Raw genomic sequence first — 70,532 nt, forward strand, 5'->3', positions numbered from 1 at the left:
CAGCACACAGAAATGCCGTTTAACTTCCCGCTGGAGCGGTACCTAAGATTCGAACTGCTGACACACCATGCAAACTGTGATTAATATTAGTACTTGTGAGCGGATTGAATAGGCAACCTTACCTTGGCCTGATGGGGCTAACCTGCTTGTAAGAGCTTAAATGTAAAGGGACCCCTGACCATTAGGTCCAGTCGTGACCGGCTCTGGGGTTGAGGCGCTCATCTCGCTTTATTCGCCCAGGGAGGCGGCATACAGCTTCCGGGTCATGTGGCCAGCATGACTAAGCCGCTTCTGGCGAACCAGAGCAGAGCACGGAAATGCCGTTTACCTTCCCGCCAGAACGGTACCTATTTATCTACTTGCACTTTGACGTGCTTTCGAACTGCTAGGTTGGCAGGGATACAAGAGCTTAGGGCAGACATATTAACATTAGTGGGGCTGCAAATGAGGCTTACAGTTATGGTCAGATTAGGTTTTACACAGAAGGTTCTAGTGTGAGCCCTGGACACGGTGGAGCAGTATTATTATTATTATTATTATTATTATTATTATTATTATTATTATCAACATCATCATCATCATCATCATCATCATCATATTATTATTATTATTTATACCCCACCCATCTGGCTGGGTTTCCCCTGCCACTCTAGGCGGCTCCCAAAAGAATATTAGAAACACGATAAAAGATCAAACATTAAAAACTTCCCTAAACAGGGCTGTTTTCAGATGTCTTCTAAACATCAGATAGTTGTTTATTTCCTTGACATCTGATGGGAGGGTGTTCCACAAGGTGGGTGCGACTACCAAAAAGGCCCTCTGCCTGGTTCCCTGTAACCTCACTTCCCACAGTGAGGGAATCTCCAGACGTCCCTCGGAGCTGGACCTCTGTGTCTGGTCTGAATGATGGGGGTGGAGATGCTCCTTCAGTTTGGTAGCCAAGATGACAGGAGCAAGTTGCTCACATTTTCTTCCAATCCCTCTCCCTTGGAAACATCTTGAGGACAATTAAGCATTGCTTTACAGTCACAACCAAATGCAGGGCAAACAGCAACAGTTGTATTAAGTGCTGGAGAAGGGTGTAGAAGAGAGGGGATCACCCAGTTGGCAGGAGCAGAAGAGTAGATGAGCTAACTCTCCAGCCAAGTTCCTTTTGGTCTCTCCAGGCAATGGAGAAACATACAGAAAAACCATGTTCCCAACTCTCTGGGGGAGTCTCCCCCACTAAGCTAGTGGTGGTGAAACTGGCCTTCCATATATTGTTATACTCCCAATGGCCATCAGCCCCCAACTGTCAAGGATGATGGGAGTTGCAGGCCAGCAACATCTGTAGGGTCACAAATTTCCTACACTTTCGCTAAACTTTAATCCAAGTTCACTGTCCTTTCAGTTGTCCCAGGGGTAAGTGTGGCATAAACATTTGCAAACATGTATTCTCCTGTGCATATGCAACAAAGAGGTGTTCTTATGTCCCCTGCAATTATTAATATCATGGTGATCGATTTGTGTTCCTGGGACCAATGTCCCATAGGGTTTTATTTTTTAGAGGTCCCTTTTGAAATCAGTAATAATAGTAATAATAATATTGGAACTCAAAATCACTGATCATTTTTTGCACCAAACGTGGAAAGAGAGGAACATCAATACAAATATACTGAGCTAATAAGCATGAGGGTTGGGGTTCTGACCATTGGAGCTGGTCTGCCAGCTGGATGTTTGATTGCCTCTTCTTTAGCACTGAGGCCAAGCTCCTCCTCTATGAAGTCAGACGCAGAATGGGGCTTGCAAGGCTGTTGTATTTCCCCCCAGCAGATCTCTCTGCCAGTGCACTTTCTGGATATACAATAAAACCAAGTGAAGGAAGGCGCCCCTTGCTTGTTTGTGCCTAAAATGATCCTGCTGCTAATATCGCTTCACTGGTTTTTTGGGGTAGTAAAGTCTGAATATGTAGACCTCTCATCCCTACGAACACCTCCAAATAATTATCACAGTCCAGGAGATTACTTCATTGCTGGAGTTATACCTGTGAGGACAGCTCTGTATCCAACCCATGACTTCAAGTCTGACCCTGTCCATGACTTCATCCCGTAAGTGTTACTTGCTGTTAGCTTTAAATTGTTTCCAGTCAATTCCAATCTCCCCTGCTACAGTTTGTATTCAGAATCAGCAGCAGATTCTTAAGCAAATTGGTTTTGAAAAGTGATGTGAAAGGTGAATGGAGAAGTGGAGGATTCATATGGAGAGATGAAGGAAATACGCTCCAGTGCTCACAATGTTGTTGTTGTTTAGTCATTTAGTCACGTCTGACTTTTCATGACCCCATGGACCAGAGCACGCCAGGCACTCCTGTCTTCCACTGCCTTCCGCAGTTGGGTCAAACTCACTTTAGTAGCTTCGAGAACACTGTCCAACCATCTCGTCCTCTGTTGTCCCCTTCTCCTTGTGCCCTCCATCTTTCCCAACATCATGGTCTTTTCCAGGGAGTCTTCTCTTCTCATGCGGTGGCCAAAGTACTGGAGCCTCAGCTTCAGGATCTGTCTTTCTAGTGAGCACTCAGGGCTGATTTCCTTAAGAATGGATCGTTTAGATCTTCTTGCAGTCCATGGGACTCTCAAGAGTCTCCTCACAATATCCGGACACAAACCTGGGTTTTCCAAACTTATTCTTGGCAAAATACTGTCCCCGCTTTGGTGAGATATGAGAGATGCTGTTTCACACAATTGTTGGTGTGAGTAACTCAATATGTTCTTTTCCATAAGTTATATAAAAGTTCCAATTCTGAGTTGGGAGCAGATCCACCTTATTTGTACTGTAATATGCAATTTTACATCATAAGAAACTCATTCTCTGAGTGTTAATTCTTCTGTAGTTGAAATGTCACCATTTCCACAAAAAGCGAGGTAGCATCAGACTTGGGGGAACTCCAAAGTTTGCAAAAAATAAAATTTAGGAAACAAAACGTCAGCCAGATGCAACAGGTAGATGGTAGATGCTCGATGCTCAATTTCCTTTTCATTCCAGGATACTGGAAAGGAATTATGAACACATCCTGGCCATCTTGTTTGCCATTAATGAGATTAATGAGAATCCCAAGCTCTTACCTAACATCACCCTTGGCTACAGGATCTATGAAAATTGTTTCAGTGCCAGGACAGCCTCTGAAGCCACCATAGACCTGTTGTCTACTAGACATTGGATGGTCCCTAATTTCAGGTGCGGAAGGCAAGGGAAGCTCCTGGCTGTTATTCAAGGAGGGGACTTTGAAACCTTTTTCCAGATGGCAACCATGCTAAACATTTACGAGGTCCCTCAGGTAGGGAGAACAATGTAGGCTGGGCAGAAGAAATCCCAGACCAAATGCCTTAACTCTTGTGATTGAAAGTGGGGTTTATTTATCTACTTGCACTGTGTACTTTCGAACTGCTAGGTTGGCAGGAGCAGGGACCGAGCAACGGGAGCTCACCCGAACCGCCGACCTTCTGATCGGCAAACCCAAGGCTCTGTGGTTTATTTCTTTGCAAAATGGGTTGCATTTCTAACTAATATCTGAAGCTTGTATTTCAGATGGCTGCAAAGATATTGTGTTAACCTACAATGTTTTGGACTTGTTTTGAACCGTTTTTAATCTTGAATTTTAAATCATTTAAACATTCCCTGGAATATTATCTTGAAGAACAAGAAATAAATAAAATAAGAACATCAATATAGCCAGTCAGAAGTAAGCAAGCACCATTGAGTTCTTGGTTTGGGACATATGTGCAGAAAAATTGTGTAGGGATGATAAAATGTCCAAATCCGATAAACGTTTAGAAAATTGGTGATTTCTATCACCATTGTAAAATGAAGGCCAATTGTGGAAAATGAAAACAATATTCAAGTGGAAAATGCAGCAAACCTTGGTTGGTTTGGAAAAGTTAATACAGTTGTACTCTAAACTGTCTCTAGAGGCAGTTCTGTAAGGGAACCAAATGTATATTGATGGGAAAGAAATATCAACAATCCTATACCCACTTTCCTGGGAATCAGTCCGATTGAACTCAGTGGGACTTTACATCTGAGTAGACAGACATATGTGAGGTTGTGCTGTTAAGTAGAAGGCATTGTTGACTAGCAATGTTATTTCCAACACTAAACATTCTTTCCTTTCCTTACTAGCTGATTTACGGTTTTGTCAATAATATTCTGAGTGATGAAATTCATTTCCCCTCTTCCTTCTGGATGAACCCCAAGGAAGCTCCACAGTTCAAGGGGATAGTGAAATTGCTGCTGCATTTCAGGTGGACGTGGATCGGTCTCATTGCTCCAGACAATGATGGCGGAGATCAGTTTGTGAAAACCATGAAGGCTGAGGTTTCTGGGAGTGCTATTTGTGTAGCCTTCACATATGCAATCCCACGGATATTTTCTGTTGAAATGAATGTTCCAAAAGACATGCTTTTAAGTTGCGTAGCACATCTGACTCAGAGGAAAGCCAACGTGATCATTTATTACGGCGATTCTGAATCAATGTTTCTGATGCCACACGGACTGAAGGAAGTTGAAAGACAAAGCAATGCCACTGTAGGGAAAGTCTGGATTTCCACAGCACTGTGGGGCTTCACCTTAACCACATCTTTCTCATACTGGGACATGACTTTCTTCCATGCCGCTTTGTCATTTGTCTTTCAAACGGACAAGAGGATAAAATCCCAGAAACTTTTCTTGACTGAAGATTGGGTTTTCCTCGATAGTGTTTGGCCAGGCATATTTGAGTGCTCTCATACCCACCACAGATGGTCAAGGAAAACTTGGGAAAGGTGCATGCAGAGGGGAAACCTCCCCAAGGATGTGATGGTGATGTCTGCTGAAAGCTACAATATTTATAATGCTGTCTATGTCGTGGCACATGCCTTACATGCTCTGATCACACCTGTATCTCACCACATGATGACTGCAAAAGAAGGTATACCGGGCCTTCTGAGTGTAGAGCCATGGCAGGTAAGAGTGGAAGAGATTCATTGAAATCACAACTGAAATAGGAATAACATGTCTGTTGTTGTCACACACCATTTTCTTTCACTTGGGCCATTTGTGTGTGTGGTACACACTCCTGTACCACTTTAACAGTCATGGCTTCCCTCAATGAATCATGGAAACTGTAGGTTTTTTTGGGGGTGCTGAGGTTTGTTAGAAGACCCCTATTCGCCTCACAAGGCTACAATTTGCAGAATTCCCTTGGCAGAGGGATAGATTGTTAAAACAGTCTGGGAATTGTAGCTCTGTGAGAGGAATAGAGGTCTCCTAACAACTCTCCTTCACAAACCACAGTTCATGGGATTCTTTGGGAGAAGACACGGCTGTTTAAAGTGTTTGAAAGGCAGGCAAAAACTCCTGCTTATGTACATATAATAACTTAGTTCCATCTACCTCACAAGGTTGTTGTGGAGAAAGAAAGAAAAAGCAGGGAAGGCAATGGGCACATCCCTGAGCTCCTGGACAGAAAAGCAATATACATCTCTAGAATGTAGTATTCACAGGTTGTGTAGAGAAAAATAAACATGAGTGTTTTTTTTGGGGGGGGGGAGGCTAGTTTAATTTCATTGTACATAGGTTGTACAATGACAATAAAGGTATTATTATTATTATTATTATTATTATTATTATTATTATTATTATTGTGTAGAGATAAATAAACATGTACAAACACATGAAAGCAGCTTTCCCCTTGCTTTAAGCATCCCAGCCCATCGTCTCCTCATATTTTACAGTAAAATAACAAAAAAAACAAACATTTTCTACCATATATATATATATATATATATATATATATATATATATATTTGCTTTCGTAGATTTTCACGGGTACAGGAATGCAGGTTTTGGTGTCCTCGGGTGTCTTCCCGTGTAAAAGTTGGGGTGTCTAGGCGACGTTTCGACGAGGTCTCACTCGTCATCTTCAGGCTGGTGCTTTCGGCTTCTTGTTACTGGAACAGAGCAGGATCTCAGTGTTTGAGTTCCTATAAATACTGTTGAGGAGGTGTGTTGTATAGCCTCCAATGTTCTGGGCAGAGAGGAAGTTCCCAGGCTAGTGTGCCTTTTCTTCTTTTGTTCCTTAATTGCTTGAGGGATATCTTGAGTGATTTCTTGAGTGATATCCTGAGTACCACTTAGGTGGGTCATTAGGTGTGGATTAGTTGCTAAAGCCTTTGTGTCTTGACCTCTTGAACTTTGTGAAGAGTTTTTCTGAGAAGATGGCTGTACTGCATTTAGTTGTGCTCTGGCTTGGCTTCGTGTATAGGGGCGAGCTGTGGTTTTGTGGCCTGTGCCAGCCAGATCTGTGTAGGGATTGCAGGGGGGTGCAGCATCCGGAGGTGCCACCATGGTTTGGCTACTGGATGGTGTCTGTAATTTATCTGTGGAGAGGGTCTGGGTTTGGGTCTGGTGTGGTTGATTGGTGATGGCGTTCTGTGTGCCTCTGGATCTGGTGTCAGTTTTTGTGGGGAGGGCTAATTTCCAGATGTCTGGCAAGCGGGATGTGTCGTCACGTTTGTTCATGTTGTGAGGGTGTTTCTCTATCTCGATGGCTTCCATGATTATTCTCTTGTGGTGATGTTCCATGTTAGAGAGCAATTTGGAATCTGCAAAATTAATTTCGTGTCCTGTTTCTTTCATGTGTTGGAAAAGAGAGGAAGTTTTTTCTTCTTTTTTGACGGCATTCTTGTGTTCTGCGATACGTGCATTTATTCGTCTGTTTGTTTGTCCAATGTACGTGGCTGGGCAGACTTTGCAGGGTATTTCATAGACCCCTTGGTTTTCCAACTGGATTTTATCCTTGGGGTTTCTGAGGATATTGGCTATTTTTTGGTTGGCGCAAAAGGCTGTTTTGATATTGTGTTTATGGAGGATTTTGCTAATTTTATCTGTAGTGCCCTTGATATAAGGAAGGAGGGCCATGCCATTGTTTTCTTCTGTGTCTTGGTTTTTGGGGGGTGTTTCTTTTTGGATTAGCTTCGTAACCCTGTTTTGCTGGTATCCATTGGCAATTAACACATTTGAGAGATTCTGTAACTCAGTTGTCAAGTGGTCTTTGTCAGCCAGGCGTTTGGTTCTGGAGATGAGAGTCTTGGCTACGGAGTTTATTTGTGCAGGGTGGTGGTGTGATTGTGCATGTAAGTAGCGGTTGGTGTGTGTTTTTTTCCGGTAGATAGTGTGTCCTAGGGAGCCATCAGGTTTTTTGTAGATTAGGACGTCAAGGAAGGGAAGTTGGTTGTTGGCTTCTATTTCCATAGTGAATTGTATTTTGGGGTGTAGGCTGTTGAGATGTGTGAGGAAGCTGTCCAGTTTTTCCTTCCCGTGTGGCCAAATTACAAAGCTGAAGATGACGAGTGAGACCTCGTCGAAACGTCGCCTAGACACCCCAACTTTTACACGGGAAGACACCCGAGGACACCAAAACCTGCATATATATATATATATATATACAAGCTGAAAATACCCTAATTCAGTGCTTTTTTCCTTGGGGGTACTCAAGGGTATGCAGTACCGGCACCTTTTTGGCTAGAAGAAAAGCACTGCCCTAACTGCGTGCAGTTAACTGCAGTTAGTCGCTGAGCCACCAATGCTCAGCCTAACCTACTCCATAGGGCTGCTGTGAAGGTAAAAGCAGGAAGGGGAAAACAGTGTGCCAAATCTGACTCCCTGCGACCCCATGGTGCTGTTGTGCGCTCATCACCTGTGTCCAACAGCATGGTGTTGTTGTTGCTGAATGCCAAGTTGCTCATAATAATAATAATAATTTATTTATACCCCCACCCATCTGGCTGGGTTTCCCCAGCCACTCTGGGCAGCTTCCAACAAAATATTAAAATACAATAGTCTGTTAAACATTAAAAGCTTCCCTAAACAGGGCTGCCTTCAGATGTCTTCTAAAAGTCTGGTAGTTGTTTATCTCTTTGACATCTGATGGGTGGGCGTTCCACAGGGCAGGCGCCACTACTGAGAAGGTCCTCTGTCTGGTTCCCTGTAATCTTGCTTCTCGCCAGAAGGCCCTCGGCACTGGACATCAGTGTCCGGGCTGAACGATGAGGGTGGAGACACTCCTTCAGGTATACTGGGCCGAGGCCGTTTAGGTCTTTAAAGGTCAGCACTTTGAATTGTGCTCAGAAACGTACTCATTTGTGCTCATTCATTATTCAATTATGGGTGAGGGCACCAAGCTGGGGTGCATTACTGAGACTTGGGTTGGTGCAACTACATGACTACCTGGGTGGAGAAGAAAGCTTGCCATGGTTCACAGGAGTTTGTTCTCCCTCACCAGGAAACCTCTCTTTACCTTGGAGCAGAAGTAGAGGGCCTGCATCTACTGCTGGGTCTGAGAGACAGGTCAGGGCCGCTGTTGGTGTACCACCCACTCATCTGCCCAAAAGCTTCTCTGACATGGTTTCCTTTTTCTTTGCTTTTCCTTTTTCCTCCATGTTTTTATTTATACTCTTCAAGTTTATGCATTTCATTAGTTTTACAATCACTTTAACATTTCAAAGTTTGACTTCCTTCGCCCTCTTCCTGTAGTTCCTTAAATTTATTTTTTAACAACTTCTGCATATTCAAATTCATTTAATTTGCTCATTTAATTATCTACTTCAAATATATACTCTTAAGAAACTGCAGGTTATTATAATAATCCTGCTAATGTTTTTATCTGTTTGCAATTTATCTGTAAATATTCAATAAACCATTTCCATTCTTTTATAAAAAGTTATCTTTATTTCTTATTCTTCCAGTAAGTTTCACTATTTCTGCATATTCCATAAGTTTTTGTATCCATTCTTCCTTTGCTGGGACTTCTGCTTCTTTCCAGCCTGGGGCAAGTAACATTCTTGCTGCTGTAGTAGCATACATAAATAAATTTCTATACAATTTAGGTAGCACTGTCCCTATAATTCCCAAAAGAAAAGCTTCTGGGTTGTTGTTTTTTACCAAAGTTATTTTGAATATCCTTTTCAATTCACTGTATATCATTTCCCAGTAAGCTTTAACCTTACTACAAGACCACCACATATGATAAAAAGAACCTTCTTTCTCTCTACATTTCCAACACTTGTTTGATTTAGATTTATACATTTTTACCAGTTTACTCGGTGTTAGATACCAATGACATATCATTTTCATATAATTTTCTCTTCAACCATAACATGCTGTAAATTTTATATCCATATTCCACAATCATTCCCATGCTTCCATATCTATATTATGACCGATATCTATTGCCCAGTGCATCATTGAGGATTTTGCGTGCTCATCCTTTGTCTCCCATTCCAATAATATTTTATACATTTTAGACAGCACTTTTACATTACATTCCAACAGGTCTCTCTCCACTTGTGATATTTGATCTCTGACACAGTTTTCAGCATGGTTCTGGCTGATAATTCTGGGTGACTTCAACATTCAAGTGGAGGCTACAGCCATATAACATCAATTCTAGGGCAGGGGATGGGGGAATAGAACAGTTGGAGATTGGAAATGAAAAGAGGAATGGGATCTTGATTGTTTTATCCATTTCACAAATGTTGGCCTTCTCTCCCTTCCTCTCATTTCAGCTTCACCATTTCCTGAGAACTGTCCGCTTTAACAGCACTACCATGGATGAAATATATTTTGATGAAGATGAGCTGGTGGCCAGCTATGATATTGTGAATGTGGTTGTGTTTCCTAACAATACTGTTTCACGGGTGAAAGTTGGCAAGCTGGAGACCCAAGCTTCCTCAGGTGTACAGTTGATTATTCACGAGGAGGCAATAGTGTGGCCCAACTGGTTTAATCAGGTGGGGAATATATCCTTTGTAAACCAAAACAAAACAAAAAACACCCCCAAGCTAATATAATTGCAGTTAAGAAAGTGAGCAGTGATCCTGGAGATCTCCAGTTCAAATGAACAAGGGACAAATTAGCTCATCTCAGCTGTCAGGAATGAGCCAGTTCCTAGTGGAACTTTACAGCCGGCTGCAGAACAGAGAGGTTTAGATTTGACCCAGGAGGAACAGTGGCCTGTGCCGAATCCCCTGGACATTGGAATGCCGGTTGCCAAGGGAACAACTGAGAGTGGGCTGGAACACAGCCAAGGCTCTCAGGAAACTCAAACAGGCGTGAACAGACACAGAGACAGTATTGCGGAACCGGAAGCAGTTGGAGGTGATCCAATGTCTGAAGAGTCGGTGAATGGGAGGGCTGCTAGACAGGAAGCAAAACAAGTAAGGTGCAAAAGTTCAATATCTTCTGTAGGAACTGGAAGGAGTCTTCAGAAGGGTCATCTTGAGTGATAATGTTGGCAGCTTTGTTAGAACCATCTGGAGCTATCTGTTTGCTTTTGCAATAAATCCTCCTTTTTAATTACCTACGCTTACTGTGTTATCAAGCCCGGAACCTGGACTCCTGACATCAGCCTTAACCTCTCATTTGTTATTTGGACATGATAGTCTTGGAATAAGATGCTATGCTGATCATTTTTAACAAGTACTTTGCAGCACCTTAAAAACTCAGAATGAATTGTGTCACATGCTCTTATGTTATAATATATTTTGTTTGGGTTTCCATCACGATAGAAGGGTTTAGTAGCCACAGATAAAGCAGAAACTCCTCAAACCTTATTTGTTTTCTTGGTGCCCTTCAGACAAGGCCTCATTCTGCCTGTACAGAAAGCTGCCAACCCGGATCCAGCAAGGTGGTGCCCGAAGGACAACGAATTTGCTGCTATAATTGTGACCCTTGCGTGGAAGGAACCATTTCTACCAAGGCAGGTAAATGATTTTGTAGGAACAGCAGACCCTGGGAGACTGAGGAGGAGGTTCAAAATGACTGTAGTCAAGCTAGGCCAGAAAATAATTCTGGCACAATCGGGACGATTTGCAAAACGGAGATCCAGAACACCAAGGTGCTGATTTTTCACAACACCTTTACATTTTTAATCTTCAGTTCTTGAGAATCAGTTTCAGGGCAATAATTTACCTAATGCAATGTAGCCCCAAAGAGACTGAAGTTATAGCTTGTTCCCCTGCTAGGTACTCTCAGAAAGCCTCTGCTGCACCACATTCACCCATTCAAGCCACTAAACAGCATGTGGTCTGTGAAGGCTATTGACCATAATAGGGTTGTACATCCCTACTCACCCACCCACTCAGGCCCTGGGTTGCTCTGGATGGGCCATATCAGTGGCTGTCTCAACCCAATTTATCTCAAGCCCCCCATTGCCATGTCTTCAGGACTTCAGTTGAATCCAGCACATAGTTTTAGAACAGTTTTCAGATTTTATGGCTGCAGTCTTTCAATAGCACAAAAATACATCTCGGCCATTTTGCCACAGCCACAGTTCTTTTTCTGTCCAATCATGCTTCGTTCCAAGTTGTTACAATGGTATTAAAATGCTGACTTCTAGTACTATTCCATTTTTCATTATTTCAGTAAAACACATCAGTGTGCTGGACGTTCCAGACCATTGTCTGAAGAATTCTTTTTAGTCCCCCCCAGTTGTTCCTGCTCCGATTTAGACATCGCTGCACCACATTTCTTGACCAGTGCTTTGGAAGTTCATTTTAAAAAGGAACTGGTTTCAGTTCAAGTTAATCCCCCCCCCAAAAAAAACCGAGCTGGTTCACTTCACGTTCAGTCAAGAGAACTTGTTTAGCTCACAAAAAGCAGGTCTTCCATGACACACAGCCAAGATTGCCTCTGGCCTCTTCAGCAGCCTCAACTTTTGTAGCTGGAGTCAGTTAGGGCCCTATCCTCTCAGACCTCTCAGGGAAAAGGTCTGCAAGGTGGGGAGCAGGTCCTCCAGGACTTACAACCAAGATGGCTTACCCTGTTTAATTTGTACCAGCCAGGAAACTGTTAAAGGGATTTCCAATTCACTTCTTTCTTTTAATGAAAGCTAAGTGTAATGAAAGCTAAGAGTATGAAGGCATTGGGGGTTGGACATGAAGATGAACTATAAATTGTTCAAAGTTCTAGCCTGGAATGAATTTAATGTGTCATTAATTCACCCACAACTATGGCAACTGTATTATTCAGATATTTTTGAACTAGTTCAGCTGAACCAATTCATTCAAAGCACTAATTGTGGCCTTATGCAGCTCAACATCAACTCATTACCTGATGAGTAACTATTTCTCCTGGTGTTCAGCTATGCTCCTCATTCTATAGATCTGACAGGTTCTGGTAGCCTACCACCATTCTAGATTTGTTTGAGATGTTGCGCAGGATGTGAAGTAAAAGGCAGAATGTTGAGTAAAACTACACAAAAGCAAATCAAGCTGCCTCATTTATGTAGGGAGATTCTTGATAATAAGGAAAATTATTGACATTTGATGTACAGTGGTGCCTCGCAAGACGAAATTAATTCGTTCCGCAAGTCTCTTCGTCTTGCGGTTTTTTCGTCTTGCGATGCACGGTTTCCCATAGGAATGCATTGAAAATCAATTAATGCGTTCCTAGGGAAACCGCCTTCAGACCAGGTCCGGGGACAGACTGTCCCCGGACCTCTTCTGAAGGCTGGGGGGGGGGGACAAGGGCTTTTCTTCCCACCCCCAGCATTTTAAAAAACCCTGGGACAGCGGAGGACTTCTCCGCTGTCCGGGCGATCTTAAAATGCTGGCGGGCGGCATTTTAAAATCGCCCCGGGACAGCGGAGGACTTCTCCGCTGTCCGGGGCGATTTAAAAGCCCCTGGGAAGGCAGGCAGGGGGGGCAAAGACTTTCGCCCCCTGCCCGCCTTCAGAAGGTGTTCCCGCCCCCCGCCCCGCTTCGGAACAGCGTTCCGAAGTGGGGCGGCTGGGGCAGGTCTTCCCGCCCCCCCCTCCCCGCTGCGGAACAGCGTTCCGAAGTGGGGCGGCTGGGGCAGGTGTCCCCGCCCCCCCTCCCCGCTTCGGAACAGCGTTCCGAAGTGGGGCGGCTGGGGCAGGTGATCCCGCCCCCCCTCCCCGCTTCGGAACAGCGTTCCGAAGTGGGGCGGCTGGGGCAGGTCTTCCCGCCCCCCCTCCCCGCTTCGGAACAGCGTTCCGAAGTGGGGCGGCTGGGGCAGGTGTCCCCGCCCCCCCTCCCCGCTTCGGAACAGCGTTCCGAAGTGGGGCGGCTGGGGCAGGTGATCCCGCCCCCCCTCCCCGCTTCGGAACAGCGTTCCGAAGTGGGACGGCTGGGGCAGGTCTTCCCGCCCCCCCTCCCCGCTGCGGAACAGCGTTCCGAAGTGGGGCGGCTGGGGCAGGTGATCCCGCCCCCCCTCCCCGCTTCGGAACAGCGTTCCGAAGTGGGGAGGCTGGGGCAGGTCTTCCCGCCCCCCCTCCCCGCTTCGGAACAGCGTTCCGAAGTGGGGCGGCTGGGGCAGGTCTTCCCGCCCCCCCTCCCCGCTTCGGAACAGCGTTCCGAAGTGGGGCGGCTGGGGCAGGTGTCCCCGCCCCCCCTCCCCGCTTCGGAACAGCGTTCCGAAGTGGGGCGGCTGGGGCAGGTGATCCCGCCCCCCCTCCCCGCTTCGGAACAGCGTTCCGAAGTGGGACGGCTGGGGCAGGTCTTCCCGCCCCCCCTCCCCGCTGCGGAACAGCGTTCCGAAGTGGGGCGGCTGGGGCAGGTGATCCCGCCCCCCCTCCCCGCTTCGGAACAGCGTTCCGAAGTGGGGAGGCTGGGGCAGGTCTTCCCGCCCCCCCTCCCCGCTTCGGAACAGCGTTCCGAAGCGGGGCGGCTGGGGCAGGTGTCCCCGCCCCCCCTCCCCGCTTCGGAACAGCGTTCCGAAGTGGGGCGGCTGGGGCAGGTGATCCCGCCCCCCCCTCCCCGCTTCGGAACAGCGTTCCGAAGTGGGGCGGCTGGGGCAGGTCTTCCCGCCCCCCCTCCCCGCTTCGGAACAGCGTTCCGAAGTGGGGCGGCTGGGGCAGGTCTTCCCGCCCCCCCCTCCCCGCTTCGGAACAGCGTTCCGAAGTGGGGCGGCTGGGGCAGGTGATCCCGCCCCCCCCTTCGGAACAGCGTTTTAAAATGCTGGGGGTCGGGAGCGAAGCGCTGCCGACCCCAGCATTTTAAAATCTCCCCGAGTCCCGGGAAGGTTTTAAAATGCTGGGGGTCGGGAGGGAAGCGCTGCCGACCCCAGCATTTTAAAATCTCCCCGTGTCCCGGGAAGGTTTTAAAATGCTGGGGGTCGGGAGCGAAGCGTTCGCTGCCGACCCCAGCATTTTAAAATCTCCAAGGGACAGCAGAGAAGTCTCTGTCCCGAGGAGATTTTAAAATGCTGGGGGTCGGGAGGGAAGCGCTGCCGACCCCCAGCATTTTAAAATCTCCCCGTGTCCAGGGGAGGTTTTAAAATGCTGGGGGTCGGGAGCGAAGCGTTCGCTGCCGACCCCAGCATTTTAAAATCTCCCCGTGTCCCGGGGAGATTTTAAAATGCTGGGGGTCGGCAGCGCTTCCCTCCCGACCCCCAGCATTTTAAAATCTCCTCGGGACAGAGACTTCTCTGCTGTCCCTTGGAGATTTTAAAATGCTGGGGGTCGGCAGCGAACGCTTCGCTCCCGCCCGCCAGCATTTTAAGATCGCCCGGGGCAGGCGGGGGGAAGGCAGGCGGGGGGGAGCAAAGACTTTTGCCCCCCGCCGGCCTTCAGAAGAGGTCCTCTTCTGAAGGCCGGCTGTGGGCGAAAGTCTTTGCTCCCGACCGCCAGCATTTCCCTATGGGCTTTCGTCTTGCGATGCAAGCCCATAGGGAAATTCGTCTTGCGAAGCGCCTCCAAAACAGAAAACCCTTTCGTCTTGCGGGTTTTCCGTCTTGCGAGGCATTCGTCTTGCGGGGTACCACTGTACTTAACTCTTTCAGATGAAGATCATTGCCACCAGTGTCCAGAAGATCAATACTCAAACGATGACAAACATCAATGTATCCTCAAGACAACAGTCTTCCTCTCCTATGAAGAACCTCTGGGGTTTACCTTGGTTTTCTTTGCCCTATTTTTGTGCCTAACCACAGGTTCTGTTTTGGGAATCTTCATTAAAAACCAAGACACTCCACTAGTTAAAGCCAACAACCAAACTCTCACTTACATCCTCCTTGTTTCTCTCCTGCTTTCCTTTTTGTCCTCCTTTCTTTTCATCGGCCAGCCTCAAAAGGTCACCTGCCTTCTCCGTCAAACTGCCTTCAGCATCATCTTCTCAGTTGCCGTCTCGTCTGTGCTGGCAAAAACTATAACTGTGGTTTTGGCATTCATGGCCACGAAGCCAGGGAACAGCATCCGGAAGTGGGTGGGAAAAAATTTGGCAAACTCCATTGTCCTCTTCTGTTGCAGCATTCAGTTTGGCATCTGCATTACCTGGATCGGAATCTCTCCTCCATTCCCAGAACTGGACATGGATTCGCAGGTCAGACAGATAATACTGCAATGCAATGAAGGGTCCATCGCTATGTTTTATTGTGCCCTTGGCTACATGGGCCTTCTGGCTGCCATCTCTTTTACTGTAGCGTTCTTAGCCAGGAAGCTTCCTGGGGGTTTCAACGAAGCCAAGTTTATCACTTTCAGTATGCTAGTATTTTGCAGTGTTTGGGTCTCCTTCGTGCCAACTTACTTGAGCACCAAGGGGAAATATATGGTGGCTGTGCAGATCTTCTCCATCTTGGTTTCCAGTGCTGGGTTACTGGTTTGTATCTTCCTTCCCAAATGCCACATCATTGTTCTTCGGCCTAATCTGAATACAAAGGAGCACCTAATGATGAAAAGGAAAAATTAGGGTTGTCTAAAATGTAGGCCCCAGTCCCATTTCAGAGGTGCACATGAGGAGCCAATGAATTCAGATATTTGGGGTGTAAGGGTGTTTTAAACACATAAAAAACCTTAGTATGACACAGCCATTTTTCCTGAGAGCAATTTCCCCTGAGAATGGTCTACTGTTCTTTCTAGGGGTATTCTGTGTATAATGTCAAACATGCAGCAGGGATACTTTCATTTACTTTCATTATTTCAATGGAAAACATATGTTTCTCATTAAAATGTGACTTTATTACAATACAATGTTAATAAAACAGAAACACTGAGCAAGACCAAGGCCATATTAGTCTCTAGTTGACCTCTGAAACCTCTTCCAGGCACATCATGGGAAACATCTCCTGAAGACTCAGGCTGTGGCTTAGCTGTTAAGCACCAATAACTACCCAAATAGATTTGTCAAAAGGAACATATATTTGTATGAATGACTTGCATCTTGGTAGATAGATTTGGGTACTGGAATTGCTCGACATGTCAAAATAGTGTTTGGGCAACTCAGAAAAGACAATTCAGCTGACATTATCAACCTTTGCAACTGACAGCCTTGTAAATATTCCTGAATCATATTTTTCTGCGCATGTCATGATTTACCTGTACAACCCATTTCAGTGACATTTCTGTGACAATTATATGGGTGGCCCTTTGGACACCGACCAAGCGTTCAAAATCTTTGACACCCTTGTTATTGGGGTTCTTCTTTTTTGAGGTGAGAAATCTCTTTTGCAGCAGATCAACAAATGATCAAGGCTTTCAGATATACTTGGTTGCGGACCTCCAATTTTCTTTTCCTTCATCTCTGACTGACTAGAGAGCCTCTTAAGGGACTGTGAGCCCATTTGAAATCAAGGGAGATTGTATTTTATTTTTGCTCACAATATTGTATGTTGCTTTGAGTTGCCGTGGCAAAAAAAGTGACCAATAAATTTAATAAATTGTTGTTGTTGCTGCTGTTAGTAGCTTTTCTCACAGAGTGACCCATTAAAAGCAAAATAAAAAGCTAAAAACACAACTGTAGAGACAATGGCAGGACTTACGGAGCTTGCCTTACTCAAAGAGGCCACAATGCAACCCTTCAAATTAAGGGCCAAAAGTCTGAATAAAGAGAAACATAGAATCATAGAATCATAGAATCATAGAGTTGGAAGAGACCACAAGGGCCATCGAGTCCAACCCCCTGCCAAGCAGGAAACACCATCAGAGCACTCCTGACATATGGTTGTCAAGCCTCTGCTTAAAGACCTCCAAAGAAGGAGACTCCACCACACTCCTTGGCAGCAAATTCCACTGTCGAACAGCTCTTACTGTCAGGAAGTTCTTCCTAATGTTTAGGTGGAATCTTCTTTCTTGTAGTTTGGATCCATTGCTCCGTGTCCGCTTCTCTGGAGCAGCAGAAAACAACCTTTCTCCCTCCTCTATGTGACATCCTTTTATATATTTGAACATGGCTATCATATCACCCCTTAACCTCCTCTTCTCCAGGCTAAACATGCCCAGCTCCCTTAGCCGTTCCTCATAAGGCATCATTTCCAGGCCTTTGACCATTTTGGTTGCCCTCCTCTGGACACGTTCCAGTTTGTCAGTGTCCTTCTTGAACTGTGGTGCCCAGAACTGGACACAGTACTCCAGGTGAGGTCTGACCAGAGCAGAATACAGTGGCACTATTACTTCCCTTGATCTAGATGCTATACTCCTATTGATGAGGCCCAGAATTGCATTGGCTTTTTTAGCTGTCGCGTCACACTGTTGGCTCATGTCAAGTTTGTGGTCAACCAAGACTCCTAGATCCTTTTCACATGTACTGCTCTCAAGCCAGGTGTCACCCATCTTGTATTTGTGCCTCTCATTTTTTTTGCCCAAGTGCAATACTTTACATTTCTCCCTGTTAAAATTCATCTTGTTTGTTTTGGCCCAGTTCTCTAATCTGTCAAGGTCGTTTTGAAGTGTGATCCTGTCCTCTGGGGTGTTAGCCACCCCTCCCAGTTTGGTGTCATCTGCAAATTTGATCAGGATGCCCTTGAGTCCATCATCCAAGTCGTTGATAAAGATGTTGAATAAGACCGGGCCCAAGACAGAACCCTGTGGCACCCCACTAGTCACTCTTCTCCAGGATGAAGAGGAACCATTGATGAGCACCCTTTGGGTTCGGTCAGTCAGCCAGTTACAAATCCACTGAGTGGTAGCATAGTCAAGACCGCATTTTACCAGCTTCTTTACAAGAATATCATGGGGCACCTTGTCAAATGCCTTGCTGAAATCAAGGTAGACTACATCCACTGCGTTCCCTTCATCTACCAGGCTTGTAATTCTGTCAAAAAACGAGATCAGGTTAGTCTGACATGACTTATTTTTCAGAAATCCATGCTGACTATTGGTGATCACAGCATTCCTTTCTAGGTGCTCACAGACTGTTTGCTTAATGATCTGCTCCAGAATCTTCCCTGGTATTGATGTCAGACTGACTGGGCGGTAATTATTTGGGTCCTCTCTTTTCCCCTTTTTGAAAATAGGGACAACATTTGCCCTCCTCCAGTCTGCCGGGACTTCGCCTGTTCTCCAGGAATTCTCAAAGATGACTGCCAGTGGTTCTGAAATCACATCTGCCAGTTCTTTTAATACTCTTGGATGCAGTTCATCTGGCCCTGGAGACTTGAATACATCTAGACTAGCCAAGTATTCTTGTACTATCTCCTTAGTTATTCTGGGCTGTGTTTCCTCTGCTGAATCATTTGCTCCAAATTCTTCAGGTCGGGCATTGTTTTCTTTATCGGAGAAGACTGAGGCAAAGAAGGCATTGAGGAGTTCAGCCCTTTCTGTGTCCCCTGTTTGCATTTCACCATCTTCTCCTCTGAGTGACCCCACGGTTTCTTTGTTCTTCCTTTTGCTACGAACATACCCATAAAAGCCTTTTTTTGTATGACTGTATGATGTCTAGGATGGTGCCAGACACGCCTCCACAAGGAGAGCATTTCACAAGCAGGGGGCCACCACGGAAAGGCCTGATTTTGGGGTTGCCACCCTCCAAACATCCTATGGAGGGGCACATGCTGGGCCCCAATTGTGTTTGCAGGGTCTGGATTGGTTCATGCAAGCAAAGGTGGTACTTGAGGTTGTGGGGTCCTGAGCTACATAAGGCTTTAATAGGTCAAAACTGGCATTTGAATTGAACCTGGAAACTAATTGATAGCTAGTGCAGTCATGCTGGCAGTGGTGTCCTATGTTCAGACTGCCCTGCCCAAGTCAACAACTTGGTGTCAGGAATGAGCTAGCTCCAAGTGGAACTTTACAGCCAGCTGCAGAATACGGGCAGGAACAGAGAGGTTTAGATTTGACACAAGCTGAGCATAGGCCAGAGCTGCCAGCATTGATTCCCTCTGACCTTGGATGGCTGGTTGCCAAGGGAACAATTGAGAGTGGGCTGGAACACAGCCAAAGCTTTCAGGATGCTCAAACAGGTATATACAGACACAGAGACAGTCTTGCAGAACAGGAAGAGATTGGAGCTGATCCAATAAGTCCGAAGAGTTGGTGAATGGGAGGGCTGTTGGACAGGAAGCAAAACAAGAGACTTAAGGTTCAATATATTCTGTAGGAACCGGAAGGAGTCTTCAGAAGAGTCATGTTGAGTGATAATGTTGGCGGCTTTGTCAGAGCCGTCCAGAGCTATCTGTTTGTTTTTGCAATAAATTGTCCTTTTTAATTACCTACGCTTACTTTGTTATCAAGCCGGGACCTGGACTCCTGACATCTGGCAATTGAATTTTGCACCAGCATCCATTTCTGAACCATCTTCAAAGGCAGCCTCACATATAGCAAATTGCAGTAGTGATGTAGACAAGTGAGAGCTGGACCATAAAGAAGGCTGATCGCCGAATAATTGATGCTTTTGAATTATGGTGCTGGAGGAGACTCTTGAGAGTTCCATGGACTGCAAGAAGATCAAACCTATCCATTCTGAAGGAAATCAGTCCTGAGTGCTCACTGGAAGGACAGATCATGAAGCTGAGGCTCCAATACTTTGGCCACCTCATGAGAAGAGCAGACTCCCTGGAAAAGACCCTGATGTTGGGAGAGATGGAGGGCACAAGAAGAAGGGGACGACAGAGGACGAGATGGTTGGACAGTGTTCTTGAAACATGAGTTTGACCAAACTGCGGGAGGCATTTCTTCCCCCCACTTACTCTTTGAAATCACCCCACTTCCTTTTATGTCATACTTTAGGCACCGCTTGAGAGCATTGTGTGTCTCTTTTGCAGTTGCATTCCAAATACAGTGGACACTTGGGTTGCGAACATGATCCATGCAGGATGCACATTCGCAACACGCCGCATCTGCAACCCACAGTGGCGTGTTTGTGCACGCGTGGGTTGCAATTTGGCGCTTCTGCGCATGCGCGACCACTGAAACCCGGAAGTAACCCGTTCCAGTACTTCCGGGTTTCAGCAGCCTGCAACCAGAAAAAACCACAACCTAAAGCGTCTGTAACCCGAGGTATGACTGCATTTTATTGATGAAAAAGCAGACAGTTTAATGTATTTCCTGCAGATGGCAGTGTCGATCTTAACACAGTGTGCATCTTTAAGGAAAAGACATTTAACTAATTTACCTCAGTTGGTGCCTGGAAGCCTGAAATCTGTAATTCAATATGATGTGGAAGAAGAAAAGTATTTGAACTATAAATTGTAGCGCTTTCAGGTAAGATTGTTACTTATCTACTTCAGTTTATACAAGGTGGTTAGGATCCCAACCACCCACCTATACCTCACTAAAATAATAAATCAGCTTAGCAGAAATCAGCGAGCCATCTGCTGTCTGCTTTGGTAATGTAGCATTTCGTATGCTGGGTTGGGCGGGGGTTGGCTCCCCATGTGAGTATGTAAAAAAGTTAACCATCTATCTGAGCGTTTTCACACCCCAGTCTTTGAGAGGGTTTCGTTCCCCCCTTGCTTTACCTCAACCTTACTCTTTGTTTTTCAACATCAGGTGCTCTTTTGTATTCAAATCAGGCCTGAGGACAATGATGTAGCATTTGGGAAGGAAGATGCAACCCAGGAGCCCACCACTGGAAGCCAAGATGGAGAAGATCTGCACAGCCACCATGTATTTCCCCTTGGTGCTCAAGTAAGTTGGCACAAAGGAGACCCAAACACTGCAAAACACCAGCATGCTGAAGGTGATAAACTTGGCTTCGTTGAAACCGCCAGGGAGCTTCCTGGCGAAGAAAGCCACAGTAAAAGAGATGGCAGCCAGAAGGCCCATGTAGCCAAGGGCAGAGTAAAACATAGTGATGGACCCTTCATTGCATTGCAGAATTGTCTGTGTGACTTGGGAATCCATGTCCAGTTCTGGGAAGGGGGGATATATTCCAATCCAGGCAATGCAGATGCCAAACTGAAAGGCAGAACCAAAGAGGACAATACCATTTGCCAAACTCTTTCCCACCCACTTCCTGATGCTGTTCCCTGGTTTTGTGGCCATGAATGCCAAAACCACAGTTATAGTTTTTGCCAGCACAGAAGAGATGGCGACTGAGAAGATGATGCTGAAGATGGTTTGGCGGAGAAGGCAGGTGACCTTTTGAGGCTGGCCGATGAATAGAAAGGAGGACAAAAAGGAAAGCAGGAGAGAAACGAGGAGGGTATAGGTGAGGTTTCGATTGTTGGCTTTAACAAGTGGAGTGCTTTGGTACTTAATGAAGATGCCCAAAATGAAACCTGTGGCTAGACACATGAGTAGCGCAAAGAAAGCCAAGGTAATCCCCAGTGGTTCTTCATAGGAGAGGAAGACTATAGTCTTGGGGAAGCACTCATCCCTCTCATTGTTTGAGTACTGATCTTCTAGACACGCAAGGCAGTGATCTGCATCTGAAAGAAAGAAAAAATATTTCAATACCCAAACATCAAATATTTTCCTTGTTAAAACATTTCTTACAAAATGTAGCATTTTCTTTTTGTAATAGTTATATTCAACATTCTCTCTCTCTCCTAATGAACCTTTCTCACGGATACAGCATGAAATCAGTTTTCTGGAGCCTGTCAAATCTAGGGAATCAGGAATCAGGAGTCATAAGATCATAGCTGAAGTGCAGGGAAAATAGTTACTGTATTTTTCACTCTATAAGACGCACCAGACCATAAGACGCACCTGGTTTTTGGAGGAGGAAAAAAAGAAAAAAAAAATTCTGAATCTCAGAAGCCAGAACAGCAAGAGGGATCGCTGCTCAGCAAAAGCAGTGATCCCTCTTCCTGTTCTGGCTTCTGGGATAGCTGCACAGCCTGCATTCACTCCATATGACGCACAAACATTTCCCCTTACTTTTTAGGAGGGAAAAAGTGAGGAGGGAAAAAGTGAGTCTTATAGAGCAAAAAATACGGTACTTATCAGATAATGGAATGGTGTTGAGCTGGATACGGTCAAGACATATGCTGCAGAGTAGCTGGGGAAACCCAGCCAGATGGGCGAGGTATAAATAATAAATTATTATTATTATTATTATTATTATTATTATTATTATTATTATTATCATCATCATCATCATCATCATCATCATTATTATTATTATTTCAGAGCTGAAAAAAGGACTACTTGAACCATATGTTTTGACAGCCCGGTCCTGTGATGCACCTTGTTGTGGAAGTTAAATAGTACAATAAGCCAGGCCCTTATACCATTGCAATATTGTGGGTAGCAGTGGTGCACCACAACTCAAGGGAAAAGCATGATGGGGTTGGGACAAGAGATTCGGTTATGAGAAATGACTGAGGCATCTTTCCAAACTGAGTACCATGCATCGTGGTCAACTCATAAATATACACATCATTTTATGTGTATGCTGCCTTTCCATAGTTAAAACCATGATCAAGGCAGCTTTCAACATGTAGCACATCAGATAATTTCAAATGGTCAGAAAGATAGTCATTAACAATAAATGTACCCAAGCAATCTGAACAATTTCCACATTAAATCATAGTAAGATCTAAAAATAAAGACACAAGAAATTGATATCAATGATGGCAGCAAGTGATACCTCAACCCTAGAGCCTGTTCAGCAGCCTTGGCTTTTGTAGCTGGAGTCAGTCCAAGCCCGGCCAGGCGGGAAAAGGCCTGCAAGGCAGGGAGAAGGTCTTCCAGGCCTCAAAGCCAAGATGGTTTCAGGATGTCGGATGACTAAAAGTGGTGGTTTAGCAAAGGTTCCCTGCAAGCACTTAGTAGAGGAATAAGGCTGAACTTGAGCCCATTTGGGTCTCTACTCCTAGCAGTGCATCCGACAGATGATTGCCCTGAAACTGTTTCACCAGAACTGAAATTTAAAAGGTAACTGTTCTGTGGAAATCTGCATCTTGAAATTCTGGATCTGGATTTTGCAAAGACGACTGTTGTACAATTCTATGATTCTCCTTGGCAAACATTTCTTTTCAGGCCTAGCATTACTGCGTTCAACAATGAAGCTGCTGCTCCCTCAAAGCCGTTTACCTGTGTGAGTAGAAATGGTTCCTTCCATGCATGGGACACATTTATAGCAGCAAACGGGCTTTGTTTCTGGCACCACCTTGTGGGACCCAGGCTGGCAACTTTCTGTACAAGTAGAACAAGGCTTGGTCTGAAGGGAATCAAGAAAACAAAGAGTGTTTGAGGAGGTTCTGCTTTGTCTGTAGAGAATAAATCATCCTATTCTGATTGGCCTGTGTCTTGTGTAACAAGAACAAGGCCTGTCCAAGCCATTTTGCTGTCATGAAGAACTGGACATAAGAATACAAGAACAGCATGCAGGATCAGGTCAATGGCCCATCTGCTGCAGCATCCTTCTGTTGGGATTTTGTCTACATGCAGCTTCCCACAGAGGCAATTAAGAGTTGGCCAAAGGCCAAGGAGACTGAGCAGAGGCAGTTATTCTGCCTAGAGATATAGGACCTTGGATGCAACTCTGTATTGGTTGAGGTCACCACTTAGGCATGATGACTCATGTCCTTCCTTGGCTGGATTGTTGGTTGGTCGGTCAGTGTGGTGTTCTGTGAGTCGTTTGGAGTTTGTTAAGAGAGAGAGTTTAAGATCCATGTCTGTATCTTGTATATACAGTGGTGCCTCGCAAGACGAAAAGAATCCGTTCCGCGAGTCTCTTCGTCTTGCGGTTTTTTCGTCTTGCGAAGCAAGCCCATTAGCGGCTTAGTGGATTAGCGCTATTAGCGGCTTAGCGGGCTTAGCGGATCAGCTGATAAGCGGCTTAGCGGATCAGCTGATAAGCGGCTTAGCGGATCAGCTGTTAAGCGGCTTAGCAGATCAGCTGATAAGCGGCTTAGCGATCAGCTGTTAAGCGGCTTAGCGGATCAGCTGATAAGCGGCTTAGCGGATCAGCTGATAAGTGGCTTAGCGGCTTAGCGGATCAACTGCTAAGCGGCTTAGCGGATCAGCTGCTAAGCGGCTTAGTGGATCAGCTGTTAAGCGGCTTAGCGGCTTGGGGAAAAGGGGGGGGGGAGGAAAAAAACCTGCAGGAACTCACAAGACATTTTCGTCTTGCGAAGCAAGCCCATAGGAAATTCGTTTTGCAAAGCACCTCCAAAACGGAAAACCCTTTCGTCTAGTGGGTTTTCCGTCTTGCGAGGCATTCGTCTTGCGGGGCACCACTGTAGTAACTTGTAGTCTGCTGTAAATAATAAACACCTCTAAGTAACCATGTTACTAGTAGCAGCGTCTTGTTCCTGCTTCATCCTTCCTGCCTGCAGCTGATTCCTTCTGGAAGGCTGCATATGGTCTGCTATATTCAACTGGGTCTGGCTAAGATCCTGCAACAGGTCACAGTTGCGAAACACCAATACCTTCTTCCCAAAGAGGCCAACCAGATGCCTGTGGAAAGCCAGCAAGCAGGACCTAAGCACAAGAGCATCTTTCCCTCCTGTAGCTTCCAGCAACAGATACCCAGAAGCACTGTTGCCTCTTCCAACCATGGAGGCACAACATCATTATCATGGCCAGCATCCATTGATGGAACAAACTTGCTCCACTCCATGACACATGCTGGACTGGCAGCTGAATTTTGCCTCATTGTTTGTTGTGGGACAGCATCTTCCCCCACACCTGAGGGCAAAAGAGTAGCCCAGAGCACTGTGGAACACATAGCTCTTTCCTCCATCGCCTCAACACCACCCTGTACTTGTTAGCACCCAGTGAATGGGGCAACTGTCTCATTTTGCCCAATAGTAGACCTGGCACTGTCAGAGCACTTCCCCCAGAGTGTTACAAGTTTAGGTGGACTCTAGTCTACAAAATCTTAGCTGGCAATTTATTTGCTAATGTTCAAGATGATGTAAAGTGGTTCTTCTAATCTTATATGCAGAACTTATGACACAGTATTTTCACCCCTATATTGCAAAATGAGAGGCTGAGAGACAGTGATTTGAATGAGACCACTGTCAGAGTTCGTTGTTATTTTTCTTATTATTGTTAATTTTTCTGATTAATTTATTAATCACCTTCTAGAGCCATGTTTCCCAACCTTGGGTCTCCAGCTGCTTTTGGACTACAACTCCCATCATCCCTGACTACTGGTCCTGCTAGCTAGGGGTGATGGGAGTTGTAGTCCAAAAACAGCTGGAGACCCAAGGCTGGGAATCACTGTTCTAGAGAATCATCTCAAGGTGCTGTGCAATTAAAGCAGCCAATGTATTTAAAACAAAGCTAAAACAATACAGACTCATGGCAAAGACCAATTTGTCATCTGGGAAAGCCTGTCAGAACCAAAATGTCTTAAATTGCTTCCAGAAAATGCACAGCTTGACAGGAACGCCATTCCACAAGGATAGCCCCATTCAAAGTCCGGCTCCAGAGCAGGTTTCTGACATCTTTGGAACTCACAGGAGAAACTTTCTCACAGATTGTAAGGATCTCATGGATCAATAAGGGATAAAAGGATGAATGTTATCTGGAGAGGCTTCAGTTCACAGGGTCCACACTTAGCTACTACATTACACCAGCTTGTAAAATGCGAGTACATTCCCCACCTTATTAAACCAGCTGGGCCACACAATGGTCTCCTCATGAATAGTCAGCTTTGGGCCTGAGGAGGCTTGGGTCTTCAGCGTCCCCACTTTCACTCTTATGGCGGTTTCGTTAGGAAACGTGACCAAATTCACAATATCACAGTCAGCTACCAGCTCCCTATCTTCATCAAAATACACTTCATCCATGGTCGTACTGTTGAAGTGGGTGCTTCTCAAAAAAGGGTGAAGCTAGAGGAGTAATAATTTCAAGATGGGTAATTAAACTGTTTTATTTATTTCTTTTCATTTATGAATCACTTGCCATGAAGCATCCCAGTGCAATTAACTATTTGGAAGTCCAAACTCTGTAGGAAACATTGGATGAGGGGATTTTCTGAAGCGTGTGTAATTCAAAACTTGGGTCTTGTTCTTTCTTGTGGTAGTTCATGTCCAACCACCATGACTATCTGCCTCAATGCACAGTTAATGTGCCAAGATAAACGAAACAAATACATAGCAAGAGGTTTGAATGCTCTGACCCAAACTACTAATCTACAAAGGTGGTTTCCTTCTGTTTCTTTCCCTGTTTTGTCCTTGCCTCTTTCCTGCCAGCCTCCACTGGGAGCAGGTCATTTGGCCAAATCTCCCTGCAGGTAGGGTTGCCATATTCCCCAAACTGAAAATCTAGACAAAGTTGTTGAGCGTTTTTTGTGAACATCTCCACCCAAAATTAAAGATTATTGGGAAATGATTTATAATGAATTGAAAAAGATGTTCAAGATAACTTTTGTTAAAATGCCAGATGCTTTTTTGTTAAGTATTATAGGACAGGAACTGCCAAAAGAACGAAAGAAGTTATTTACGTATGCTACAATGGTGGCTAGGATTCTACTAGCCCCGAAATGGAAAGATGACAAGATACCAATAAAAGAAACGCAAGTTAAAGTTATGGAATATGCAGAAATGGCGAAACTTACAGGAAGACTTAGAGACAGTGACAATAGAGACCTTTTAAAAAAACTGGGAACCATTCATGCTGTATTTACAGAAATATTGTAAAGAAATTGACTCACTAGCAGGGTTTGAGTAAACATTTACAATTTAGAAAACAAATGTAAAGGTTAAAAAACAATAATCTGTAAATTAATTAAATGGATGTTCTAACTTGAAAGAAGGTATGGTATAAAAATGATAAGAATATAAGAGCATTTAGTTAAAAGATTACAAAAATAAGGAAAAATAAATTAAGCAGAAGCAGCAAATATTTAAAAAAACCAGAAGGGGAAGTTGAGGGAAGACATGGGGGGATTTTGATTCTTTTATTATTTTTCTTTTATATGATGAATGTGTTGAATATTAATGTGTAAAATTAATAAAATTTGTTTAAAATAACATCAAATTGCAGTAGAGACATGGGTGACTAGGGAGGAAGTGAGTGAAACCCTTAATTGGGAGCACCGTCATTCCTAGGAAATGGATTGTTTGTTCTCTTGCTGTGATCATTAAAGTTTCTAACTGGTAAGAAGACTCCTTTCCCTTTGTTCTTCTTATCTACTGCCAAAGGGGGGAGGAAGCCGATTCCCTGAAGCCTGACACCTGCCTATTGGATTTGAACCCAATAGATCAAAGTGTCTTATGCCACAGATCAGAGTGTTTGCTCAGGTAGCTCAAGAGTCGGCAGCAATGTGACTGACTTTCCGGGAGCTAGATGCCAATGGTAGGCAGGTCCATAATAGAAGTGAGTGATTGGGAAGGTAGAGTCTCGCCACACACTCTCGCACCACACACTCAACATGCACATTCAGATACTCAACATGCACATTCACACATATGGATGTATATACACAACACACATACTGAAGCCACCTACAATCTCTAGTCCAATATTGCTGGTTCTAAGTGGCAGTGGATCAAAATCTCTTTCCCATCACATCCTTGTCTGGATCCAAATTTTCAGCTTGTCGCCTTCTGCATGCAAAACATGTGCCCTTTCAGTACAATGCAGCCCCTCAGTAGTGGGACAGCGAGCAGCATCACGCTGCTTAAAGGGTTCCCAGAACCCAAGCAGAAGAATACGGTGCATGACAACAACAAACACGGGCTAACCATTTCAGCTCTCATTTCAATGGCTCTCACTCTTTCTCACCTGCCATGCCTCTATGTTCAGAAGATCCAGTCTGTCTTCTTCTGTGGTCATCATGCGGCTAGACACAGATGTGATCAGAGCATGGAAAGCATGTGCCGCAGTGTACACAGCATTGTACACATTGTAGCTCTCAGCAGACATACTGTTCCCAAGCCAAGATGTTGGAATGCTTTCCAGCTTTCCTCTCCCCAGGCATCTTTTCCAGGTTTTCCGTGACCATCTCTGGTCGGAATCAGAGCAGTCAAACGTGTCAGACCAAATAAGATCCAGGAAATGCCCATTTTGAGTCAAGAAAAGGCCCTGGGATTTTGTCCGCTGGTTTGTTTGGATGACAAAAGACAAAGCTCCATGGAAGAATGTGACATCCCAGTATTGAAAAGATGTGCTTAAGGTGAAGCCCCACAGAGCTGTGGAGATCCAAACCTTCCCTATAGGAGCACTGAATTTTCTTTCAGTTCTGCTTAGGACATGAGGCAACAGAAACATTGAGTCAGAATCACCATAATAAATGATCACATTGGCTTTTCTCTGCATAATGTGTGCTCGGAAATTGTTGAACGCTCTTCTTGGAATACGGATGTTAATAGAATATACTATTGGAATCTTGTATGTGAATGCTACACAGATGCCATTCTCAGTGAATGCTACCTTCATGGTTCTCGCAAAGTGATCTCCACCATCATTATCTGGAGCAAATAGACCGACCCATATCCACCTGAAGTGCAGGAGCAACTGAACTATCCCCATGTATTGTGAAGTTTCCTTGGGGCTCATCCAATAGGAAGAGGAGAACTGGGTGTTATCACTCAGAATATGGTTGACAAAACCGTAAGTGAGCTAGAAGGAAAGCAATAAATGCTTAACATTCAATATAATGTGGACATTTGTTAGCCGAAGAATGGTTTCCACTGAAGAATGCAATGTTCCAAACATCTACTCACTCTAAGTTCTGGGGAATTTGATTGGACTTACTCACAGGTAAGTGAGCCTGGGGTGGCGGCAACTGATTAACCTGCTTTTGAATCATTGTACATTTGACTTCCACAATCTTATTCATGATTTGCACACACCAGCACTATTGCAACATTGTTTTGCAGGCCCCATGCATATCATAATTCCCTTCCTACTGCCATTAGCAGCCAAAGATGGAGGAATTTTGAGCAGAATTGCATCCCGTCCCATCTTTTCCCAACCTCGCACGATTCACATTTCCTGTAGTGCTCTGAAGTGGCCTGATGCATTATCAATATGGATTATCGTAGGAAATTCCAATAGCAGTCTCCACCTAAATTTCCCCAAATACCCAAGGCACAATGCAGTGTGCTGCTGAACTAGGGGATTGCAGGAAATCTAAATGCTGGCTCCAACCAACCTATTCTGGTGTTCTCAGTAGCACCACCATTGCTGCTCACCACCAGCTAAACCCATCAGTACCACAGCTTATTGTGGAGGGGGATACTATACCAATGAATTTCTCAACCAAGGAGCTGGCCCTGAGAAAAAGACTCCCTTTGTATCTCTATACATGTGTGGCATGGTTGGCAACCTGTCTCCATACCTGAGGGACCTTGTAAACACCTAGCATGGTTGCCATCTGGAAAAAGGTTTCAAAGTCCCCTCCTTGAATAACAGCCAGGAGTTTTCCTTGCCTCCCACACTTGAAATTAGGGACCATCCAATGTCTGGTAGAGAACAGGTCTATGGTGGCTTCATAGGCTCTCCTGACGCTGAAGCAGTTTTCATAGATGCTGTAGCCAAGGGTGATATTGGGTAAGAGCTCAGGATTTTCATTGATCTCTTTAATGGCAAACAGAATGGCCAGGACGTGCTGATAGTTTGTCTCCAGTACACTGGAATGGAAAGCAAATGGCATATCAACTGGTAAAATGGTATGTTCCAGTCCTGCTCTCCCCCCAAGCCCCCCAAAATGCCAGTGACTATGAGTGACCTACTTGGAAGGAAGACCTGCAAACTTTTCTATTCCACTAGTTTAAAAATGTACGAAGCAGACCTGAGCTTTGTCTTGTAGATGTCTCATAGCAAGAAAGAGAAAAACCCTGCCCTGGCTAGGTTAGGGTTTATTTCTTTCTTTCTTTCCCCCCAATTCAATCTTTATTCTTTTAAAAAATATACATTTATACAACACTCTCTGTTGTTTTTGTTTGTAACAAAAAAAAGAAAATGGTGGCAACTGAAGCAAAGATACTTTGTATACCTCACAATACACATGATACTACAATTTATGAAAAAGAAAGAAAGAAAGAAAGAAAGAAAGAAAGAAAGAAAGAAAGAAAGAAGAAATAAAATAAAATAATAAAATAAAATAAAATAAAAAAGAAGAAAAAGTAGTTGAGATTCTAAAAAAGACTTCCAAACATTCTCATTGTACATTATCTGTTAAATACACTTTTACCTCACATTTACCGGTACTTATTTCTTTTCACTATACACCTTTAGGTGCCAGGCAAAAGTGTTCCTTTTCAACCAGGCCTGCCTGACTTGATCTGCATCCTATACCCTATTTTAAAATGCTGGCTCTTTTTTTGGGGGGGGGGGGTGTTATTGGGTTGTTGGTTTTGTTTTGAGTTTATGTATTTGATATTTTATGTGAACTGCCCTGAGACCTTTGGGTATAGGGTGGTATAGAAATAATAATAATAATAATAATAATAATAATAATAATAATAATAATACTCAGAAAAGTGACTTTTTAAAAAGTCACTTTTTTCTCAGTCATTATATACTACAACAGTGGGACAATGGGTTGCAGCATAAAGTCAGTTAAAATTAACCAAGTCAGGGGGGAAACTGATTTAGAGTGGCAGCTAAATTTAGGGTTCACAAATATAGACTTCACAAAGCATCAGGTGTTAGGAAGCTGATGTATACTGAATCAGAGCATTACTCCATCCAGTTCAGTATAATCAACACTGACGTAGTTGCCCTCCTAGATTTCAAGAGGGCTAGCTCCAGGAGATGCTGGGGACTGAAGCTGGGGCATTCTGCAGGCAAGGCAGATGCTGTTCTACTGAGCACATCCCTTTTCAAGAGTTCCTGAAGGAAAAGGGCACCTCAAGAAACATGGACTAGTACTTTGAAGCAGCTTCTTCTAAATCTCAGCAAACAGCAGAGAAGGGAAAGCGATTTGGCAAGAGTAGGTGTTGGAAAACTGCATCTGTACCCAGAAAACTGGGACCATTGGGGCAGCCGCCATTCATAGCTATGAGTGAGTTGGTTGCTACCCAAGGCACCTTGCAAAAAATATTCTGAAATTGAGAACCTGGGAGTCTGCAGCTCATGTTAGAATCCTGCAGGGGAGACCAGAACTAGCTGAGAAAAACCAAAAGCTCGCAACACTTACGGGAGGAAGTCATGGACAGGGTCAGATGTGAAAGCATGTGTTGGATAGATAGCTGTCCTCAACGGTATAACTCCAGTAATGAAGTAATCACCTGGTCTGTAATAATTATTTGGAGACATTCGTAGGCTTGAGATATCTGCATCTACACTCATCACTAACCCAAAGTGCAAATGAAACAATAACAGCGGCAGCATCATTTTAGGTCCAAGCATACAGCAGACACCCCCCTTCAATTGACTTTATTATACCAATAAATTTGTCGAGAGATCTGCCAAGAAAGAAATACAACTGCCTACAAGCCTCATCCTGTGTCTCACTTCAAAGTCTGTTATCTAGGCTAATGGGGATGCAGTCCAACATCAGACCCACAGACCACCTCTGATTATCCAAGTCTTCATCCTTATTAGCCAGATATATATCTTCCAAATCTGGTGGAAGAAATGATTGATAATTTGTGGTTTGAATTATTTTTATTTAATGATAATGCTCAAAAGTGACCTCTGGAAAAATGCTGTGGAATTCTGGTCACAGGGACGCAAATCAATCACAATGATTTTGATAATTGCAGGGGATGTATAATCACCTCTTTGCATGCTCTCTCTGAGGCAAATGCACAGGTGCGTGGCAAGAGAAAACATGTTTGCAAACGTTCACCCAAGTCATGTCATGCTTTCCCATGAGACAATTGGAAGGGCACTGAACTTGAATTTTTATTATTATGGTCACAGACCAGTTCTGTCTCACAATATCAGGAAAATTGTAAAACACAACAGGAATACATTGAATTGCAATTGGGTATAACAGAGACAATACAGATATAGCAGTTAAGATATATATATATATATAATCTTGATCACTAAAATATAACCTAAAATAGTCATTTAAAACCTTAATCATTTGGTAGTACAGCTTGTTCCCTAAGTTTTATGGCAGTCACACAGAATTTGGCCACCCTTAGCGTGATCTCTGGATCCTTGTCCTCTACCAGGGGTTTTAGACATTGAAGTTCAGAACCAGGCACTGACCTGGACCATGTTTAGCGGAGCTGTGGGCGACTATCAGCTGACCATAAGTGTCATCTTCTATTTTGCCTAAGGCGGAAAAATGCCTTTGGATAACCCTGGGAAGCAGTTTCCTTTGCCACCACTGGCTCCTGAAAAAGAAGGTTGTCAGTGTGCACCAAGGTGTCCCGTGCCTCCACAATATAATCAGTTATTGTCCTTAGAGAAAGAGGAGCTGAAAAACCAGGAGAAAATATAACTACAGAGTCTAAATTGTGAGAACAACGTGTGAGACTGCGTTGCATCTTTACTGATTTCATTGTGCAGATGTTAAGAGAAAATTCTGAATATACAATTTACATTTTGGGGTGGAGGATAAATAAATGTGAAGAACTTCGCCCCTTTTCTTTTAAATTGAAGGCTTTTATCTGTCAAAATTGTTACTATATTTATAAAGCACCAGTGCTACAGATGAGAGTTTACAGCGTAGTATCACTGCCACACAAAAAACAAGTCCCTCCTTTCCGGACCTTCCAGTCTAATTTGAATGGACTGAAAATCTCTATCTGTATATTCCTTGTAGGCGGAATAGAGAATTTCTGTAATTTTTAGGAAGTGCAAAAACTACAACACTTAATGTGGAGTGCTTACAAGGTGATAAAGACCCCCCCACCCCCATCACTTATAGAACAGAGCTGGTAGGCAGAGATTAGCAGCCTGGCTGCTGTTGAATCTAAACCTCTTTTTTGAATGCCCCCAAAACCAGCAGTTCCAGAAAGCCAGTGTGGTGTAGTGGTTAAGAGCGGTGGACTTGTAATCTGGTGAACTGGGTTCGCTTCCCTGCTCCTTCACATGCAGCTGCTGAGTGACCTTGGGCTAGTCTCTCAGCCTCACGCACCTCACAGGGTGTTTGTTGTGGGGGAGGAAGGGAAAGGAGATTGTGAGCCGCTTTGAGACTCCTTAGGGTAGTGATAAAGCGGGATATCAAATCCAAACTCCTCCTACTCCTCCTCTTCTTCTTCTTCTTCTTCTTCTTCATCATCATGACATGGCATGTACTCAGAGACATTCCTTCGAAGGAAGATGGCTACTCCATGATAATAAGAATAATAATAAAAGTTTTGAAAAAGTCTGAAAGTCCACACACACACATAGTTCTGAAATTTAGCTGAGTAATACATTTGGCACAACAATCTTTCAGAATGTATTGGAAAATTTATACAGAAAGGTTTATTGTTTTGTGAAAATTCAATTGTAAGATAAAACATATGTGAAGGGACTTGACTTGAAGTCAAAATTGAAGAAAAGGTTTTGTAAGATAAAAGGGGGAAAATATTTACTTTCCTTATTATCAATTTTTTTGGGGGGTGTCTGTACATATGTGTGTTTGGAAGGAAATAAGATGGTAAATAACAAATAACAAACTAAATATTGATGTATGTAATTTTTATTTCTCAATTATATTTAGTGGTTGTGTGGTTGTAATGTTTTTTGTAACATAAAATCATTCAAAAAATTATTATTATTATTTTTTAAAAAGACACAACATTAATAATAATAATAATAATAATAATTTATTATTTATACCCCGCCCATCTGGCTGAGTTTCCCCAGCCACTCTGGGCGGCTCCCAATCAGTGTTAAAAACAGTACAGCATTACATATTAAAAACTTCCCTGAACAGGGCTGCCTTAAGATGTCTTCTGAATATCAGGTAATTATTTATCTCTTTGACATCTAATGGGAGGGCGTTCCACAGGGCGGGCGCCACTACCGAGAAGGCCCTCTGTCTGGTTCCCTGTAGCCTCACTTCTCGCAATGAGGGAACCGCCAGAAGGGCCTCGGCGCTGGATCTCAGTGTCCGGGCTGAATGATGGGGGTGGAGATGCTCCTTCAGGTATACAGGACCGAGGCCGTTTAGGGCTTTAAAGGTCAGCACCAACACTTTGAATCGTGCTCGGAAACGTACTGGGAGCCAATGCAGGTCTCTCAGAACCGGTGTTATATGGTCCCGGCGGCCACTCCCAGTCACCAGTCTAGCTGCCGCATTCTGGATTAATTGCAGTTTCCGGGTCACCTTCAAAGGTAGCCCCACGTAGAGCGCGTTGCAGTAGTCCAAGCGTGAGATAACTAGAGCATGCACCACTCTGGCGAGACAGTTCGCGGGCAGGTAGGGTCTTAGCCTGCGTACCAGGTGGAGCTGGTAGACAGCTGCCCTGGACACAGAGTTAACCTGCGCCTCCATGGACAGCTGTGAGTCCAAAATGACTCCCAGGCTACGCACCTGGTCCTTTAGGGGCACAGTTACCCCATTCAAGACCAGGGAATCCCCCACACCAACCCGCTCCCTCTCCCCCAAAAACAGTACTTCTGTCTTGTCAGGATTCAACCTCAGTCTGTTAGCCGCCATCCATCCTCCAACCGCCTCCAGGCACTCACACAGGACCTTCACCGCCCTCACTGGTTCTGATTTAAAGGAGAGGTAGAGCTGGGTGTCATCTGCGTACTGATGAACACCCAGTCCAAACCCCCTGATGATCTCTCCCAGCGGCTTCATATAGATATTAAAAAGCATGGGGGAGAGGACAGAACCCTGAGGCACCCCACAAGTGAGAGCCCAGGGGTCTGAGCACTCATCCCCCACCACCACTTTCTGGACACGACCCAGGAGGAAGGAGCGGAACCACTGTATGACAGTGCCCCCAGCTCCCAGCCCCTCTAGACGGTCCAGAAGGATGTTATGGTCGATGGTGTCAAAGGCCGCTGAGAGATCCAGCAGAACTAGGAAACAGCTCTCACCTTTGTCCCTAGCCCGCCGGAGATCATCAACCAGCGCGACCAAGGCAGTTTCAGTCCCATGGTGAGACCTGAATCCCGATTGGAAGGGATCCAAATGGTCCGTTTCCTCCAGGCGTGCTTGGAGTTGTTCAGCAACCACCCGCTCAATCACCTTGCCCAAGAATGGTAGATTTGAGACTGGGCGATAGTTGGCCAAATTGGCCGGGTCTAAAGATGTTTTTTTAAGAAGCGGTTTAATGACCGCCTCTTTCAGCGGGTCTGGGAAGGCTCCCTCACAGAGGGAAGCATTCACCACCCCGCAGAGCCCATCGCCCAGCCCTTCCCGGCTCGCTTTTATCAGCCAGGATGGGCAAGGATCAAGGAGACAGGTGGTCGGTTTCACTTTTCCAAGCAGCCTGTCCACATCCTCGGAGGTAACAGACTGGAATTGATCCCATGTAACAGGACCAGACAGAACTCTAGCACTCTCCCGCCCTGGCCCTGCTCCCACGGTGGAGTCTACCCCCTTCTGAATCTGAGCGATTTTATCTGCAAAAAACTTTGCAAAAGCATTGCAGGAGATCTTGGGGTCCCTACCAGGCCCCGGTGGTACAGGTGGTTCCGATAGATTGCGAACCACCTGAAAAAGTCTCCTGCTGCTGTTTTCTGCAGATGCTATGGAGGCAGCGAAGAAGGCCCTCTTCGCCGTCGCCATTGCCACTTGGTAGGCTCGACGTTGAGCTCTAGCCCGTGTCCGGTCTGATTCAGAATGAGTTTTCCGCCACCGGCGCTCTAGCCGTCTCAACGATTGTTTCATCACCCTCAGCTCCGGGGAAAACCACGGGGCTGTCCGGGCTCCATGCAATCGGAGAGGGCGCTTCGGAGCCAGACAGTCAATAGCCCTGGTTAACTCCGCATTCCAGCGTGCCACCAGGGAATCAGCTGAAAGGCCATCAACTTGGGATAAAGCATCCCCTACCACTCTCTGGAAGCCAATTGGATCCATTAAGTGGCGGGGGCGGACCATCTGAATTGGTCCCACCTCCCTGCAGAGGGGAAGGGTTGCGGAGAAGTCCAGTTGCACCAGGAAGTGATCTGACCATGGCACTTCTTTTGTTTCGCTTTTAGTTAGTGTCAGATCACCAGCATCCATAGAGGTGAACACCAAGTCTAAGGCATGTCCATGGCTATGAGTTGGGCCAAACTTATTCAGGGACAGCCCCATGGAGGCCATGCTTTCCACGAAGTCCCGAGCGGCCCCTTGTAAGGTCGTGTCGGCATGGATGTTAAAATCCCCCAGGACAACCAAGCTAGGTGTCTCCAGGAGCATATCCGCCACGACCTGAAGCAGCTCGGGCAGGGAATCCTTGGTGCAGCGGGGAGGTCGGTACACCAGTAGGAATCCTGTACTGCCCCTATTGCCCAACTTCCAGAACATGCACTCAGAGAACTGGGTCTTCCCAATAGGACGCCTGGTGCAGACTAATGACTTCCTAAAAATCACTGCAACCCCCCCTCCCCGCCCACATGACCTGGGTTGCTGTGCGTAAGAGAAACCTGGTGGGCAAGCAGCGGCAAGGACAGGCCCATCTGCTTCATCCAACCAGGTCTCTGTCACACATGCCAGGTCAAATCCTCCATCCACAATCAGGTCGTGGATGGCAGTGGTTTTATTCATCATTGACCTGGCATTGCACAGCAACACTTTCAGGTCATGTGGGTTTCCCTTGCTGATTCCAGTATCCTTCCGGTCAGGACCAGACCTGGAGGCAGGGATAGTCCTCAGACAACGACTAAACCTGCCTCCTCTGTAATGACATGGTCTGGTCTTAGCGTAACTCCTCCTCCTACCCATGATCACTGAGATCGGTTGTCCCAGTGCATCCCCCCCTGTGGAACATGCCCCAGCCATTTTGTTTGCTGGGACCCACTCCCAGGCAGCCCTGACCCCACCCCTTAAAAAGCAAAATACAAACTATATAATAATTTAACAGAATAATAATGATAATAATAAAACAAAACAGAACAAAACAAAGCAAGAAACAATAGCGCTGACTAAATGCTTATCCCTCCCCAAGCAAAAATAAAATAATAAAATAATATAATATTATAAAAAACAACAACCACCATTTAAAGTGCTGCAAATTAAAAACAATTAAAACATTTAAAACCATTTTGTCCATTGCTGCCGGTAGCTGTTCAGGCCTCTTATGCTCTTATGCTTATGCTTATTCCTTCTCATCATTAAGTGTGACTTTGTATTCAGATCAGGTCTCAGTAAAATGATGTAGCATTTGGGAAGGAAGATGCAACCCAGTAACCCACCACTGGAAGCCAAGATGGAGAAGATCTGCACAGCCACCATGTATTTCCCCTTGGTGCTCAAGTAAGTTGGCACAAAGGAGACCCAAACACTGCAAAAGACCAGTATGCTGAAGGTGATAAACTTGGCTTCGTTGAAACCGCCAGGGAGCTTCCTGGCTAGGAAAGCCACAGTAAAAGAGATGGCAGCCAGAAGGCCCATGTAGCCAAGGGCAGAGTAAAACATAGTGACGGACCCTTCATTGCACTGCAGAATTGTCTGTGTGACCTGGGAATCCATGTTCAGTTCTGGGAAGGGGGGAGATATTCCGATCCAGGCAATACAGATGCCAAATTGAAAGGCAGAACCAAAGAGGACAATACCATTTGCCAAACTCTTTCCCACCCACTTGCTAATGCTGTTCCCTGGTTTTGTGGCCATGAATGCCAAAACCACAGTTATAGTTTTTGCCAGCACAGAAGAGACGGCGACCGAGAAGATGATGCTGAAGATGGTTTGGTGGAGAAGGCAGGTGACCATTTGAGGCTGGCCGATGAAAAGAAAGGAGGACAAAAAGGAAAGCAGGAGAGAAACAAGGAGGGTATAGGTGAGGTTTCAATTGTTGGCTAATCCCCTCTGCAGGGGCTGCTGTGGCTCAAAATTTTATGTCTCTATTTTTAAAAAAGAAGAAATTGATCGCCATTTTGGTTTTGCAGTGCAAGTCAATTGGCTTTTCTGGAGATTTGTATTTACTGAATCACAATCTGGATTTGAATCCAGTGCAGGTCAGATCAGGTCTGGAATGAATCAGGTCTGATCCAGATTTACAAGTCATGACTGCAAATCAAAGTGGGGTTAAGTCTATGCACAGTTTTTCTGCCATTGCCATTTTGTGATTAGCAGTGTACACCACTGAAACAACTCATGACAAATCTTGAGATTTCTTTCCAAATGTCTCTTTTTAGACCTAGCATGATTATTGGTACATTCACAGTGAATCTGCTCTTCATCCCTCAGAGCCTGCTGTTCCTTCAAAGCTGTTTTACCTGAGGGGCCACTTGGGGCGCATCGGAAGATGGCTGACAATAACATCTCTCCGACCCACACGAGGTAATTAGGAGGCTGTGATGGGAGTAAGTAGCCTCCCTACCCCCCCCAAGGTTGTGGGAGGGCTGCCCTTGCCTGCTGTGCCCTACACCACCCTCCAAATTTGTGGGGATGGGGGCACTAGGCAGAAAGCCCTCCTGTGCATCTCGGCACTCCTGGACGCTGTTTCTGATCTGCGCCTCTAGCTGCAATAACTTCAAAAGAAACAATTAGGAGGAAGCGAATTGCACATATTTCAAGGAAGGAAGGGGAGTAAAGACTGCTAACGGAAGAGATCTCTGATAAACAAGACGGGTCGGGGGAATAAGAATAAATCATGAGAAGATCACCAAGGCTCAGTATGGCAAAGGGACTGGATGGGGGAGGGGGAAAAAACTTTCCTTTCTTTCCTCTATGTGATTAACCAAGAATCCGCCCCCCCCAAGTCAGAAATGCCGTTTTAATAACTTAAGCTGTGGATTTATGACTGTGTGGAGATTATTTTCTAACCAAAGCATGTTTCAAGAAGATCGTGGAAAATATAAGAGCTTTGGAATGGCGCAGTTAAAAATACCGTCGCCATGTTGGCAAGTTCTGTCGGAGGACTTAAGTCTGGGAGGAGGAACAGAGCTGTTTTTATATTGTGGGTGAGACTCCTCAGAGGGACTTAAGAGCGACAGATTTGAGAGAATGATGGAAAGAGCGATGTTATTTATGAAAGTGATGATATATGGAAACCATCTTGATATGAGGATTGGACAAACGGAAAAATTCACACAGGATTCTAATTGGTGTTTATCTGCTTAAGGAAATTATCAGAAGAGATCATAAAGAAAAAAAGAAAATATATATACGAATAAGATGAGATGTGGAAACAGCAAGATAAGACTGGATAGAATTATGAACATTATTTGGACTGATTTGGATATTAACGCAGTAGCAAGAAGATGATCGGAATCCCCCTTCGGAACTTGAAATATGGGTCCCCTCAACAAAAAATTAAAATTCAGCTTTGTAATTCGGAATATATGTGATGTGATATGATGTGATTTGATTTGATTGGTCGGCTAATAAAAATTATTTTTTTAAACAAAAACCACACAAAGCTGTTTTACCTGTGTGACTAGATATGGGTCCTTCTAGGCATGGGGTGCATTTATAGCAGCAAATTTGCTGTCCTTCTAGCACCAATTTACTGGATCCAGGCTGGCAGCTTTCTGAACATGTGGAATGGGGCCTTGTCTAAAGGGTATCAAGAAAACAAACAGCATTTTAGGAGCTCTTGCATTCTCTGTAGGTACTATACCATTCTGCTCTGATGGGTCTATGTCTTAGAAAACTGAAATCCCCCTTTGCTTCCTGAAGCAAATGATGGACCAGAGCAACTGGATCAGGTTCCCCATTCTTGCCTTAAAAGAAGAAGAGGAGTTTGGATTTGATATCCCGCCTTATCACTACCCGAAGGAGTCTCAAAGCGGCTAACATTCTCCTTTCTCTTCCTCCCCCACAACAAACACTCTGTGAGGTGAGTGGGGCTGAGAGACTTCAGAGAAGTGTGACTGGCCCAAGGTCACCCAGCAGCTGCATGTGGAAGAGTGGGGAAGCGAATCCGGTTCACCAGATTACGAGTCCACCCCTCTTAACCACTATACCACACTGGCTATATCCAGTGCTTTTTTTCTTTTTAAAAAAATGTTTAGGGGTACTCTCATTTTCCTACTCACATTGAAATACTGCTTCTCAATGAGACCAAAGTTAGATTCACAAAATGTTTAGGGGTATGTGTACCCCTGCGTACCCCCAGTAATCATACAGCATTATTATATTTAAATAACAAATGTGAGGTTGCAGCTGAGAGCAGCTTTTACATTTACTTTTAATTTGAAATGTACATCTTCCAGCTCTCAGCTTGTGTTTCCAGCTACTACAGGACAGCACAAAACACAAATACACTCCCCACCTGGTTGAACCATTTGGGTCACACAGTGGCCTCTTCGTCGATGGTCATCTCTACACCTGAGGACTCCTGGGTTTCCAACTTCCCCACTTTTACTCTTACGGCAGTTTGGTTAGGAAATGTGACCAAATTCACAATACGAACATGAATTTGACCAAACTGTGGGAGGCAGTGGAAGACAGGAGGGCCTGGCGTGCTCTGGTCCAGGGGGTCACGAAGAGTCGGACACGACTAAACAACTAAACAACAACAAAACTAGAGATTAGACAATGGAAGTTAAGCTATCTCCATCCAGATAGCAGTGCAACTGGGACACCAGCTGAAGCTAATAGAAGCTGGTGGAAGGCACTCTGCACCACCAAGGTCCCTTCAGCCTCATGCGACCACAATGGACCCAGAAGTACCTCCAAGCTATGGAGCTGCTCCTTCAGGTGGAGTGTAACCCCATCCAGAACAGGCCGCATCCCATCAATCCAATCTAGGGAACTACCCGCTAACAGTGCGTCAGTCTCGTCTGGATTAATCATCAATTTATTGGTTCTCATCCAGTCAAATGCTAAGCAAGACCTTGATCTACCATTTCCTCTGTCACACCTGCAGATGTAAAGTAGTGTGTCATCAACACATTGCTGACAAAGTGCTCCAAAACTTCTGATGACCCCAGAGCCGTCTTTCCCATATGGCTTAGTGGTGCGTTGTGCCAGGGCGTTGGCTTCTCAGGGGCACCCCAGCAAGTGGGGGAGCTGCGCGGCTTTGCCAGCGGCCTCCCCTTTCCCTGCATGCCTGCCAGCTGCACCCCCATCAACCATATGGTTGGCGGGCGTGCAGTTTGCCTCCCAAGCCTCCGCAGGGATTGCTCTCCTGCAGCGGCATGGGGGAGAGTTGTGCAACCCCCCCCCCCAATGGCTGGCAGTGCGCAGCTTCACCCCCCTTACAATCCGTGGTAATTTGCACCCCGGCACCACATCTGCTAAAGACAGCCGTGGATGACCTCATTCAGTGGTTTCACTTTCATTTTGCACAGCATGAGGGATCAACTTGAACCCTGTGGAACCCCACATTGGAGGCTCCACAGGGCCACACACAGGGCCAAAAATATGCCCCAAGCACCATCCTCTGAAAGTGACCATCTAGGTAGGACCTGAACCACCACAGAGCAGTGCTGCCCATCAGCAACTTGGACAGCTGCTCCAGCAGAACACATTTGGTATTGAAAGCCATTGAGAGATCAAGAATAATTAACTGGGACATGCTCCTCCCTCTCTCTCCCAGTAGAAGTCATCATACAGGCCAATCAAGGCAGTTTCTATACCAAAACCAGGCCTGGGACTATTCAATCCTAGACCATTGTTTGAGAAACACCGGGTTAACTTTTCAATTCTCATGCAAACCAGACACCCTCTTTTAAAGGCTCCTTTGACCTTGAGAGCTGAGCACCCTCCAGAATCTGGCACATCAAGGGTGAGGAAGGACCACAAAGAAAAATAAAGAGGACCTACATATATTGTATCAAAAAGGGAATTCACATATTTATGAAAGAAGTCTGGAGGGTCAAGATTACTAACACCTCCAATAAACATTAGTCCAAGTTTTCTGTCCTGTCAATTGTTTAATTAGAAAGCATGACATAGCTCAGGCTGAACTTTTGCAGATGTTTTCTTCTGCTGTGCACCTGTGCAAGTACCCTCAGAGAAAGTGTACAACTTTGGGGAGGTGATTATACATCCCCTGCAATTATCAAAATCATTGTGATTGATTTTGTGTTCCTGTGACCAAAATTCAACAGGGTTTTTCCATAGGTGACTTTGGAGGTCAGTACTACTACTACTACCACCACCACCAAGGAACCAAGAATCACTGATAACTTCTTGCTCCAAAATTGGAAAGAGAGCAACATGAATATATTTAGTGGGCTAGTAAGGATGAGGGCTGGGATTTAGACCAACAGACATGGTCTGATAGTCTGATGTTTCATTACAACTCCTTTAACACACAAGCCAGACTTGGCATCTTCTTCTGCAAAGTCAAGCATAGGATGAGGCTTGCAAGGCAATTCTGTTTTTCTTTGCAGATTGGAGGGTGCCTCTGGCTTGCTTGTTTCTGCCAAAAATGACTCTGCTGCTACTGCTATTGCTTCATTTGCACTTGGGGTTAGCGATGAACAGACCCAGAGATCTCTCGAGCCTACGAATGTCTCCAAATAATTATTACAGACCAGGAGACTACTTTATTAGTGGAGTTATACCTGTGAGGACAGCTGTGTACCCGACACATGCTTTCAGGTCTAACCCTGTCCACGACTTCTTCCCGTAAGTGTTGTTTGCTCTTAGCTTTTAATTGTCCTCAGCCAATTCTGATCTTACGTGCAACTGCCTGTCCCTGTAAACTGCTGTGAGGTCTGTGCTAATAGGGAACTCATTCTCTGAGTTTAGATTCTTATATAGAAAAGAACAACATCATTTAGACATAATGGAAGGTTTCGTTTGGCTTGGGTGAATCCCGGCATTTGGAAAAACACGTTTTATTTTATTTTTTAAAAAAGGAAAGCTTAGTGGACACAGAATGCAGGCAGAGTGCTGTTAGTAAAACTGTTGGAGGGATCGACTGGCATATCCAGGAAAGGGGCATGACTGGCTGGCTACAATCCTGATCAGAAGGACTCTACACAGCAACACATTTGAAAAGAAGTCACAGAGAGTTACTTGATTACAGTGTTCTTGGAAATAGGGTTGCGTGAACCTGGCAATTTCGGTTTCTCCTTTTCCCATTTATAAGTTTGCTTCTCCACATTTCCCCCTCTGTTTAATACAATTTCTCTCCCATCTGTGCTTGGAAGTAAACCTCATTGTGACTGTTTACTTGGAAGTAAGTTCCTTTGTGTTCAGTAGGACATAATCAGTTGTACTGATTTATAGAGATAAATATTGGGAGAAAAATCCAGGTATAAAATGAGCACAAAACCACCTATAAATTGCTAGATATTAATCATACAATGCAGAAATTCCCATATTTTCCAACTTATCTATAAATCCCTTTAAATACCTTAGTGTGAAATCATACATAGATTGAACTTGATAGATGTTTGTAGGTATCAATTTATTAATAGTTTATTAATAGTTAATTAACTCCTGGCTTGCCATGTTTTGCAGGGAAGGCAGAGGGAAGCATTCTCTAAAGGACTGTTCTTTTTATAAATGTTCCAAATACAGCAATTTTTTTAATATTTGAAGAAGTGGAGAAGTATCTTAACGTTTTGGGGAAACTGATATAACTCCAATTAGCCACACTACCAATATATAGAGATCTGTCTTTTTCTTGTATATATAGATGGTTGCATATTACTTGCTTGTTGGTTGAGACTTTAATCAGAGATATAACTAAGTCATGGAGAATTATAGAACAAGATTTCTCCTTCCTCTCCTGGTATTATGAAATACCACAGGAGCTGAGATTTATGATTATATGAAACATTCCAATTGTTTTCCATTCCAGACTGTTGGAAAGGAACTACCAGCATGCCCTGGCTATCCTTTCTGCCATTAATGAGATCAATGAAAACCCTGAGCTCTTACCCAATATCACCCTTGGCTACAGCATCTATGAAAACTGCTTCAGCGTCAGAAATACTTATGAAGCCACCATAGACCTGTTCTCTACCGGACATTGGATGGTCCCTAATTTCAAGTGTGGGAGGCAAGGAAAGCTCCTGGCTGTTATTCAAGGAGGGGGCTTTGAAACCTTTTTCCAGATGGCAACCATGCTAGGTGTTTACAAGGTCCCTCAGGTATGGACATAACAGGCATGCACAGATATTGAAGGATGGTTTTCTCCTCAGGGTCAGCTTGAGAGAGATCTCTCATCAAAGCAGAACCACACGAGTTCTGGCACTGGGCAGCAGTGGATGGCAGCAGCAGCATTGCTGTGGGCCCCAGAGTAGCTTGGAGCCGCCATTTACATTTCTGGCTAAACTCTGAAATGCCCCTAAGCTTGTAATGTTCCAGGGCATTTAAGTGGAAGCTGCCATTTTAGTTTCCTACAATGCCTACAATGCCAAACCTCTTCCACCTGTAATCAATAAAGTTTTGGTCTGATTTGACCCAAATGCAAGTGATCATGTCTTCTTATTTCATGGTGCTAGATTATATATATAGAGAGAGGGGGGGGGGGACAACGCCTGGCCACACAAATACAGAAACTGCTAAAGGAGGTCTGAACCTGCTATGGGGCTTTGGAATGCCAGTTGATTGTTCAAGAGTGGGTGTGGGGTTAGAAAACCTGTGGGGGGTGTGTGTGTGTGTGTGTGATAGCATCCATGGAAAAAGGTTGTGTCTGACTGGCTGGAACCCTGAACACAGAGGCAGGCTGCATTGCGAGTACACATCAACATGCCCTCCCCAAGTAGCATCTAACAAAGTGAAATGGGAGAATTCTTATTGTTATTTGCTTCTGCATGTCGTTTCCTCAAAAACTCAGGACCAGTTTTCCTACAAGAGTGCCGCACCCCATGCGTCCCCACTGGACCCCTTTGATTGGCAGAATTGAACTTTATTTTTACAGGTGCCACATAATACCTGGCCTGCATCTGTAAGAACTTGATTGTTCGGTGTGTCAGCAAGAAAAATGGAGGCAAACGAGTTCGGTTTGGGAAAGTTTGTCCAGAGCACAGATGCAAGGCTGTGCTCCAGAAACAGCTCCGCAAAGGTAGTCAAGCATAGGGTGATTGGAAAGAAATGTCCATAATTTGGTATCCACTTAGCTGGGAGTAAGTTCAACTGAGCTCAGTGCGGCATGTGTAAGGATGTGCAGCTAAGCAGGTTTTAGGCTGGCAATGTCTGAGCATTATTTCCCACACTAAACATTGATTCCTTTTCTTACTAGCTCACTTACGTCTTTGTCAACAATATTCTGAATGATAAATCCCAGTTTCCCTCTTCCTACTGGATGAGCCCAAAGGAAACTCACCAGTACATGGGGATGGTGAAAATGCTCCTCCATTTCAGGTGGATGTGGGTCGGTCTCATTGCTCCCAAGCATGATGGTGGAGATTGGTTCTTGAGAACCATGAAGACAATATTCTTTGTGAACGGCATTTGTGTAGCCTTCACAGATAGGATTCAACAACTAATTGCTGCTGGCGTCCATGTTTTACGCAGAAAACCTTCCTATTTGGAAGCGCACCTTACACAGAGAAAAGCTAACGTGATCATTTACTTTGGGGATCCGGACTCCATGTGTCTGTTGCCTGTCATACTGAACAGGATTGAAGAAGGAAAATGGACCCCTGTAGGGAAAGTCTGGGTCTCCACAGCTCTGTGGGGTTTCACCTTAAGCGCATCTTTTGCATTCTGGGATGTCAAATCCTTCCACGGTGCATTGTCCTTTACCATCCAAACAAACAAGAGGTCAAAATTCCAAGACCACCTATTGATTCAAGATGAATATTTCCTCGATCAGTTTTGGTCAGAAGCATTTGATTGCTCTGATTCCAACCATAGATGGTCAAGAAAAACCTGGAAAAGATGTATGGGGAAGAGAAAGCTTGACGATTTCCACACACATTGGCTTGAGAAAAGAATGTCTGCTGAGAGCTACAATGTTTATAATGCAGTCTATGTTGTGGCACATGCCTTCCATGAGCTCCTCACATCTGTATCTAGCCACGTGATGCCTGCAGAAGACAGAAGAGTGGATTTTCTGAGCATAAGCCCATGGCAGGTAAGAAGGAGAGGGAAAGAGATCCATTGTAGGTGAATTTTTCATCAAATTTTATGTTATGTAGTGTAGTTTCACCCTGGGCCAACAGGGGGATACTGTATATAGTTTTCACTCAGGTCTGTAGATAGTTTTCACTCAGGTCCGCGGCAGTTATTTTAGGCGGGAACTCTGGGCTGTTGTGGTTACAATGTGACAGCCGGCTGCCTATAAATACAGGCCGGCTGAGCTGTTCACTGTCAGTTCTATTCCAGCTTATCATAATAAAGAGCTACTTGAAGAGATCGCTGTGCCGGCTGCTATGTCAACCCACGACTTAACACTGGCGACGAAGGTGGGATGGATGGACATCAGAGCACAGCCAGATGCGGCCAGCCTCTGAACTGAGCTGAATCACTGAGCTGAATCACAGAGCGAAATCACTGAGCGAAATCACTGGGCAGAACCAGTTCAGAGCTGACTGTTCTGGCTAGAGCACTGTGTTCCATCCATCGCCCTTCACGCCGGCATCGGAATCATGGCTTCACTTGTGCCTCTACCGCCGTTTGCGCCAGCCTCTGAATCATGGGACTCCTACCTCGCTCGGTTCGACTGCTACCTCCAAGCCAACGAACTGACAGCAGTATCACAGGATCGGAAGCGGGGCCTATTCCTCAGCCTCTGTGGGCCTGAGGTGTTTGCGACGGCCCGAGCGTTGGTTGCGCCTGAAGCAGTCCAGGCATCACCATGGGACACGATCCAAGAGAAGCTCCGCAACCACTACGCACCAAAGCCGTCCAAGATTGCTGCCCGCCATGCGTTCTACCACAGGAACCAGGCAGAGGGGGAGTCAATCAACAACTACACCACCGCCCTGCGACAGGCTGCAATGCACTGTGAGTTCCGAGACTTAGACGATGCCCTGATGGATCGAATCGTCTGCGGGGTCCGGGACATCCATCTGCAACGGCGTCTCCTAGCCAAGCCAGACCTCACGCTACAGAAAGCCATTGAGGAGGCTGTGGCCTCAGAAGCTGCTGAACGCTCCGCTCAGGAGATCCGCAAGTCCAGCAGCCTGCGTCTTGCTAGGGAGCCCGTTCCGGTGCATCATGAAGAGGCCAGCAGTGAGGAGGCATCCTCCAGTGAAGACGATGATGTGCACCAGACAAAGCGGGAGCGCAGGAAGTTCCAACAGAAGTCCAAGGGCCAACCGGAATGTGCTGGCTGCGGAGGCAACCATTCCCGTGCCAAGTGTCGATTCAGAGACGCCATCTGTAGGAGGTGTTCCAGAAGGGGCCACATCGCTAAGGTCTGCCGATCGGCTCCGTCTGACACCCCCCTTCATCGACTCGCAAGTCCAAGTCTTCACTCCAGTCTGCCAAGGAAAGTTGTTTCGCTCTCACCAACTGCCGCTGCCCGTCTGGAACCACGATTGGCCAAACCGACTCGCCTACGAGACGCAAGCTGAACGTCACGGTGCTCATTGAAGGAGCTCCATGTGACATGGAGATCGACACCGGGTCTGCCCTGTCCATCGTGTCATGGAGCACCATCAAAAGACTGGTACCCAGAGTGTCCAAAAGGCAACTCGACTCTCACCGCGTACACCTGAGAGACTACCAGGGAAACGACGTTCCCGTGGTAGGCGTTGGCCGGTTCCGGATCGCCTTCAAGGATTTTTCGGGCCTGCTCCGGTTGGTGGTGGTCGAAGGTCAGCGGCCAAGCCTCCTAGGGCTAGACTGGTTTGATGCCCTCGGCCTGGAAGTCACCGGCATCAACTGCATCTCTAACGCAGAGACTGAGGGTCTGGTCAAAGACTTTGCCGAGGTTTTTGACGGCACCTTGGGCCAATATACAGGTACGCCCATCTCCTTTAGCCTGGATCCACAAGTCGCACCCATCAAGCTAAAGCCACGCCGGGTTCCCTTTGCTCTCAAGGCTAAGGTGGACGAACAACTGGACAAACTGATCGCCCAAGGAGTTTTGGAGCCGGTTGACCACGCAAAGTGGGAAACCCCCATCGTCACGCCTGTCAAGCCAGATGGGTCGGTGAGAATCTGCGCTGACTACAAGTGCACGATCAACAAGGCACTTCAGCAGCACGCTTATCCGGTTCCTGTTGTCCAACACCTGCTGCATTCCCTGGGTGAGGGTAAGGTCTTCGCTAAGCTGGACCTTGCCCAAGCCTATCAACAACTGCCAGTCGATGATGCCACTGCTGAAGCCCAGACGATCGTCACCCACCGGGGGGCATTCCGTTGCCGCCGGTTGCAGTTCGGGGTGAGTGTGGCTCCTGGCATCTTCCAAGGCCTTATGGAGCGTCTCCTGCAAGGGCTTCCGGGCGTGGTACCATATTTTGATGACGTCTTGGTGTCTGCAGACTCACACCAGCAGCTGTTCGAGCGCCTCCGTGCCGTGCTGACCAGGTTCCAGGAGGCCGGGCTCAAGGTAAAAAGGGAGAAGTGCCAGATCGCCGTTCCACAGGTAGAGTTCCTGGGCTATCTTATCGATGCCTCCGGTCTTCATCCAACCACATCCAAGATCCGCGCTATCCAGCAGGCCCCCACTCCAAAGAACAAAACGGAGTTGCAGGCGTTCCTGGGGCTGCTGAACTTTTATAACATGTTCCTGCCCCACAAAGCCACAGTGGCTGAGCCTCTTCACCGACTCCTTAGCACTAAGACGCCTTGGGCCTGGGGTCATCGGGAGACGGCGGCCTTCAACGCGGTCAAGGCTCTCCTTTCTTCGGACAGTGTGCTGGTACAGTACAGTGAATCCAGGCCGCTGGTCCTTGCCTGCGACGCCTCACCTTTTGGCATCGGGGCTGTCCTTAGTCACCGTTTTCCAGATGGAAGAGAAGCACCGCTCGCCTACTTTTCCAGGACACTATCTCCGACGGAACGGAATTACAGCCAGCTCGACAAGGAGGCATTGGCACTTGTGGCTGGAGTGAAGAGGTTTCATGAATACCTCTATGGCAGGACTTTTGACCTCATCACTGACCACAAGCCACTCCTGGGCCTCCTCGCCGGTGATCGTCCAACTCCACCGGTCCTCTCACCACGCATGCTGCGATGGACTGTTTTCCTGGCTGCCTACCACTACCGGCTCATCCACCGCCCGGGGAAATCGATGGGCCATGCCGACGCCCTCAGCCGTTGCCCTCTTCCAGCATTTGTGGAAGACCCGGCTCCAGCTTCATCGCTCCTTCTGATTGAGGATCTTCCGGCAGCGCCTGTGTCGGCTGCCACTGTGGCCTCCGCATCTGCCCAGGATCGCACCATCAGCCGGGTGCTCAACTGGGTGTGGAGGGGGTGGCCACAAGGGCCCTTTGCATCGGAGTTCCAGCCCTTCGCAACCAGACAACATGAACTCTCAGCTCATCGCGGCTGTCTGCTGTGGGGAGACCACGTCGTGATTCCCCAGGGACTCCGTCAGCGCGTCCTGGAGGCTCTGCACGTTGGCCACCCGGGAATTGTCAAAATGAAGGCGTTGGCTCGGTGTTACGTCTGGTGGCCTAATATGGACGATGCCATCACTGCCTGGGTGTCCGCCTGTCAAGCGTGCCAGGAGTCGAGGCCTGCACCACCGGCAGCTAAGGGATACACGTGGGAGACGCCAAAGACACCCTGGTCGAGGGTGCACATCGATCTGGCTGGCCCCTTTCACGGCCGGACCTTTATGGTAGTGGTGGACGCCTATTCCAAATGGCTGGAGGTCGCCCTGATGCCCTCCACCACTACCGAAGCTGTCATCCGGGTGCTGCGAGGCCTGTTTGCAACGCATGGGTGTCCTGATGTCCTTGTCTCTGACAACGGACCGCAGTTCACGTCAGGCACGTTTGAGCGGTATCTTTTGGGACTGGGCATCCGCCATGCCCTAACGGCACCCTTTCATCCATCCAGCAACGGGCAAGCGGAAAGAATGGTGCGCTCGACAAAAGAGGCACTGGCGCGCCTGGACCGGGGAGACTGGCATGAGCGGGTCGCCGAATACTTGTTCGCGCAACACATCACCCCTCATGCGGCCACAGGGAGGAGTCCTGCGGAACTGCTTATGGGCCGCCGCCTCAGGTCACCGCTCGACCGGCTACACCCAGACTTTGCCGTGGCTGAACCCCCAGGCTGTGCCAACGCACCACGGTCATTTGTCCCAGGAAACCAGGTCTTTGCCCGGAACTATGTGGGGGACATCCCTTGGGTGCCAGCCACAGTAGTGGGAGTCACTGGACCTCGCTCGTACCAGGTGGCACTCGAAGACGGGCGCTTGTGGCGACGGCACATAGACCAACTTAGGCGCAGGGTTGGGGACTTGGACACTACCGAGGTGCCCCCAACTGCGCTTGCGGCTCCAGAAGAGACACGTACAGATGGCGAGGCCCCACCTACACCTCCCTCGCAAACTGCCAGCGTGGAGCCGAACCAAGCCGTCTCAGAACAGACTCAGACCACTCCACTTGCGGAGGCTCCACTCACAGCAGCGGATCCAGGGGAGTTGGTTCCAACGCCACCTAGGGTCGCACCACAGCCTCAGCGAGAACTGTGTGGCCCTCCGGACTTGGCTACCAGTCCCCGGCGGTCTGGCAGAGTTTCCAAGCGCCCAACTCATTTAAAGGACTATGTTGTTGGACAGGTATCACTGTTGGTCTAAGTATGGGAAATGTAACCGATATGCTTTTGTGCCTAATTGAACCATTACGCGTAGTGCTGTATATAAGGAAACCATTACGATTGTAACTAACGCCTTATCTCGGTGGGGAGGGGTGTTATGTAGTGTAGTTTCACCCTGGGCCAACAGGGGGATACTGTATATAGTTTTCACTCAGGTCTGTAGATAGTTTTCACTCAGGTCCGCGGCAGTTATTTTAGGCGGGAACTCTGGGCTGTTGTGGTTACAATGTGACAGCCGGCTGCCTATAAATACAGGCCGGCTGAGCTGTTCACTGTCAGTTCTATTCCAGCTTATCATAATAAAGAGCTACTTGAAGAGATCGCTGTGCCGGCTGCTATGTCAACCCACGACTTAACATTTTATATATCAATATTATGGGTTGACTGTAAGGTTTTGTGTTCATGTAGTATTTTCTTTCATGTAGGGCTCATTGTCAGCCAAGCTCAGATGCTGACAGGAGGAGAAGAAGGCATAGGGAGAGAACAGTTAGGAGCGGAAGGCAGACGTTGCAATGCAGGAAACATTCTCTCCCAAATCTCGTGTGACTGGCCCAAGGTCACCCAGCAGCTGCATGTGGAGGAGCGGAGACGCGAACCCTAGATTACGAGACTACCGCTCTTAACCACTAGCTGTGGAACTGAGCAAAACAATTGTTTTCATGAATTCCCGCCCCCCCCCAAAAAAAATCATAGATCCAAACTTGTTTTCACTTGTTGCCACACTTGTTGCCACATTCAAGGACTACCCCTGTTTCTTTCAAATAAATTTTTAAAAATGAAGATTGGGGTGGAAGAAGAGATGAATCTAATTCATTTACAGATTTTGAGACTCTTTCTCTCTCTTACTAGCTTCCCCCTTTTCTGAGAAGCGTCCGTTTCAACAGTACTACGGAGGACGAGGTGCATTTTGATGAGGATAGGGAGCTGGTGGCTGACTACGATATTGTGAATTTGGTCACATTTCCTAACCAAACTGCCGTAAGAGTGAAAGTGGGGAAGTTGGAGACCCAGGAGTCCTCAGGTCTAGAGATGACTATCGACGAAGAGGCCACTGTGTGGCCCAAATGGTTCAACCAGGTGGGGAGTGTATTCGTGTTTTATGCTGTACTGTAGTAGCTGGGAGCACAAGCTGAGAGCTGGAAGATGTACATTTCAAATTACCGTATTTTTTGCTCTACAAGACTCACTTTTTCCCTCCTAAAAAGTAAGGGGAAATGTGTGTGCGTCTTATGGAGCAAATGCAGGCTGCACAGCTATCCCAGAAGCCAGAACAGCAAGAGGGATTACTGCTTTCACTGCGCAGCGATCCCTCTTGTTGTTCTGACTTCTGAGATTGAGAATTATTTTTTTCTTGTTTTCCTCCTCCAAAAACTAGGTGCGTCTTGTGGTCTGGTGCGTCTTATACAGCGAAAAATACAGTAAAAGTAAATGTAAAAGCTGGTCTCAGCTGCAACCTCACATTTGTTATTTAAATATAGTAATGCTGTATGATTACTGGGGGTACGCAGGGGTACACATACTCCTAAACATTTTGTGAATCTAAGTTTGGTCTCATTGAGAAGCAGTATTTCAATGTGAGTAGGAAAATGAGAGTACCCCTAAACTTTTTTTTTTAAAGAAAGAAAACACTGGATATAGATATAGATCATTTTTTAAGGCAAGAATGAGGAACCTGATCCAGTGGTTTGGACTCAGTCTGACCCTTATGTTTTCCCTCCCCTTATGGTTTGGATCTATGGGTTACTTTTAAAATGAGGCTGCATTTTAAATTGCATTTTAACCTGTATTTTAAATTGGGGTTTTTTTCCTATTATGATTTTACTGGTGTTAGCCACCTTGAGCCTGGCTCTGGCCGGGGAGGGCGGGGTATAAATTATTATTATTATTATTATTATTATTATTATTATTATTATTATTATTATTATTCAGGGGTTCAGGGGAAGAGGCACAGATGAGGGAGGAGACTGAGAGCGAGGGGGAAGAATCCCAGGGCGACGAGGAAGAGGATGACAATGACTTAAGGGATTCCATGAGTCTTTCAAGTGAATCGGAGGATTCCCAAAAGGGGGCGCCTGTGGTCAGGCCAAGGGGAGTCACAGGGGGGACTCGTCAGGAGCAGGGGAGAAGCAGGGGAACCCCGAGTGGGAGTTGGGAATCGGGGCCGGCTTCCCCGCCGGAACGGAGTTCAAATGTGGAGGCGCGCGGAAATACAGAGAGCCCGGAGGAGGAGCCAGGTCCCAAAGCACGCAGGAGGGGGGAAGAGTTGTCTGGGGATTCAGCGTCAGGGGAATCCAGGAGGGGCGAAACCCCAGGGGGCAGGAAGACCCTGCGGAAAAGGAAGGAACGGAAAAGGTGGAGCAGGACAAGCCTCTTAAACTGGTGTAGAGGCGGGACTGACTCAGAGGGGACTTCAGCGGTCTAAGCGTAACAGACGTGGGGCTGCGCGCCTCGGCTGTGGAATGTACTATGTACTGCAATAAAGATATTTGAATATAAAGTGGACTCGGCGTTGGTCTCTTGTGAGCTGGGACCTGAGGCGGCCCTGACATCATCATCATTATTATTATTATTATTATTATTATTATTATTATTATTATTATGTTTTCTAAGACACAGAGCAGAATGGTATAGTACCTACAGAGAATGCAAGAGCTCCTAAAATGCTGTTCGTTTTTTTGATGCCCTTTAGACAAGGCCCCATTCCACATGTTCAGAAAGCTGCCAGCCTGGATCCAGCAAAGTGGTACCAGAAGGACAGCAAATTTGCTGCTATAAATGCGCCCCATGCCTAGAAGGAGCCATTTCTAGTCACACAGGTAAAACAGCTTTGAAGGAACAGCAGGCTCTGAGGGATGAAGAGCAAGTTCACTGTGAATGTACCAGTAATCATGCTAGATCTAAAAAGAGACATTTGGAAAGAAATCTCAAGACTTGTCATGAGTTGTTTCAGTGGTGCTACACTGCTAATCACAAAATTGCAATGGCAGAAAAGCTGTGCATAGACTTCACCCCACTTTGATTTGCAGTCATGACTTGTAAATCTGGATCAGACCTGATTCATTCCAGACCTGATCTGACCTGCACTGAATTCAAATCCAGATTGTGATCCAGTAAATACAAATCTCCTGAAAAGCCAATTGACTTGCACTGCAAAACCAAAATGGCCATCGATTTCTTCTTTTTAAAAAACTGAGACATGAAATTTTGATCCACAGCAGCCCCTGTAGAGGGCATTAGTTTGCTAAATTTGGTATCTGCTGGACAGTGTAGAATAGACTCACAATGCAGGCATACCCACACACAAACACAAGATTAAATGATGAGACAGACACAGAAAACCGAACCCAGCTGTAAAGAAACCTTAAACCTCATAAACTCACTATGCTTATGAACTGCAGTACAATTCAGAATATTGAATAAAATTACTAAAAAGAAAAAAAGATGCTCCATTTAGGTAGGGAATATATTGATGATACAGAAATTTCTGGGGTTTGATGTACAAAATAATGTTTTCTTTCAGATGCAGATCAATGTCATCAGTGTCCAGAAGATCAATACTCAAACAATGAGAGGGATCAATGTATCCCCAAGACTATAGTCTTCCTCTCCTATGAAGAACCCCTGGGGGTCACCTTGGTTTTCTTTGCCCTATTCTTGTGCCTAATCACAAGTACTATTTTGGGAATCTTCATTAAATACCAAGACACTCCACTTGTTAAAGCCAACAATCGAAACCTCACTTACATCCTCCTTGTTTCTCTCCTGCTTTCCTTTTTGTCCTCCTTTCTATTCATCGGTCAGCCTCAAAAGGTCACCTGCCTTCTCCGCCAAACCATCTTCAGCATCATCTTCTCGGTCGCCGTCTCTTCTGTGCTGGCAAAAACTATAACTGTGTTTTTGGCATTCATGGCCACAAAACCAGGGAACAGAATTAGCAAGTGGGTGGGAAAGAGTCTGGCGAATGGCATTGTCTTCTTTGGTTCTGTCTTTCAGTTTGGCATCTGTATTGCCTGGATTGGAATATCTCCCCCCTTCCCAGAACTGGACATGGATTCCCAGGTCAGACAGATCATTCTCCAGTGCAATGAAGGGTCCGTCACTATGTTTTATTCTGCCCTTGGCTACATGGCTCTTCTGGCTGCCATCTCTTTTACAGTTGCTTTCCTCGCCAGGAAGCTGCCTGGAGGTTTCAACGAAGCCAAGTTTATCACCTTCAGCATGCTGGTGTTTTGCAGTGTTTGGGTCTCCTTTGTGCCAACTTACTTGAGCACCAAGGGGAAATACACGGTGGCTGTGCAGATCTTCTCCATCTTGGCTTCCAGTGCGGGGTTACTGGGCTGCATTTTCCTTCCCAAATGCTACATCATTGTCATCAGGCCTGATTTGAATACAAAGGTGCACTTAATGATGAGAAGGAAAGATTAAGGTTGTGTTTTTTTATAAAAATAAAATAAAATTATTGAATGATTTTATGTTTCAAAAAAATTACAACCATACAACCACTAAATATAATTGAGAAATAAAAATTACATACATGAATATTTAGTTTGTTATTTGTTATTTACCATCTTATTTCCTTCCAAACATTCCATACAAAAACACACATATGTACAGACACCCCCCAAAAAGTGATAATAAAGAAAGTAAATATTTCCCCCTTTTATCTTACAAAATATTTTCTTCAATTTTGACTTCATGTCAAGTCCCTTCACATATGTTTTATCTTACAATCGAATGTACACAAAACAATAAACCTTTCTATATTATTTTTCCAATACATTCTGAAAGATTGTTGTGTCAAACTAAATTTCATAACTATGTATGTGTGTATGTGGACTTTCAGATTTTTTCAAAACTTTTATTATTATTATCATGGAGTAGCCATCTTCCTTCGAAGGAATGTCTCTGAGTACATGCCATGTCACCATGAAGCAGCAGAAGAAGACCCTTCCTCCCCCACAACAAACACCCTGTGAGGTGAGGGAGGTTGAGAGACTTCAGAGAAGTGGGACTAGCTCAAAGTCACCCAGCAGCTGCATGTGGAGGAGCCGGGAATCGAACCCGGTTCACCAGATTACAAGTCCACTGCTCTTAACCACTACACCACACTGGCTCTCTGGAACTGCTGGTTTTGGGGGCATTCAAAAAAGAGGTTTAGATTCAACAGCAGCCAGGCTGCTGATCTCTGCCTACAGGGACCTGTAGTTTTGTGGCAGTGATACTACGCTATAAACTCTCATCTATAGTACTGGTGCTTTATAAATATAGTAACAATTTTGACAGATAAAAGCCTTCAATTTAAAAGAAAAGGGGCGAAGTTCTTCACATTTATTTATCCTCCACCCCAAAATGTAAATCGTATGTTAAGAATTCTCCCGTAACATCTGCACAATGGCATCAGTAAAGATGCAACGCAGTCTCACACGTTGTTCTCACAATTTAGACTCTGTAGTTATATTTTCTCCTGGTTTTTCAGCTCCTCTTTCTCTAAGGACAATAACTGATTATATTGTGGAGGCACGGGACACCTTGCTGCACACTGACAACCTTCTTTTTCAGGAGCCAGTGGTGACAAAGGAAACTGCTTCCCAGGGTTGTCCAAAGGCATTTTTCTGCCTTAGGCAAAATACAAGATGACACTTATGGTCAACTGATGGTCGCCCACAGCTCCGCTAAACATGGTCCAAGTTCAGTGCCTGGTTCCGAACTTCAATGTCTAAAACTCCTGGTAGAGGACAAGGATCCAGAGATCACGCCAAGGGTGGCCAAATTCTGTGTGACTGCCATAAAACTTAGGGAACAAGCTGTACTACCAAAATGATTAAGGTTTTAAATGACAGTTTTAGGTTATATTTTAGTGATCAAGATTATATATATATATTAACTGCTATATCTGTATTGTCTATGTTATACCCAATTGCAATTCAATGTATTCCTGATGTGTTTTATGATTTTCCTGATATTGTGAGCCAGAACTGGTCTGTGACCATAATAATAAAAATTCAAGTTCAGTGCCCTTCCAATTGTCCCATAGGAAAGCATGACATGACTTGGGTGAACTTTTGCAAACATGTTTTCTCCTGCCGCGCACCTGTGCATTTGCCTCAGAGAGAGCATGCAAAGAGGTGATTATACATCCCCTGCAATTAACAAAATCATTGTGATTGATTTGTGTCCCTGTGACCAGAATTTCACAGCATTTTTCCAGAGGTCACTTTTGAGCATTGTCAATAAATAAAAATAATTCAAACCCCAAAATATCAATCATTTCTTCCACCAGATTTGGATATATATATATATGGCTAATAAGGATGAGGACTTGGATAAGCAGAGGTGGTCTGTGGGTCTGATGTTGGACTGCATCCCCATTAGCCTAGATAACAGACTTTGAAGTGAGACACAGGATGAGGCTTGTAGGCGGTTGTATTTCTTTCTTGGCAGATCTCTCGACAAATTTATTGGTATAATAAAGTCAATTGAAGGGGGGGTGTCTACTGTATGCTTGGGCCTAAAATGATGCTTCTGCTGTTATTGTTTCATTTGCACTTTGGGTTAGTGATGAGTGAAGATGAAGATATCTCAAGCCTACAAATGTCTCCAAATAATTATTACAGACCAGGCGATTACTTCATTACTGGAGTTATACCGCTGAGGACAGCTATCTATCCAACACATGCTTTCACATCTGACCCTGTCTATGACTTCCTCCCGTAAGTGTTGCGAGCTTTTGCATTTTCTCAGCTAGTTCTGGTCTCCCCTGCAGGATTCTAACATGAGCTGCAGACTCCCAGGTCCTCAATTTCAGAATATTTTTTGCAAGGTTCCTTGGGTAGCAACCAACTCACTCATAGCTATGAATGGCGGCTGCCCCAATGGTCCCAGTTTTCTGGGCACAGATGCAGTTTTCCAACACCTACTCTTACGAAATCGCTTTCCCTTCTCTGCTCTTTGCTGAGATTTCGAAGAAGCTGCTTCAAAGTACTAGTCCATGTTTCTTGAGGTGGCCTTTTCCTTCAGGAACTCTTGAACAGGGATGTGCTCAGTAGAGCAGCGTCTGCCTTGCATGCAGAATGCCCCAGCTTCAGTCCCCAGCATCTCCAGGAGCTAGCCCTCTTGAAATCTAGGAGAGCAACTACGTCAGTGTTGATTACACTGAACTGGATGGAGTAATGCTCTGATTCAGTATACATCAGCTTCCTAACACATGACGCTTTGTGAAGTCTACATTTGTGAACCCTAAATTTAGCTGGCACACTAAATCAGTTTTCCCCCTGACTTGGTTAATTTTAACTGACTTTATGCTGCAACCCATTGTCCCACTGTTGTAGTATATAATGACTGAGAAAAAAGCGACTTTTAAAAAAGTCACTTTTCTTCTTCTTCTTCTTCTTTCTATACCACCCTATACCCAAAGGTCTCAGGGCAGTTCACATAAAATATCAAATACATAAACTCAAAACAAAACCAACAACCCAATAACCCCCCCCCAAAAAAAAGAGCCAGCATTTTAAAAAAAGGGTATAGGATGCAGATCAAGTCAGGCAGGCCTGGTTGAAAAGGAACACTTTTGCCTGGCACCTAAAGGTGTATAGTGAAAAGAAATAAGTACCGGTAAATGTGAGGTAAAAGTGTATTTAACAGATAATGTACAATGAGAATGTTTGGAAGTCTTTTTTAGAATCTCAACTACTTTTTCTTCTTCTTTATTTTATTTCTTCTTTCTTTCTTTCTTTCTTTCTTTCTTTCTTTCTTTCTTTCTTTCTTTTTCATAAATTGTAGTGTCATGTGTATTGTGAGGTATACAAAGTATCTTTGCTTCAGTTGCCACCATTTGCTTTTTTTTTGTTACAAACAAAAACAACAGAGAGTGTTGTATAAATGTATATTTTTTAAAAGAATAAAGATTGAATTGGGGGGAAAGAAAGAAAGAAAGAAAGAAAGAAACCCTAACCTAGCCAGGGCAGGGTTTTTCTCTTTCTTGCTATGAGACATCTACAAGACAAAGCTCAGGTCTGCTTCGTACATTTTTAAACTAGTGGGATAGAAAAGTTTGCAGGTCTTCCTTCTAAGTAGGTCACTCATAGTCACTGGCATTTGGGGGGGCTGGGGGGAGAGCAGGACTGGAACATACCATTTTACCAGTTGATATGCCATTTGCTTTTCATTCCAGGGTACTGGAGACAAACTATCAGCACGTCCTGGCCATCCTGTTTGCCATTAAAGAGAACAATGAAAACCCTGAGCTCTTACCCAATATCACCCTTGGCTACAGCATCTATGAAAACTGCTTCAGCGTCAGGAGAGCCTATGAAGCCACCATAGACCTGTTCTCTACCAGACATTGGATGGTCCCTAATTTCAAGTGTGGGAGGCAAGGAAAACTCCTGGCTGTTATTCAAGGAGGGGACTTTGAAACCTTTTTCCAGATGGCAACCATGCTAGGTGTTTACAAGGTCCCTCAGGTATGGAGACAGGTTGCCAACCATGCCACACATGTATAGAGATACAAAGGGAGTCTTTTTCTCAGGGTCAGCTCCTTGGTTGAGAAATTCATTGGTATAGTATCCCCCTCCACAATAAGCTGTGGTACTGATGGGCTTAGCTGGTGGTGAGCAGCAATGGTGGTGCTACTGAGAACACCAGAATGGGTTGGTTGGAGCCAGCATTTAGATTTTCTGCAATCCCCTAGTTCAGCAGCACACTGCATTGTGCCTTGGGTATTTGGGGAAATTTAGGTGGAGACTGCTACTGGAATTTCCTACGATAATCCATATTGATAATGCATCAGTCCACTTCAGAGCACTATAGGAAATGTGAATCGTGCGAGGTTGGGAAAAGATGGGACAGGTTGCAATTCTGCTCAAAATTCCTCCATCTTTGGCTGCTAATGGCAGTTGGAAGGGAATTATGATATGCATGGGGCCTGCAAAACAATGTTGCCATAGTGCTGGTGTGTGCAAATCACGAATAAGATTGTGGAAGTCAAATGTACAATGATTCAAAAGCAGGTCAATCAGTTGCCGCCACCCCAGGCTCACTTACCTGGGAGTAAGTCCAATCAAATTCCCCAGAACTTAGAGTGAGTAGATGTTTGGAACATTGCATTCTTCAGTGGAAACCATTTTTCAGCTAACAAATGTCCACATTATATTGAATGCTTAGCATTTATTGCTTTCCTTCTAGCTCACTTACGGCTTTGTCAACCATATTCTGAGTGATAACACCCAGTTCTCCTCTTCCTATTGGATGAGCCCCAAGGAAACTTCACAATACATGGGGATAGTTCAGTTGCTCCTGCACTTCAGGTGGATATGGGTCGGTCTATTTGCTCCAGATAATGATGGTGGAGATCACTTTGCGAGAACCATGAAGGTAGCATTCACTGAGAATGGCATCTGTGTAGCATTCACATACAAGATTCCAATAGTATATTCTGTTAACGTTCGTATTCTAAGAAGAGCACTCAACGATTTGCGAGTACACATTATGCAGAGGAAAGCCAATGTGATCATTTATTATGGTGATTCTGACTCAATGTTTCTGTTGCCTCATGTCCTAAGCAAAACTGAAATAAAATTCAGTACTCTTATAGGGAAAGTTTGGATCTCCACCGCTCTGTGGGGCTTCACCTTAAGCACATCTTTTCAATACTGGGATGTCAAATTCTTCCATGGAGCTTTGTCTTTTGTCATCCAAACAAACCAGCGGACAAAATCCCAGGGCCTTTTCTTGACTCAAGATGGGCATTTCCTGGATCTTATTTGGTCTGACACGTTTGACTGCTCTGATTCTGACCAGAGATGGTCACGGAAAACCTGGAAAAGATGCCTGGGGAGAGGGAAGCTGGAAAGCATTCCAACATCTTGGCTTGGGAACGGTATGTCTGCTGAGAGCTACAATGTGTACAATGCTGTGTACACTGTGGCACATGCTTTCCATGCTCTGATCACATCTGTATCTAGCCGCATGATGACCACAGAAGAAGACAGACTGGATCTTCTGAACATAGAGGCATGGCAGGTGAGAAAGAGTGAGAGCCATTGAAATGAGAGCTGAAATGGATAGCCCTTGTTTGTTGTTGTCATGCACCGTATTCTTCTGCTTGGGTTCTGGGAACCCTTTAAGCAGCGTGATGCTGCTCGCTGTCCCACTACTGAGGGGCTGCATTGTACTGGAAGGGCACATGTTTTGCATGCAGAAGGCGACAAGCTGAAACTTTGGATCCAGACAAGGATGTGATGGGAAAGAGATTTTGACAATCCACTGCCACTTAGAACCAGCAATATTGGACTAGAAATTGTAGGTGTCTTCAGTATGTGTGTTGTGTATATACATCCATATGTGTGAATGTGCATGTGGAGTATCTGACTGTGTGTGGTGCGAGAGTGTGTGGCGGGACTCTACCTTCCCACTCACTCACTTCTATTATGGACCTGCCTACCATTGGCATCTAGCTCCCGGAAAGTCGATCACATTGCTGCCCACTCTTGAGCTACCTGAGCAAACACTCTGATCTATGGCATAAGACACTTTGATCTATTGGGTTCAAACACAATACGCAGGAGTCAGGCTTCAGGGAATCGGCTTCCTCCCCCCTTTAGCAGTAGATAAGAAGAACAAAAGGAAAGGAGTCTTCTTACCAGTTAGAAACTTTAATGATCACAGCGAGAGAACAAACAATCCATTTCCTAGGAATGACGGTGCTCCCAATTAAGGGTTTCACCCACTTCCTCCCTAGTCTCGCACGTCACTACTGCATCTTCATGTTATTTTAAACAGATTTTATTAATTTTACACATTAATATTCAACACATTCATCATATAAAAGAAAAATAATAAAAGAATCAAAATCCCCCCCATGTCTTCCCTCAACTTCCCCTTCTGGTTTTTTAAATATTTGCTGCTTCTGCTTAATTTATTTTTCCTTATTTTTGCAATCTTTTAACTAAATGCTCTTATATTCTTATCATTTTTATATCATACCTTCTTTCAAGTGAGAACTTCCATTTCATTAATTTACAGATTATTCTTTTTTAACCTTTACATTTGTTTTCTAAATTGTAAGTGTTTACTCAAACCCTGCTAGTGAATCTTTCAATATTTTTGTAAATACAGCATGAACGGTTCCCATTTTTTTTTAAAAAAGTCTCTATTGTCATTGTCTCTAAGTCTTCCTGTAAGTTTCGCCATTTCTGCATATTCCATAACTTTAACTTGCGTTTCTTTTATTGGTATCTTGTCATCTTTCCATTTTGGGGCTAGTAGAATCCTAGCCGCCGTTGTAGCATACATAAATAACTTCTTTGGTTTTTTTGGCCGTTCCTGTCGTATAATACTTAACAAAAAGGCATCTGGCTTTTTAACAAAAGTTATCTTGAACATCTTTTTCAATTCATTATAAATCATTTCCCAATAATCTTTAATTTTGGGTGGAGATGTTCACAAAAAACGCTCAACAACTTTGTCTAGATTTTCAGTTTGGGGAATATGGCAACCCTACCTGCAGGGAGATTTGGCCAAATGACCTGCTCCCAGTGGAGGCTGGCAGGAAAGAGGCAAGGACAAAACAGGGAAAGAAACAGAAGGAAACCACCTTTGTAGATTAGTAGTTTGGGTCAGAGCATTCAAACCTCTTGCTATGTATTTGTTTCGTTTATCTTGGCACATTAACTGTGCATTGAGGCAGATAGTCATGGTGGTTGGACATGAACTACCACAAGAAAGAACAAGACCCAAGTTTTGAATTACACACGCTTCAGAAAATCCCCTCATCCAATGTTTCCTACAGATTTTTGACTTCTTTCCGCAGGGTGTGCAAGACAGAGCTGTTCCACCAAGCCTTTGGCCAGGGCACAGCCTGACTCCCTCCTTTGGCAATCTTCACAGAACTCTAGCCCAATGGTTGCCATCAATTTGATTTGAATTAATTGTATAATGAAATTATTTTAGAATGTTGTATTATTTTATTGTTGTTAGCCACCCTGAGCCCGGCTTCGGCTGGGGATGGCGGGATATAAATAAAAAATTATTATTATTATTATTATTATTATTATTATTATTATTATTATTATTATTATTTTGGACTTCCAAATAGTTAATTACACTGGGATGCTTCATGGCAAGTGATTCATAAATGAAAAGAAATAAATAAAACAGTTTAATTACCCATCTTGAAATTATTGCTCCTCTAGCTTCACCCTTTTCTGAGAAGCACCCGCTTCAACAGTACGACCATGGACGAAGTGTATTTTGATGAAGATAGGGAGCTGGTAGCTGACTATGGTATTGTGAATTTGGTCACATTTCCTAACGAAACCGCCATAAGAGTGAAAGTGGGGAAGCTGGAGACCCAGGAGTCCTCAGGCCCAAAGCTGACTATTCATGAGGAGACCATTGTGTGGCCCAACTGGTTTAATAAGGTGGGGAATGTATTCACATTTATTTATTCTCTCACTTTTTGGTGTCTCTCCCCCCCCCCCCCTTTCCTTTTTTATTTGTTTTCACATATTACTTTACAATACAGATGTACCAAAGCCAACACCATTTCTTCCCCATCCCCCCATACATTTACATTTATATTTCATCAGTCCATCACATTATTCTTTTCTCCTTCCTCCCACTTCCCTCCGCCCCCACTCAATTTCCTCCACATTATACAATTTACAATAATCTTTGCACACATCAATCTTCTCAAATCATCTATATATTCTTATTATCTTTCCTTACTCATTTTTCTTCCATCCAGTACTTCACATTTTAATCTAGGCATATTAGCATATCGTTTTTTGGGCAATATTTTGCCATATACTCATCAAAACATTTCCACTCCTTTTCTAATTTTTGATTCGACTGATTTCTTATTACAGCAGTTAATTTTGCCAAAATTAAATACTCATTTAGTTTACAAGTCCATTCCTCCTTTGTAAGTATAGTTTGTGACTTCCACCTAGCAGCAATCACTATTCTAGCAGCTGGACTTGCATATAGAAAAATCCCCCCCCCCCCCGTGGGATCTCTTCAGCTATCAACCCAAGGAGATATGTCTCTGGTTTTTGTTGTTGTTGATATTTTCAACATCTTCTTTAGTTCTTCATGTACTACTACCCAAAATTTCTTAATTTCCTCAGACAAAGCAGAACCTCCTCAAACACTCTTTGTTTTCTTGATTCCCTTCAGACCAAGCCTTGTTCTACTTGTACAGAAAGTTGCCAGCCTGGGTCCCACAAGGTGGTGCCAGAAACAAAGCCCGTTTGCTGCTATAAATGTGTCCCATGCATGGAAGGAACCATTTCTACTCACACAGGTAAACGGCTTTGAGGGAGCAGCAGCTTCAATGTGAACGCAGTAATGCTAGGCCTGAAAAGAAATGTTTGCCAAGGAGAATCATAGAATTGTACAGCAGTCGTCTTTGCAAAATCCAGATCCAGAATTTCAAGATGCAGATTTCCACAGAACAGTTACCTTTTAAATTTCAGTTCTGGTGATACAGTTTCAGGGCAATCATCTGTCGGATGCACTGCTAGGAGTAGAGACCCAAATGGGCTCAAGTTCAACCTTACTCCTCTACTAAGTGCTTGCAGGGAACCTTTGCTAAACCACCACTTTTAGTCATCCGACATCCTGAAACCATCTTGGCTTTGAGGCCTGGAAGACCTTCTCCCTGCCTTGCAGGCCTTTTCCCGCCTGGTCGGGCTTGGACTGACTCCAGCTACAAAAGCCAAGGCTGCTGAACAGGGTCTAGGGTTGAGGTATCACTTGTTGCCATCATTGATATCAATTTCTTGTGTCTTTATTTTTAGTTCTTACTATGATTTAATGTGGAAATTGTTCAGATTGCTTGGGTACATTTATTGTTAATGACTATCTTTCTGACCATTTGAAATTATGTGATGTGCTACATGTTGAAAGCTGCCTTGATCATGGTTTTAACTATGGAAAGGCAGCATACGCATAAAATGATGTGTATATTTATGAGTTGACCACGATGCATGGTACTCAGTTTGGAAAGATGCCTCAGTCATTTCTCATAACCGAATCTCTTGTCCCAACCCCATCATGCTTTTCCCTTGAGTTGTGGTGCACCACTGCTACCCACAATATTGCAATGGTATAAGGGCCTGGCATCTTGTACTATTTAACTTTGACTTCGAAAACAAAGTGCATCACAGGACTGGGCTGTCAAAACATATGGTTCAAGTAGTCCTTGTTTCAGCTCTGACTACTACTACTAATAATAATAATAATAATTTATTATTTATACCCTGCCCATATGACTGGGTTTTCCCAGCCACTCTGAAGCATATGTCTTGACCATACCCAGCTCAACACCAGTCCATTATCTGATAAGTAACTATTTTCCCTGCACTTCACCTATGATCCTATGATTCCTGATTCCCTAGATCTGTATCCGTGAGAAAGGTTCATTAGGAACTTCGAGAGAGAGAATGTTGAATAAAACTATTACATAAAGAAAATGCTGCATTTTTGCAAGGGAATGTTTTAACAAGGAAAATATTTGATGTTTGGGGTATTGAAATATTTTTTCTTTCTTTCAGATGCAGATCACTGCCTTGCGTGTCTAGAAGATCAGTACTCAAACAATGAGAGGGATGAGTGCTTCCCCAAGACTATAGTCTTCCTCTCCTATGAAGAACCTCTGGGGGTTACCTTGGCTTTCTTTGCCCTATTCTTGTGCCTAATCACAAGTACTATGTTGGGCATCTTCATTAAATACCAAGACACTCCACTTGTTAAAGCCAATAACCGAAACCTCACTTACATCCTCCTTGCTTCTCTCCTGCTTTCCTTTCTTTCTTGCCTTCTGTTCATCGGCCAGCCTCAAGAGGTCACCTGCCTTCTCCGCCAAACCATCTTCAGCATCATCTTCTCGGTCGCCGTCTCTTCTGTGCTGGCAAAAACGATAACTGTGGTTTTGGCATTCATGGCCACAAAACCAGGGAACAGCATTAGCAAGTGGGTGGGAAAGAGTTTGGCAAATGGTATTGTCCTCTTTGGTTCTGCCTTTCAGTTGGGCATCTGCATTACCTGGATCGGAATCTCTCCTCCATTCCCAGAACTGGACATGGATTCCCAGGTCAGACAGACAATTCTGCAGTGTAATGAAGGGTCCATCACTATGTTCTACTCTGCCCTTGGCTACATGGGCCTTCTGGCTGCCATCTCTTTTACGGTTGCTTTTCTCGCCAGGAAGCTCCCTGGAGGTTTCAATGAAGCCAAGTTTATCACCTTCAGCATGCTGGTGTTTTGCAGTGTTTGGGTCTCCTTTGTGCCAACTTACTTGAGCACCAAGGGGAAATACATGGTGGCTGTGCAGATCTTCTCCATCTTGGCTTCCAGTGCTGGGTTACTGGGTTGCATCTTCCTTCCCAAATGCTACATCATTGTCCTCAGGCCTGATTTGAATACAAAAGAGCACCTGATGTTGAAAAACAAAGATTAAGGTTGAGGTAAAGCAAGGGGGGAGCGAAACCCTCTCAAAGACTGGGGTGTGAAAACGCTCAGATAGATGGTTAACTTTTTTTACTTACTCACATGGGAAGCCAATTCCCACCCAGCCCAGCATATGAAATGCTACATTACCAAAGCAGACAGCAGATGGCTTGCTGATTTCTGCTAAGCTGATTTATTATTTTAGTGAGGTATAGGTGGGTGGTTGGGATCCTAACCACCTTATATAAACTGAAGTAGATAAGGAACAATCTTACCTGAAAGCACTACAATTGATAGTTCAAATACTTTTCTTCTTCCACATCATATTGAATTACAGATTTCAGGTTTACAGGCACCAACTGAGGTAAATTAGTTAAATGTATTTTCCTTAAAGATGCACACTGTGTTAAGATTGACACTGGCATCAGCAGGAAATACATTAAACTGTCTGCTTTTTCATCAATAAAATATTCGGAAAGCAACTGCAAAAGAGGTACACAATGCTCTCAAGCGGTGCCTAAAGTATGACTTAAAAGGAAGTGGGGTGATTTCAAAGGGTGTGTGTGGGGGGGAGGGAATGGGATACACTTAACTATGTCCATTTAAAAGAAGTGGGATCTTCAAGCACTGGCTGTTAGGACCTCCAGTGCTGGCTTGAAACCTCTGCTGCTCAGACCAAACAATGGATTGTCCTTCTTGCAGCTAGTGCCAAACTGTGCTGCATATTGATAAAAAGGCAATGTGTCTGTTCGAAGAATTCAGAAATCTTTTGCCCACCAACTGAGCTACCAAGTGTGCTGTGACTACCAATTTGCTACCAAATTTAACTCAAGGTTTTACTGTTGGTATATAAGGCCCTAAACCACTTTGAAGCAGGGTATCTCAGAAACTGCTCTTCCTTTACATCCCACCCTCATCATTTAGATTTTTTGATGAAGATCTGTTGATGGTGCCTGCAGATAAAGCTTGTGGTGACCTCTTGTTCCACCCACTTTTGGTTCCAGTCCCACAACTGCCAGTATGCTATACATTTCTGTGCGCTCTGGCTTCCATCATGGTGTTCCGTTGCGCCAATAAGCGGTTCAGTCATGCTGGCCACATGACCCAGAAAGCTGTCTGTGGACAAATGCTGGCTCCCTCGGCCTGAAAGTGGAGATGAGCACAGCAACCCCATAGTTGCCTTTGACTGGACTTAACTGTCCAGGGGTCCTTTACCTTTACCTTTACCAACAGATTGCTCCTGCCTCCCTGCCAAATTCATCTTATGACTATCTTCTTGAATAAAAAAGTATTCCTGAAGTGGATTAGGAACAAAGCATCACCCTAGGATGAATGCCACTTTAAAAAATAAATAAATCACAATTTTAAATCTGCTTATTATAGATCACATTCACGGTTGTTGAAATAAGTTTATGGCAATCATTTTATTTATTTATTTTTAGACACAGGTCTCAAGGTATCCCCTGACTTGTTTTTGTGGTTTTGTTATGTTTTGCTTTAAATAATCTTAATAAGAAACAAACAACAATTAATTAAATGAGGTAAAGGTAAAGGACCCCTGGACAGTTAAGTCCAGTCACAAGGCGACTATGGGGTTGTAGCACTCATCTCTCTTTCTGGCTGAGGGAGCTGGTGTTTGCCCACAGACAGCTTTCCAGGGCATGTGGCCACCAGGACCAAACCGCTTCTGTCACAAGGGAACACCATGACAGAAGCCAGAGCGCACGGAAACACCATTTACTTTCCTGCCACAGCGGTACCTATTTATCTACTTGCACTGCTGTGCTTTCAAACTGCTAGGTTGGCAGGAGCTGGGACAGAGCAATAGGAGCTCACCCTATTGTGTGGATTTGAACCGCTGACCTTCCGATTAGCAAGCCCCAGAGGCTCAGTGGTTTAGACCACAGTGCCACCCGCTGTGAATAGATAAATAACACCAAGCAAATGATTAAATGAACAGCAGAACTGGAAACCAGAAGCAGCTAAATAAAAATAGCATATGAAAATAACTCAGCCTCTCTACATACCACAAAGAAAAAAACCTGGGTGAATGGGAAAAAATTCCATTTAAATTGCCAAAATAGCAGGTACCAACTGAATGGAGAGAAGGTGCCACTTCAGTTGACTTCAGCCAATCAGTTGACTTCCAAAGAAGGAAACACCCAGAAAAGGGCCTCTGGTGACATGGCTGCCCAAGCCCTTTTGCTGCCTGAGGAAGAACAAAAATGTCACCCCTCCCACTCTGCTCTTAAAGTCAAAGTACAAAATAGCAAGTTATTTTGGCACATAAGGCAGAAAATCCCACAAGCGTGTCTTTCTGGGAGTGAAAAATTAAACACAATTAAATTAAATTTGAAAATTGATGCAGTTTCATGATACTCAAGTCTCTTGCCTAAGGCAGCTGCCTCACTCCATCTAATGGTAGGGCCAGCCCTGTTCTCTGGGAAGAGGGATTGATTGTTAAATCATTCTGGGAATAGTAGCTTTGTGAGGGTAATAGAGGTCTCAGCAACCTTAACAAACTACACATCCCAGGATTCTTTGGAGGAAACCATGACTGTTTAAAGTTGTTGTTGTTGTTTAGTCGTTTAGTCGTGTCCGACTCTTCATGACCCCATGGACCAGATCACGCCAGGCACTCCTGTCTTCCACTGCCTCCCGCAGTTTGTTCAAACTCATGCTGGTAGCTTCGAGAACTCTGTCCCACCATCTTGTCCTCTGTCGTCCCCTTCTCCTTGTGCCCTCCATCTTTCCCAACATTAGGATATTTTCCAGGGAGTCTTCTCTTCTCATGAGGTAGAGTCTCAGCTTTAGGATCTGTCCTTCCAGTGAGCACTCAGGGCTGATTTCCTTAAGAACGGAGAGGTTTGATCTTCTTGCAGTCCATGGGACTCTCAAGAGTCTCCTCCAGCACCATAATTCAAAAGCATCAATTCTTCGGCGATCAGCCTTCTTTATAGTCCAGCTCTCACTTCCATACATCACTACTGGGAAAACCATAGCTTTTACTATACGGACCTTCGACTGTTTAAAGTAGGGTTTCCCAAATGTGGGTCTCCAGCTGTTTTTGGATTACAGTTCCCACCTCCCTGACCACTGGTCCTGCTAGCTAGGGATGATGGGAGTTGTAGTTCAAAAACAGCTGGAGACCTATGTTTGGGAAACCCTGGTTTAAAGTAATATGATATCCCTTTAAATTTTGTATAACTGAGCAATTTCAGTGAGAAATGTCAGAGGCTGGCTCATCCCGAAAAGAGTTGAATTTAAGAGTTGCATGACCACTTCCTGTGTGGGTTCTTCCCTGACGTTTATCAGATTTTCAGAACCTTGAGGAATCATTAGTTCCTTTTCTGGAGGGTGGTACTCTTTAAGCGAATAAGTCAGATCAAATAGTTGATGAACATGGCGAATGAAAAGCAAAGGACAACTGGACCAGAGAGAGGACAGTTGCCCGCAATACCGCCTCGTGCTCAGGCCAAAGGTATGGATAAAAATATTCTAAATATTGCTTTTGGTTTTCAACCGATGTAGCTAGCTAGCCTTTCTTTTAAGTTTCAGAACAAATATTTTGTAAATACATTAACAGAAAAACAAACATAAGGCACAGGGCAAGTACTTGACAGACAAGTGAGAAGTTGAAGGTCAAATGAGGAGGAGAAGGGTTATGGCTGTTGTTTATTTTCAGCTGAGGTGAGCATAGAGAAAGTTACTTGTCCCAGATGTAGCTAGCTATAGCAGGGGTCAGCAAAGTTTTTCAGCAGGGGGCCAGTCCATTGTCCCTCAGACCTTGTGGGGGGCGGCCAGATTATATTTTGGAAGAAAAAAGAAGAACGAATTCCTATGCCCCACAAATAACCCAGAGATGCATTTTAAATAAAAGCACACACTCTACTCATGTAAAAGCATGCTGATTCCCGGACCGTCCGCGGGCCAGATTTAGAAGGTGATTGGGCTGGATCTGGCCCCTGGGCCACCGGGGAGAAGATGCATCCTGGTTGCTGGGGGGGGGGGAGGAAGGCAAATTACTGAGATTCCAAGAACTAGAAAATGAAACAAACGCAGAAGAATTGCACAAAAGTATCGCAGCTGGTGGGCAGGGACAGTGGCTCTTAAGGACCTCTTTAGGACATCTGTTGCCTAGTGTCCAAAGCACACACTTTTTAGTCACAGCTCTGACTCATTGACTAAAAACACTAAAAGGGAGCAACTGTTTCATTTCACAGAAATTTCTTGGAAGGCAACCTTCATACATACTTTCATAACTTTCTTTTTAGGAGGTTCAGAGGCTTTTTTTTAAAAAAGAAACGAAAGCTCACCGTCTGGGGATCCTGCTGGCTGTGGGGTCTGTAGTCACTGGCGGAGGAA

At 44.9% G+C, this 70,532-nt stretch overlaps 4 protein-coding genes across 4 annotated transcripts; 3 read left to right on the forward strand and 1 right to left on the reverse strand.

The window, feature by feature from the left end:
• Nucleotides 1-1,890: 1,890 nt before the first annotated feature.
• LOC144326755 (vomeronasal type-2 receptor 26-like) lies at nucleotides 1,891-15,719 on the forward strand. Its single transcript, XM_077923538.1, has 6 exons — nucleotides 1,891-2,087; nucleotides 3,022-3,313; nucleotides 4,156-4,911; nucleotides 9,489-9,803; nucleotides 10,649-10,775; nucleotides 14,815-15,719. Exons 1-6 carry the CDS (start codon nucleotides 1,891-1,893, stop codon nucleotides 15,717-15,719), a joined length of 2,592 nt encoding a protein of 863 aa, XP_077779664.1.
• A 4,991-nt stretch (nucleotides 15,720-20,710) lies between these two features.
• On the reverse strand, nucleotides 20,711-31,426 carry LOC144326756 (vomeronasal type-2 receptor 26-like). The gene is made up of 6 exons (XM_077923539.1): nucleotides 31,233-31,426; nucleotides 29,430-29,721; nucleotides 27,872-28,708; nucleotides 25,747-25,974; nucleotides 23,225-23,351; nucleotides 20,711-21,615 (listed from the first exon to the last, which is right to left on the reverse strand). The coding sequence occupies exons 1-6, from the start codon at nucleotides 31,424-31,426 to the stop codon at nucleotides 20,711-20,713; spliced, it is 2,583 nt and encodes an 860-aa protein (XP_077779665.1).
• Nucleotides 31,427-42,513: 11,087 nt separating this feature from the next.
• Nucleotides 42,514-55,142, forward strand: LOC144326757 (vomeronasal type-2 receptor 26-like). Its single transcript, XM_077923540.1, has 6 exons — nucleotides 42,514-42,665; nucleotides 43,849-44,140; nucleotides 45,235-46,071; nucleotides 51,567-51,794; nucleotides 53,407-53,533; nucleotides 54,238-55,142. Exons 1-6 carry the CDS (start codon nucleotides 42,514-42,516, stop codon nucleotides 55,140-55,142), a joined length of 2,541 nt encoding a protein of 846 aa, XP_077779666.1.
• Nucleotides 55,143-57,230: 2,088 nt separating this feature from the next.
• Nucleotides 57,231-66,177, forward strand: LOC144326758 (vomeronasal type-2 receptor 26-like). The gene is made up of 6 exons (XM_077923541.1): nucleotides 57,231-57,427; nucleotides 58,888-59,179; nucleotides 59,901-60,737; nucleotides 62,909-63,136; nucleotides 63,894-64,020; nucleotides 65,273-66,177. Exons 1-6 carry the CDS (start codon nucleotides 57,231-57,233, stop codon nucleotides 66,175-66,177), a joined length of 2,586 nt encoding a protein of 861 aa, XP_077779667.1.
• The last annotated feature ends 4,355 nt before the right edge of the window (nucleotides 66,178-70,532 follow it).

The sequence above is a fragment of the Podarcis muralis genome, chromosome 2, assembly GCF_964188315.1.
Source record: "Podarcis muralis chromosome 2, rPodMur119.hap1.1, whole genome shotgun sequence".
NCBI lineage: Eukaryota > Metazoa > Chordata > Lepidosauria > Squamata > Lacertidae > Podarcis > Podarcis muralis.

Coding starts and splice junctions, on each gene's coding strand:
- LOC144326755 (XM_077923538.1), top strand. CDS start 1,891: ATGATCCTGCTGCTAATATCGCTTCACTGGTTTTTTGGGGTAGTAAAG. Junction 4,912..9,488: donor TACATGCTCTGATCACACCT/GTATCTCACCAC, acceptor GGAATAGAACAG/TTGGAGATTGGAAATGAAAA. Junction 10,776..14,814: donor AACCATTTCTACCAAGGCAG/GTAAATGATTTT, acceptor TAACTCTTTCAG/ATGAAGATCATTGCCACCAG.
- LOC144326757 (XM_077923540.1), top strand. CDS start 42,514: ATGAACAGACCCAGAGATCTCTCGAGCCTACGAATGTCTCCAAATAAT. Junction 44,141..45,234: donor GTGTTTACAAGGTCCCTCAG/GTATGGACATAA, acceptor TTTTCTTACTAG/CTCACTTACGTCTTTGTCAA. Junction 53,534..54,237: donor AGCCATTTCTAGTCACACAG/GTAAAACAGCTT, acceptor GTTTTCTTTCAG/ATGCAGATCAATGTCATCAG.
- LOC144326756 (XM_077923539.1), bottom strand. CDS start 31,426: ATGCTGCCGCTGTTATTGTTTCATTTGCACTTTGGGTTAGTGATGAGT. Junction 25,975..27,871: donor TGAACATAGAGGCATGGCAG/GTGAGAAAGAGT, acceptor TTACTCCTCTAG/CTTCACCCTTTTTTGAGAAG. Junction 23,352..25,746: donor GGCCCAGCTGGTTTAATAAG/GTGGGGAATGTA, acceptor GATTCCCTTCAG/ACCAAGCCTTGTTCTACTTG.
- LOC144326758 (XM_077923541.1), top strand. CDS start 57,231: ATGATGCTTCTGCTGTTATTGTTTCATTTGCACTTTGGGTTAGTGATG. Junction 59,180..59,900: donor GTGTTTACAAGGTCCCTCAG/GTATGGAGACAG, acceptor CTTTCCTTCTAG/CTCACTTACGGCTTTGTCAA. Junction 64,021..65,272: donor AACCATTTCTACTCACACAG/GTAAACGGCTTT, acceptor TCTTTCTTTCAG/ATGCAGATCACTGCCTTGCG.